This window comes from Dermacentor andersoni, chromosome 3 (assembly GCF_023375885.2).
Source record: "Dermacentor andersoni chromosome 3, qqDerAnde1_hic_scaffold, whole genome shotgun sequence".
Lineage (NCBI taxonomy): Eukaryota > Metazoa > Arthropoda > Arachnida > Ixodida > Ixodidae > Dermacentor > Dermacentor andersoni.
In genome coordinates this window covers 97,645,387-97,717,475 of record NC_092816.1, presented here as the reverse complement: position 1 = coordinate 97,717,475, position 72,089 = coordinate 97,645,387, and the positions used below count along the sequence as shown (strand labels likewise).

Sequence of the window (72,089 nt, the reverse complement as noted above, 5' to 3'; positions counted from 1 at the left end):
GTGCTCTTCGGCGTGCGCACCTGCTCATCAGTGTGAGCACCTTCTCAAATACCAACGTGAGCGTGATGCCAGCGTACAATATTGGCGCTTGACGAGGATCAGCGGGCTGTACACCCTTATGCATTTTCGGAAAGCGTCACTGTATATACATTCCAACTGGGCACATTCGACTAGCTCCATCTTTTTTTTTTTTTAATTCAGGAGTGTGCCTTCCAATTCGAATATACTCCTGCCTCGCCAGTCGGGTTTCCGTGAAACACGATGCTACCATAGTACTTGCGATAACTCCTTTTACGCAGTCGGCCCCTTGTAACCTTTCATGTTCAAAATTTGTGCAGTAAAAAAAAAATTATCAACGAATTTATCCAGAAACAGCTAACACTGTGCAAGAGCAAGACGCCGTGCCACTCAGCCCTAGCCCTAACTAGCGTGAATATCAACAGGGCGCAAACATATACCTAACTCGCAAAATTTCTTGAACGCATTTTGTTGATTCTCACCTCATACTTAGTCGCGCCTCAAAGGCTTCTTTTTTCTTCGGCTTCCTCTGGCGTTTTCCGGAACTCGCTACAAAATTCTATGGCGCTCGCAGCACGTTTCCTCAAAGGCTTCCCCGCGCAAGGTTTGCATGGCCTAGCTTCCTTTGGCGAAACCCAGAGTGCGCATTACCTCTAGCAAATATAATCACATAAATAGTCATGTACATTGGCAAGGATAATAGTTTGAGTATTGCTCGACCTGAAGACCAAGGCGGCGAAAGTTGACGACGGCAAACCGATCACCTAACGCCCGAATACAAAGCTTGGCGTGTAGGCCTATGAGAGCTGCCGTCGCGATAGTTCTCTGATAGCTTCGAGTTTTTTAGCGTGTGCCTGAACCCAAACACAATAGGGCTTTCTTTCTCTATTCATGTCTGATCTGAGTGCGCTTTCGGAGGCTGGCATTAGAAAACGCGTCATTGTGTCCTCCTCGGCAAAATATCGCAGCCACTTAGCATCTGCGGGAGCTTCGACCTCGACTAGTAAGTGTCAATGGTCAACGCATATCAGCAAGCGGGAGTCGGCAATCAAGGCGGTATGCCGCTGTGTGTAGTACCGATACGCGCTAGCCAGAAGCTATGAATTCGGGCTTGTACGCTCGAGACAAGTGATATCTTGTGCGTAACATCGTCGTTGCGTGAGGCGATGTTCCGGCGCATACATGTATTCACTAATATCGACACAGGGCGCAGTGCGATAATGGAGGGTTACATAATGGAAAGCCCCATTGCCGCCTTACCGCAAATGAGCCTGCAGATAACGATCGAGTGGCGTTTACGTAAGCTTGGCCCACCGCTACAGCAGCACATCGCGAACACTGGCCATTCATCTTATGCGGGGTTCTGGTTCAGTCGTCGAACACCATCTCTCAGAAACGCCATCAAGAAGGCACCCAGAAGGGCTCGCGGTGACGGCTAAGACCGCCTGGAGTCCTTGCGACGAAGCCTTAAAGGCATACGGGCATTACACTTTCGACTTTCGACATTTTTTGTTTGTTGTTCTTTAGGCAAACGTCCTTGACTTGGAAACCATAGAAAAAAAATATTGCCGTGTTTCAGAGCGCCATAAATTATTTACTGCAATAGCTTTTCTACCAAGTGGTTTTGCTTTCGTTTCTGAGGATGTGTATGTGTTTCGACATCATCACACGGAAGACGCTTACGTGGGAGCGGAACTTCGCGACGTAATGGTACTCGATCCGGCCTACTCTATCTTCCGTAATGCAGCTATTCCGATGCGCTGCCCAATGCATTCCGATGTGCTTCTCGACACGCAGCTAGCGCTGCGAGAGAACGGAAGTGCTAGCCGCCCCATCTACACCCTCCATTCCGGTTGATACATTCACTCGCTTACTGCAGTTTGCTGATGGTTACTTCTTTCCTTTCCATTTCCACTTACACTTTGAACATTTCCTCGATATGCACATTTAGGGCACGTTTCCTTTTTTTTACATGCGTGTAAAGAGATGTCGATGTAACTCGACTTCTTTGACCTGCAATAAATAAAAAAAAATGCCTGAAACTTGTGCAAGTTAGTACAGATTCACTTCAAGCAATGCGCAAAAAAAAAGCAAAAACAACAAGGACATTAGCTGTTGCGCCTTTGTCTTCCCGGCCGTGGTGCTATTGTATTTTTATTTATCTTGATATGTGTTTACAATGGAAGAAAGAAACTTAGAAGAACAAAGTCGTAGAAAAACAAAAGGAGGTCGATGACGACTACTCACGAATAGTTCACAAGTTGTGACAGGTAAACAACCAATTTAGTAGTCAAGCTCAGAAAATGAGGACTCATGGAGTCCTTGAGAATAAAATAAAATGAAGGCAGAAAGAAAAACCTGTACAAACCACCGCAATAAACCATATTGGGAGCTCGGTAACGCACATTCTGACAGGTTGAGAACGGAGAGTCGACTGGCTTTATTCCGCAGTAAAAGCAGGCTTGCGGAAGGAATGAAGCGTTAACGATTAACATAGGCTAGTTTCACGCGTTCCACAACGCTGTCGCTTTTTTGCCGCGTACGTGAATCTTAAAAGTTTTCTCTGAACGCGAAACCACACAAAAGAAACCTTCATAGGAAGGAGTCAACGGTGACTTGACAGAGTCGCGCCGCAGAAAAACGTGCGTGGTTGTGTCCATTGTCGAGAAACTAAACACAGGCGGCCCGCATGCGATGCGGGGGGTTGTAGGTAGAAACTGGTCGAGCCAGGAATGCAGCCTCTATATGTGCTGCGCGGCTTCTGGCTGAGTGCCTTGCTGGATGCCGAAAAACTGGTCCGGAACGCCATTGATGATCCATAGAGCATCTCGGATGCGCTGAGTCCGCACCCGTGAATTAGTGGCTTGACGCCTTGGGGTGAAATGCGATGGCCGAGAAAACACAGGGCTTCAACGCCGAAAATGCATTTCTGGGGCTTTAGGACTAGCCTGTGTTCATCCAGTCGCTCAAATAGAAGGCGAAGTTGCTCTTTGTGCTTCTTGTCTGTGCGACTTGCAATGATATTGTCGTCAATGTAGAGGAAAATGAAGTAGAGTCCACGCGTAACGTCGACCATGAACCTTCGAAAAGTTTGCGCCGCATTCTTCAAACCGTAAGGCATATGGACAAACTCACATAGGGAAATTGAGTAGTGATTGCTGTCTTCGGAATGTCGCTGGCTTGGACAGGAATTCGATGGTACGCACTCATCAAATCGGTCTTGCTGTATATTTTCGATCCTGCGAGACGAGCGCCGAAGTCAGTATGGGGAGAAGGAAATATTGATCCGGAGTAGTGACCGCAATCAAAGCTCGGTATTCACCAGAAGGCCCCCAGTCACCACTATCCTGCTTTGGAACCAGATGGAGAGGGGAAGACGAATGGATGGAGGAAGGACGAATAACGCAGAGCTGAAGCATGTCTTAGAACTATCAGTGCGCGACTTTCAACCTACGTCCAGCGAGCCTCCGTGGCCGCGCTGTGACAGGTGGGTCAGATGATGCGTCACCTTGTGTTTCACGGGCAGCGCATCGTTTCGGGGTTTCATGAGTTGCGGGCGCTCATAAAGTATGTTGTCGCACGTTGAAACCAGCCGACACGCACGGATGCCAGATGAGGTAAGGTTGGACTGCGGGCCAAGTACATCGAGGGATGTGACGTTTTCCTTTAGGCGCCGATCGCGAACACTCAGATCTGTAGGTTGAAATGGCTGAGGAAGTCCGCTTCGACTGTGGCAAAGCTAGCGTTACTGACCGGAGCCCATACGACGCGACGGCAGTGTCGTAAACTGCGTGGAGCGTGGTTGTCGACTGGCCGCGTTGGCGTTCTGCGGCAGTGGCGGGAACGATAGACAGCTCGGCGCCGGAGCCGACGAGGAGGCGAGTGGCGGTGATGCGGTCGACTACGAAGAAAAGGCGCGAGGGCCAATGTCGCATGCCGCCGTTAGCGACTGGCCGGTGCGTTTTCCCGCCCACGAACAGGGCTGGGTGCAGCGACTTGCTTGTTCGCGAAAGCAGCAAGAATATTTTACCTAAATGTCATCATTGCAACAAATACACGTCGTCAAGAGCACGATTCTTTTATAAGGTAAGCCTTTGTATGCCTACCCTCCCAGGGTAAAGGCTTTGGCGCATCGACTTGGTCGGTTATTCGTCCAGTAAAATCAGGCTTACCGTTGCACTATTTCCGGGATTGGCCCGCCTTAGCCCGCACACCGATACTGGATACAGTGTCATTGCAAAGGCGGTCAATACCAGAGACAATACAATGCGCAGTCACGTGTCTCACTTGGGGCTGGTCTGCTTCTTGCTGGGCTCATTGGCAGGCAGGTCATTGCTTTTGCGCAAAGCGCTGTATAAAGTATAACCAATTGCACGGTGGTTTCTTAACCTCTTCACGAAAGCTTCGCTTCTCAGATTTTCCTGTTTTTTTTTTTATTACGCATCTACACTGTAAAATAATTTACACTCTTAAAAGTGACAAAGGGTGTGGATGGGTCTACAACTCAGATCCTTAGGGGGTGATTCTTATAACTCACACCCTAAGGGTGTGAGTTATAGACGCCTTAGCCCCCCTTTTCCCATTTAAGGGTGTAAATTATTTTAAAGTGTACCAGTAGCAGTGTACCCGAATACGTTTTAGCGACAACATCGTCAATATATGCAGCAGTGAGCGGCATTTTCCGCTCGCTAGCCTCAGCGGCGTCAATAATTAACGTGTACAACCTGTTGCGTAGCATCTAGTTTGTTTGCGATACACGGCCAGAATATGAGTTTCTGTTTGGCTTCTGCTAACGAGCGTGCTGGCGGATGGGTCGCGGTATAGAGGTGTATGTAACGATGTTCCAGATAATAGTGACATGCATGTGGAACACTTGTTCGGGATGATAGTGTGTAATTAACTTGAACACAGTTCTACTCACTATTACTATGGTCGTATTAAAAGTGTAAAACGCCCAATCTCCGGAACACCGTTACATATATTTTTTAAGTATTAGGCAGACCGCCACTTCACATAGGTAAGCGGAGAAATATTTTCTCACTTATAAATGGAACCTGAGGGGAACAAGATTATGTGTGTATACGGATGAGCTGTCAAAGAAGACTCCACATGTCACTGACCTCCGGCTGTCTATGCCCCCTATATTTACTGAACTGTTTTCTTTCGCACTGTCTTCGTGTGTTCATCTCGTTATTGTTGTTGTTCACAACACGGCGATTCTTTTGTGTGACACTAAAAACAAAGCCGACAATAGAACAGAACAGAGTGTGCGTGTAGGCCAGTTCGTGGTTCACAAATTTGGGAAGTCACTGCAAGTAAACACGAGACTTACCGCTTCGTGTTGTGCCTTTCTTCAAGTCTCGTGTTTTGCTTACGGTAACTTCCCGAAACCGATAATGGATGCACGTACAGAGAAGCGTAGAATCCCGAGGACCAGTAATAAAAACGTTTTGCACTGCCCTTGCACTTTACCACACGCATCTCAAGCTGTCGCGCTGCATAATTGAAAATCAACCCTAACCGCATCGCGACTCTTTATCACGCTTCATATATATATATTTGTGTGTGCATTTCAGTTTCTCTACGTCGCTTGAATGACATTGTGATGAGTCTCTCAGGAAGAAATGTTCTTATGTCTTGTTTTTCTTGTTTGTCTGTCGCAGAGAACCGAAGCGAGTACAGCGGCAAAGTGAGTTCCTCATTAGCCCGGTATCTTCCCTGGCGATGCCCGAGGCACCGACGAGGCATCTGTTCCGGTTAATCGTGTCGACGAGGGAAAACGCGTGCGCCTTTTAACGCCCTTGTTTTAAACCCTCGGCATCCTGGCACCCGAACTCTTCGATTATTTGGCAACGGGGGCGTATTAATAACGCGAGCCCTGCCTTTCTGGTATTTACGTCACTCGGGCGCCTAGTACTATGTGTGTGTGTGTGCGTTCGCAGCCATCGAGCGAGCTTTAGCAACAGAGTTGCCCATAAACCCCGGGATGCTTCGCCACAACATTTTAAGCCCTTGGCGTGAGCCCGCAGGCTGTTCATGGGAAAACTGATGGAAAAAGAAAGGAATTTTGTAGTGTCGCGGTTTCACGCGGGGCCAAATTACATCCTGCGTCGCGTAAGGCAGTTTGCGGGCGGGGTCGGCGTTCCTAATTTTGAAAGCTGGAACAGCTCGGGCCTGAATGGCTAACACCGGACGGATAGCCCCGGCGGCCAGGGTGGCGTCATTTTCTGTCACTTGCTTGATTGTTTATTATGCGGCGAATATCATCCTAACAGCATGCCTGTGCATGTCTCTGCACTGTGTGTATACATGCACGTTCTTCGTTTTCCGAGCATGCTTATGCGTGTGTCTTCGCAAGCACCTGCCTATCTGTGCCAGTGGGTCTATGTGGGCACGCGTGCGTCTAGAGATTGGTTAACTGGATGTCTTATTTTGGAAAGCATTGCTGTTTGGGCTAATATGACATAAGGGAAAATAACTAAAATACTGCATTACAACGCCAGAATAGTCCCGCACCATCCAGCTGTGAAGAGGGGGTTCGGCAAATTTAGCCACAAAAATTCGCGTAGTAGAAATGTGTTCAAAGAAAAGCAAATTGCTGAGTAGGGCTCCATGCCTTTTCATATTCAGAGGAAGCAATGAAGCCATGCACCTGTATACTAGCCATACGGCACCGTCACAATTCGTAGCGGATTTCACCACGGCTCTTGAAGCAAAACATGACCGCTAGAAACGCTCCATACAACCAAGAGGCGTTTCTTTTATTGCAGGGGAATGCCGCATTAAACGAGAAAGAAAATTGGTGTACCTTATCAAACGATGGCATAGCTATAAAGGGCTCCAGAATCGCTGTTTTTAAAGAGATGTAGAAAAAAAAAATATCTTGGAATAGCTGTAAGCTTAGATGTCTGGTTCCTAGAAAGACTGTGTGGGTTTCTGTTGAGCACGAAGAAGTCGCCGAAGAGGTTACAGCCGGTAGAGACCTGTTCCGGTAGTGTAGCGAAAAAAATCCGTTTTTTGTATTGTTCCCGCCTCATGTTACGTAAAGACTCGGCGTATTCTCGGCGTGAATTCTCGTGATGGCTACTCTCTCACTCCCGTTGAACGCCAGTAACTTTGCTAATGAGCTTTCGCTTTCTCTAAACTCACCTGAACGATTAGTTACGAGTGCATAAAGCGTCCATTTTCTGAGATCGTTGGGCGATCCTGGCGCCCGTAGGCCTAACGAGACGGATCCGCATAGCAACAGTAGGATGGTTGCTAATATATCGTCTTGCCTTGGATGCGTTTGACACGAGGTACCAGATGGCGCCCTGTTTTATAACGTCTTCTTTACGTTTGCGTTTCCATACGGTAAACTAAAAGACTTGAAAGGACACGCACCGTAAGGTCCCGCAAGGGTGCGTACGTCTAATGTACTGTACGTGACGCGAGAAATGCTGTTCTAAAACTATTAGGTTTTACTCGTGAATACGTTCTCTAAACTTGCCGGTACAGTGGCCTGACAAAAGTGACAAATGAAACTTAGGATATGGATATTCAATTCAAAACATTTTCCTGAGAGGGTACCACATCTATTATCTGAACCTCTTTCCCACTGCGACAAAGCGTCCCTCGTTAGGAAAGAAAACGAATGCATCTTAAGTGGCCAACAATCTCAGCTCATCGGTGCAGTGTTACCACTTAGCTGAAAGAAAATATCTCTAACGCAAACAGAAAGTCCTGGAAGTCCTTTGCGCCTGTAAAGCAGCTTTATAAGGCGTGCAGTCGGTTCTCTGACACGGGGCCCCAAGACCAGTTGAGTAAACTTGAGTGAACTTCACCGCCATATAACTTAAAACGGCTACGGAGTTACAATTGAATTGTTGCCTGGCCATTGCGTGATCACAGAAATGATTATGAATGAAATGAAGACTTGCGTGTTTCAATTGTATTGTATTGTAGAGTCAATATTGACACGTGTACTTATATTTATCGGGCGACCACGTTTCGCCGCCTAACAAATCTTATCGCACAGCGCGGGACGCGCCTGCATGTATCCGAAGTTTCTGGAAAGTTATCGATGCTTCTATCCGCTGTATGTTGTCGCCGAACCTTGTGCTATCTGATTTCATCGCGTGACGCGAATGGTGTAGAACTTTGTGGAAGGCACGCGGGTCCCAACGATTAGTCTGGAACATTCGATGACTGCTGTATAAAAGCTGACGCGCTGGACCCGCTGATCAGATTTCGACGATCGCCGAGCGTGTTCGCCGCTATCGTTGTGCTATAAGTGTAGCCTGTTTTGTGGGCACAGGTTCGCCCAATAAAAGTTTGTTTTGTCGTTCACAGTATTGCTACTGTGTTATTCAACGTCACCACCACGTGACATCTGGTGGAGGTGCTTTTGGTCCATGTACCGGACGCCCCCGACAAGCCGTGATCCAAGCCCGGACCGTAAAGAGAGCACCAACGTAGTCACGGACCATCGAGTAAGCCGTCGTCTACAACAGCTGCCTCCGGAACACGGACTTCTACCTGAGAAGACCAAGAAGATCGTGGCCAAGACAACCCCAATGGCTGCCCCAGCGACCCCCGTTGTCCTGCAACAACCTCGGGACCCACCGACCTTCCATGGAGCAGCAACTGAAGACCCGGAATCCTGGCTGGAGACGTACGAGCGAATCGCGACTTTCAACAACTGGGACTCCGACGACAAGTTGCGGCATGTATACTTCGCCCTAGAAGACGCCGCCAGAACGTGGTTCGAGAACAGGGAATCGACATTGACAACATGGGACCTGTTCCGTACCGGCTTCCTGCGCACCTTTACAAGCGTCGTGCGCAAGGAAAGGGCCGAAGCTATGCTGGACGCCCGAGTGCAGCTACCTAACGAGAACGTCGCCATATTCACGGAAGAAATGAACCGCCTGTTCCGCCACGCCGACCCGGATATGCCCGAAGAGAAGAAAGTCCGCCTTCTCATGCGTGGCGTGAAGGAAGAACTTTTCGGCGCAATGATACGAAGTCCACCGAAGACCGTAGAAGAGTTTCTTCACGAGGCCACCAGTATCGAGAAGACACTCGAAATCCGGAACCGGCAATTCAACCGCCGCACGAACTCTACCAACTACACAGGAATTCAGTCACTGGCCACCGACGACCTGCGCGAGACTATCCGAGCGGTCGTGCGGGAGGAACTACAAAAGCTGTTCCCGTCACCGCAGCCTCAAGTGGCTTCGATCGCCGACGCCGTACGTGAGGAGCTCCAACAACAACTCGGAGTAGCCCCTGAATTGCCGCAGCATCAGCCGCAAGCGATGACATACGCCGCTGTAGCCCGCCGTCACGTTCCCCCTCCGCGCCCACGGCAGGGCCCAGTGACGACACAGTTCCGTCGTCCACCACCAACCCCGCCGCCAGCACGCCAACCCGTCACCCCACGCGGCCTTCCAAGGAAGACTGACGTTTGGCGCGCCCCTGACCATCGCCCGCTTTGCTATCACTGCGGAGAAGCCGGGCACATCTACCGCCGATGCCCATACCGGGAGATGGGACTCCGAGGGTTCGCCGTGAACGCGCCGCGACCACAGATTGGCGAACGACCTCGCGATATCGCCGACTACCTCGCCGCCACTCAGTGGAGCCCTCGACGACCGTCCCGTTCGCCGTCACCAGGCCGTTACCTGTCGCCGCAGCGCCGACCATACACTGGCCCAGCCCGGGGCCGGTCTGCGAGCCCATATCCGGAAAACTAAAAGCAGCAACCGATGGAGGTGCGGTTGCTGTTCGTCGAACTGACGAAGATCCTCCGACGCCGACGGAGACGCCGAAGAGACCATCTCCACGACATAATAATGACACGCCGCCGTCCCGACGAAGTCAGAAAGCCAAGACTACACCGACAAAGGACTACGTGACGACGCGACGTTCCAGCTTCAGTTTAACGCGACGCAGCCGTGATCCGACGCCAAGACCTAACTGCAACGCCAGACAAAGAACCACCGACCTCGACGTGCTTCTTGACGGCCACGCAGTTACCGCCTTAGTGGACACAGGGGCCGATTACTCCGTAATGAGTGGACACATCGCCGCCCAGTTGAGGAAGGTTAAGACCGCATGGGAAGGCCCTCAAATTCGGACCGCTGGAGGACACCTCATCACGCCGACTGGAATATGCACGGCAAGAATAACCATTCATAACCGGACTTACCCTGCCACTTTCGTTATCCTCCAACAGTGTTCACGAGACGTCATTCTCGGTATAGACTTCCTGAACCAACACGGCGCAATCATCGACCTGCAGTCGAAGTCTATAACGCTGTCGGAAGATAAAGCGACACCGCCGGAGAGCCCTCGTAGTCGCCACGCCTTGAGTGTGCTCGAAGATCAAGTGAGCATCCCGCCTCGCTCCAGCATTGTTATTTCGGTCGGCACAGAAACACCCGCTGACGTAGAAGGCGTCATCGAAGGCGACCAACGTCTATTGCTAGACCGTGAAATTTGCGTCGCAAGAGGGATCGCTCGACTGCATGGAGGGAAAACTGAAGTGTTGCTGACAAACTTCAGCCAGGAGTTCAAGCACATCAACAAGGGCACGACGATCGGGTACATTGAGGAAATTCTGGAAACCAGTAATGCGTTTGTCCTCTCGGATTCCGCCGCATCTGCCCCGACGACCATGGTTCCCGAACCAAACTACGACATTAATCCAAGTCTCCCCAAGAGCAAGCAGCAACAGCTCAGAAGTCTGCTCCGACAATACAAAGCCTGCTTTTCGACATCATCGAGGATTCGACAAACACCAGTCGCCAAGCATCGCATAATCACCGAGGAGTGCACTCGACCACTCCGCCAGAGCCCTTACCGAGTTTCGCCGCGAGAACGTGAAGCTATAAGAGAACAAGTCGACGAAATGCTGCGCGACGACATCATCCAGCCGTCGAAAAGCCCGTGGGCGTCCCCTGTTGTCCTGGTGAAGAAAAAGGACGGAACCCTACGTTTCTGCGTCGATTATCGTCGTCTGAACAAGATCACGAAGAAGGACGTATACCCCCTCCCACGGATAGACGACGCATTGGATCGGCTCTGCAACGCTAAATACTTCTCGTCGATGGACCTCAAGTCTGGCTATTGGCAAATAGAAGTCGACGAAAGAGATCGCGAAAAGACCGCCTTCATCACCCCGGACGGCCTCTACGAGTTCAAGGTTATGCCATTTGGACTGTGCTCGGCGCCCGCAACGTTCCAACGGGTGATGGACACGGTTTTAGCAGGATTGAAGTGGCAGACCTGTCTCGTTTACTTGGATGACGTCGTTGTCTTCGCCGGCAATTTCGACGATCACCTTAGGCGGCTTGCAACAGTACTAGAGGCCATCATGTCATCAGGACTTACTCTGAAGCCGGAAAAGTGCCACTTCGCTTACCAGGAGCTTCTATTTTTAGGCCACGTCATCAGCAACTCTGGAGTCCGCCCCGACCCGCAGAAGACAGCTGCCATCGCAAAGTTCCCGCAGCCCATCGACAAGAAGGCAGTGCGTAGATTCCTTGGCATGTGTGCCTACTACAGGCGCTTCGTCAAGGACTTTTCACGCATCGCGGAGCCGCTAACCCATCTAACCAAATGTGATGTCGAGTTCAAGTGGGAAACGCCGCAGGCCCACGCATTTCAAGAACTCAAACGACGCATGCAGTCGCCGCCCGTACTTGCGCACTTCGACGAGCACGCCGATACCGAAATTCACACTGACGCCAGTAGCCTAGGCCTCGGTGCCGTCCTAGTCCAGAGAAAAGATGGACATGAACACGTGATAGCTTACGCTAGCCGGTCGTTGTCAAAAGCGGAAGGCAATTATTCTACAACCGAAAAGGAATGCCTCGCCATCGTTTGGGCTACAGCGAAATTTCGCCCTTACCTATATGGCAGGCCATTCAAAGTGGTCAGCGACCATCACGCGTTGTGTTGGCTAGCTAACTTAAAGGACCCTTCAGGACGGCTGGCACGGTGGAGCCTCAGACTACAAGAATATGACATCACTGTAACATACAAGTCCGGACGAAAACACTCAGATGCCGATTGCCTATCACGCGCCCCCATTGACCCGCCGCCGCAAGATGACGAGGATGACGACGCCTTCCTTGGCATAGTAAGCGCGGAAGATTTCGCCGAACAACAACGAGGGGATCCGGAGCTAAAAGCCCTAGTCGAGTATTTGGAAGGGCACACCGACGTTGTCCCTAGGGCATTTAAGCGTGGATTATCTTCGTTCACGCTTCAAAACAACCTACTCGTGAAGAAGAACTTCTCACCAGTCCGCGCCAACTACCTTCTTGTTGTTCCGTCGGCGCTGCGTCCAGAAGTACTGCACGCCCTACATGACGATCCGACCGCTGGGCACCTCGGTTTCTCCCGAACGCTATCGAGGATACAAGAAAAGTATTACTGGCCGCACCTAACCGCCGATGTCGCCCGTTACGTCAAGACATGCCGAGACTGTCAGCGACGCAAGACACCACCGACAAGGCCAGCTGGATTACTACAGCCGATCAAGCCTCCTCACCGACCTTTTCAGCAGATCGGGATGGACTTGTTGGGACCGTTTCCGACATCAACTTCCGGAAATAAGTGGATCGTCGTAGCGACGGACTATCTCTCCCGCTTCGCCGAAACTAAAGCTCTACCGAAAGGCAGCGCAGCCGAAGTGGCGAAATTTTTCGTCGAGAACATCCTGCTGCGACATGGTGCTCCAGAAGTCCTCATCACCGACAGAGGAACGGCTTTTACAGCAGAGCTCACGCAAGCCATTCTGCAATACAGCCAGACAAGTCACAGGAGGACAACTGCCTACCATCCGCAGACGAATGGTCTCACGGAGCGCCTGAACAAGACCCTCGCCGACATGCTAGCAATGTACGTCGACGTCGAGCACAAGACGTGGGATGCGGTCCTGCCGTACGTAACATTCGCTTATAACACGGCGGTACAAGAAACAACGCAGATCACGCCATTTAAGCTGGTTTACGGCAGGAACCCGACGACGACGCTCGACGCTATGCTGCCGCACGTCACTGACGAGGAAAATGTTGACGTCGCTTTCTATCTCCAGCGCGCCGAAGAAGCTCGACAGCTCGCCCGCTTACGGATCAAGAACCAGCAGCGTACCGACAGCCGACAGTACAACCTGCGACGACGCTTCGTCGAGTACCAGCCCGGCGACCGTGTTTGGGTATGGACCCCGATACGCCGACGAGGACTAAGTGAGAAGCTACTGCGACGCTATTTCGGACCCTACAAGGTTATCCGACGTATTGGCGCACTGGACTATGAGGTCGTGCCAGACGGCATTTCGCATTCACAGCGGCGCCGCGCACGATCTGAAGTGGTCCACGTGGTGCGCCTTAAACCCTTTTACGGACGCTGACGAACTTCCTTATTTTGTTGTCTTCTTTGCTACGAGTGCTTTTCCTTATTACTTTCGTTTGTTTGCAGCATCGGGTCGATGCTTTTTAAGAGGGGGGTATTGACACGTGTACTTATATTTATCGGGCGACCACGTTTCGCCGCCTAACAAATCTTATCGCACAGCGCGGGACGCGCCTGCATGTATCCGAAGTTTCTGGAAAGTTATCGATGCTTCTATCCGCTGTATGTTGTCGCCGAACCTTGTGCTATCTGATTTCATCGCGTGACGCGAATGGTGTAGAACTTTGTGGAAGGCACGCGGGTCCCAACGATTAGTCTGGAACATTCGATGACTGCTGTATAAAAGCTGACGCGCTGGACCCGCTGATCAGATTTCGACGATCGCCGAGCGTGTTCGCCGCTATCGTTGTGCTATAAGTGTAGCCTGTTTTGTGGGCACAGGTTCGCCCAATAAAAGTTTGTTTTGTCGTTCACAGTATTGCTACTGTGTTATTCAACGTCACCACCACGTGACAATATTGACTCTATCTTCATTCCTGTAATGAGCCTTCGGGGGTTAACAGTATCAATAAACAAACAAAAACACAAACAAACCTGCATGTTTCATTAACACAATGACAAAGGCTTCGAGGCAGCTTGGCCACTTTGCGCGCACAATCTCGTTCGCTACGCGTCTGCAATGTGCTTGAGTGAGCCGTGAAGACAGGGTGTTTTGTGTGCAAAAGCATGATATCACAAAAGAGAAAGAGAAATAATGTTCATCTATTGTACCCGGTGCGTGTTTGTGTGGACCCACTATTATACTTGCGCATGCGCTTGTCTGTAGGCACGTTTCTATGATGTATACAGGGTGTGCCAACTATGATAGACCAATGTTTAGAAATAGTAGGTTCAGAATTAATAGCTGTACAGAACAAAGGCAATGTTCTTTGCCGTCGCTTAGAGGTACTCAGATGAATTTTCTTGCATTTAACCTAATTTCATAATTAGTCCTTATTATTTATTCAACTTCTGAAATATTATATTTAGATGAAAAGTACGAATCAGAAAATTGTGGAGCAACACGAAAAACTGCCAATACAGCTTTATGTTTTTCAATGCGTGCGACATAAGTGTTTTTCATAGCGTGAAAGAGGCCTGCGAATGCACGCAAAGTGCCTCGAGCGGCCAGTGGAGCGGCAATATTGCGTGTATTCGCGAGCTTCTTTCGTGCTTGGAAAAACACTTTTAAGTAGCATGTATTGAGCAACAGAAAGCTGTATCGGGAGTTTTTCATCTCGCTCTACAGTTTTCTCAATGGCACTTTTCATTTAATTATAATATTTGAGAAGTTGAATAATTAATTATCTATAATTAGGTGTATAATTAGGTGGTATGAAATAAATAATCTGAGCATCTCCAAGCAACGGCAAGCAAGATTACTTTGGTTCTGTTCAGCTACGCGGCATATGTAATTTTTTTTTTTATTTGGTGAACGATAGTTGTGACACTGTATATGCACGTATGTGTGATGGCAAGCATGTACGCGTCCATTTATGCATGTATGTATTCCTGCTCGTGGTATCTGCATCTCAGCAGCTACAAACTGGCTTCTAAAACAGCTAGCTTCGAGAGACTGCTTCCTTTGAAACATAAGCAAGTGTCTGACTGTTCTTCCTTTATGCACCGTTCCTCGCAGGCGGTGGACGTGTGGGCGATGGGTGTGACGCTCTACGCCTTCGTGGTGGGCAACGTTCCCTTCCATGACCCCAGCGTGCTCATCCTCTACAACAAAATCAGAAACCAGCCTCTAGTCTTTCCGTGAGTGTCCCTACGATCAACTTACATTTTACCGGCGAGTGAGAGTCGGCCATGTTTCCCAACGTCTACACGGTTCGCTCCCGTATAGTAAACCTCTTCGCCTATTTCCGCGCGTATCTCGCGCAGCCTAAAAAAAAAAATTAAGATCAAACCAAAAACGAACTGAAAGCTTGCGACCAACCTGTAAGCTCCTGTGCTGAGGTGCGTGGCGTCGTGCCCTGTGCCATGTTCTAACTACATGTACGCGCCTTAGCTTCTCAATCATGGTCTTTACAGAGCTACTATTAGGCGGGGCTTTAGGGGCCTTAGGAAGCGTTATTTGCCCTACTTCAACGTACCGACTGTCCCTATTGTGGTAGATGGGACAAATGCCAAACCGGGCAGCCCGTGTTGTATGAGGTCCCCCCCAATATGCGAATAAACGGCAGGCGATATTGGCTCCTGCCCTGCAAACGAGTACAGTCTGAAATAGTGCTAGCGTTAGGTTCATCAGACTGTAACTCGATTTGCAGAGCTGCATATACGATTAACTCGAATTCCTATCGGGCAGAAATTCTGGCCCGCGGTCGTTACAAGCACATTCTACAGGAGGCTTTGTTGCTTTATATTAGCAGTCGCCCATTGTCACCCTTCGTGAATGTCGTTCTGTCGCCTTGCCCTTTCTCCGACGCAGAGTAACAGACCCGAGGCATCAACCTCAGGTCGACCTTTCTCCCGTTTCTAAATAGACTTCCTCGTACTCTTACGCCATGTCAACGTGTTTGCACGTCGCAGTTACTTGAAGCGCCTTCACCTGACGATGCGTGAACTGAAGCGACTGCAGATGAAGTATAGGAGAACAGATAGCGCCACCTATCATTGCTTCTTAATTTCGCAATGCGGGGAAACATATTTAGACGTAAAGCCTCTTTTTCACATAGAACCATGTAAGTTTGACAAGGCCATCCATCTGCTATCAGTAAAGGATGCGCAATAAGGACGCTTCCTAATTGCTCTTCTTTTGCTGTTTGTACGTGCTTATTGCAAGCTCTCAGCGCCCATTATCAGTCGACCAGATAATCAATTTTTCATCCGTGCGCTGTGTCCATTAAACACGTAGCCCCTGAGATGTATGCGGGCGTCATCTAAATGATTGTGCATGGCTGAATCCATTGATAATGTGCACACACGCAACGGATCGACCAGCGAGAAGTGCTTCTTCGCGTCGGGTACAATAAACGAGAGTATGGCACTCCTTAGAACTGTGGCGCTTCAGGAGATAACTTACATATTAACTGAATACTGAAGGCCTGAACGTGAATCAGGTTCGGTCAAGGCACTTAGAAGACTGAGTAATTACTCACTGTTCATTGCACCGAGAGCATATCACCACCGGTTCCTCTACTGAGAGACTTTGCCGGCGACCGGTATATTTAGTCGCTATTGCATCGTACCACTCACATCATGCTAAGTCGGCCAATCTGAAATAAATGCACCTGGCCTGCTTCGCCTACTCTGTTGCCAATATATTATATATATTCTCTTGCAGCTCCAATATCAGCATTGAGCTCCAAGACCTCCTTTCACGCATGCTGAAGAAAAACCCTGAAGAGAGGATTACAGTTCCTGAAATTAAGGTAAACTGCACGTTTATCTTGGCGTCATTGAAAAGCAACCAATCAGTATATTTCAGTCAACTTATGCTGATATAAATAACATTCCTTCAATCGAATCCAGACCCAAGTCGCTTTTCTCCTGCTGGTATTTCGTAATGATGCACTCTCATCAGTACCACTTCCGTACTGATGCTTCGCTGCTGTAATATTCCCTCCCATACTTTCCGTGTACGCCTATATGGGTGCCGCAATGCAAACAGGTTGCCTAAACAGCGAACTGAAAATGTTATGTGTACTATTACAACCGAGTTGAGGCAGGAGGAGAGGAAGAAAAAATAAATGGAGAAGACAGCGTTGTTAACCAGAAAAGCGTCTGATTGGCTACACTACTCTGAGATAATGCAAAAGGAGAATGAGCAGGTGAAAGAGAGAGGCGAAGGAAAGACGCTCGTGAATTTGTTCAGGAAATTCAAGAACACCGAGTGCATTGTAAATTAGCACACTCAAATAACGACGACGGACCCTTGTCAAAAGCGTGCGAATTTTTATATTTTGCGAGTCTCTGCAAGAATTACTAGCCTGTCAGCGTTCTCTGAGCTGCGAACAACCACCGAATTTTGACTCCGTCAACAATTGCGTCACATGGCAGTATTATTTCTGCTTTGTGCGCCAATCAGGTATAGATGATACCATCAGCATTTCGTCTGCCTCCACAGGTAGATCCATGGGTGACCCGAAATGGCACATTCCCGATGCCGTCTGAAGGCGAGAACTGCGTCTTCGTGGAAGTCACGGAGGAGGAAATTGACAACTGCGTGCGCACGATCCCGAAGCTGGACACTTTGGTAAGAATCCGTATGCTTACCTTTAATGTGCAACGCAGCAAATGTAGAACACGCGAGGCGACTGAACAAATCTGGACACAAAGCGCTGCATGACGCCACCGAAGCGATACGGTGTATAGTTTCCCTGCCTGTCCTTTAGTCGTATTGTTATTAGTGTGCTGTTGCACCGGACAAGAATTTATGCGATCACGATGTTGCTGCGCAAGGCCTGGCTCACACCTTCTAGTTCGTTAGAACTAGAAGGTTTTGTATGTTGTATGTGTTGTATAGAAGGTGTTGTATGTGTAAGGTGTGTTGTATCATTTGTTATCGAGCTTGCAAATGCACAGAAACATGCCTCTTTTACAGCGAAGCCGTACATGGTTAGCTGATCTGTCCGTCCGTCCATCCGTCCATCGGTTGGTTTCCTGTACGCCGAAAACTCCTGCGGTGCAACCCCATGCGCATGCACGAAAGAAAGCCACCTAGATAGCACAAGGCCTGTTTACCCCGATACATTACGTCATGCTACTTGGCCTGAAATTTCGATTGAAAAGGCTGGCGTGATAAAAGCGGCTACTTCAATATAACTGTTGCCTACTCGGGAGCATCCCCCTTAGATTCTATGTAACACGAGGTAACACGAGCCAGCGCTCGTGTTTGTTTATTATTCGGCCGTGTTTTTTTTAGTGCGCGCTGTGTGTATTAGTTATAAAGGTAACATGACGTCATAAATCTAGGTGGGGTTGAATTAACTGCACCAGTAGAAACGTCGTTGCTCTCTGTCGCAGCCATGCGCGCTTAGCAGTTTCTCTCCGGCGCCGAAATGAGTAGGCCACGCGTCATACGTACTCCTGAGGAGCAGGCAGCTTTCGATCAGCATCGCCGCGGGCAGAACCGGGAACGAGCTCGTCTACGCGGTGCCGAGGCTACAGCCCGGGCACAAGAACAGGCTCGTGCAGCCGAGTGCAAGCAGCAACTGTGCACCGAGGATACGGCAGCGTATACGAAGCCGTCGTTTAATGAACTGTCAGGATTAACCCAGTGATAAACAACGGAGCCTAACGTTACAGCTTCGCTGGTTAAACATCTGTACGGTGTGCTGGAGCAGTGATTTTTTGTAAAGATTCGTATCAGGTTTAATTGTTTTTTCCCCGGTCTTCCTTTATCCTTCACAGCACGCGCATCTTACGAACTGCTAGAAGCTGCCCTAGTAAGTCACAAAGCTGCGAAAGTTGTAAAGTCTCAAAATATTAGCTGGCAAAAGGTATAGCTAGAGCTAAACGTTCTTACTATTATTATTTTTTTCCTCCCTTGGCGTCTCGCCGGTGACGTCATAATGTGACCTAATGGGTTAACGGCTCGGGGTAGTTATGTCGTGGTTACTGGGGAGAGCGGTAGCGAGAAGAACTATAACTTGATGACAAAGCAAACAAGCACGAGTGGTACTTCCAGCTCCGTTTATTGTTGTACAACACAGAATTAGGTGATCTACGAACTAGCAAAAAACAACAGGTCTGTTTATCAAAGGACTGACGCAGGTGACAGAATGCCAAAGAATAGTGCTATCACCTCATGTGTGTGCCGGTACTTTGCAAGAACCTGAATTATTTGTCCGATAGGGGCAATAACGGCTCACTTGTTATCTGTGCAGCTTCTATGATAATGCGGCTGCGGTCATGCAAGTGGCTGCGTATAAGGGATAGCAATGTTCTATATCGTTCTGTCACCTAGCTAGCAAGTACATGAACACTATAGGCGGTGTCGGCGCCACTATGATGTCCAACGCTGAGCATACTACGCTGTATGTGCGAGCGAAAGCGTGTGAGGTTGAGCCGACGATGGTGGCTCGCCGAGCGTTCTACGCTGTATGTGCGAATGAAAGCGTGCGAAGTTGAACCCGCGATGGTGGCTCAATCTCGCGCGTGCAAGGGACGAACGAAAGCAGCCAGGTAGCGCGCTCCCTTCCATCGAGTGCAAGACACTGGGGGAGGGAAAAGGAAGCGTTTAACTCTGGCGGCGGTTGTATATAGCGCGGCCGCACCAGCCCTGTCTTGAAAGCGGTCTGCGATGAGGGCCAGAGCGCCTCGAGTGGTCATGGTCATAGCTTCGTGTGCGCAAGGCTATGGTCACTTAGCTCGAGTTGAAGCGAGAGGCAGCACGAAGGTCAATTCGCTCGCTATTGCTGCAGCGCTTCCTCACTCCAGCCTTTTGACAGCGAATGTGCGTGGTCATCGAGTGAGATGTGTTCGCATTCGCTTGTGCGCGAGTGACACCATGCTTGTTGATTTAGTTAATAAGCGAATGCGTACATGTTAATGGGATCCGATGAAATTCCTATCCGTGCCTCGTATCGCTGTCTATTAATTTGCTATCGCAGTCGATGCTTGGCCTTTCGGGCGAAACTGCGACTTCTTTTCTTGTCTACTCATTTCCGTATTTTTACCCCGATAAACAACAATTGGAAGTCGCGCTCATCTTTGTTTGTGTCGCCGTCCAGTTGTAATTATTGCGATAGAAATTATACGGACATTCCAGGAGCATTTGCGCTGTCGGTGTCGGCGTCATCGCGATGTTCCGTATATGTCCAAGTGCGATCACATCGTGGCCGCGCACCGTATGCTGTGTGTGCGAGTAATAGCGTTCAAGGGTGAGCCGGAGATTGTGGTTCGACCTCGAGCTCTAGAGAGGAAGGCGGGGAGGAAGCGCGCCGTCCTCCATTGCACGCAAGACACTGTGCGGTAGAGGGGGTATCCTCCTCCCGCGGCGGTTGTGTGCAATGCGGCTGAGCGACTGAGCAGGGTCAAGCGGGCCCCATATATTTTGAAAGCGATTAGTACAGAGTGCAGGGGCGCCGAGGGCTGATAGTATCGTGTGCACTCTGTTCTCGCTGCTTAGTTCGCATTGAAGTGGGACGCAGCACGACGGTCGATTGGTTCGCTGGCGCCACCGCGCTTCTTCTCGTCAGAATTTTCACTACGAGTCTTCCGCGGCCATCGAGTGAGATGTGGCCATGTTTGTCTATGCGCGCGTGATGCTGCACTTGTTATTTTAGTTAGTTTATTTGGCCGATAAAATTACTATTGCTACTTCATGTAGCTGTCTAGTAAATTACTATCGCAATCGATGCTTCGCCTTCCGAGTGAAACTACGACTTTTTGCTTTGCGCTGCCGCTCTCCCCAGTCGTTACAATATGATCACGGGGGGGGGGGGGGGGGCACGTCATATTGAGCAAGATTTTTAATATAGGAGCTTGTCTACGCTTTGTCTTAATCAATGAATTAATTCAACGTTTGTTTCAATTCAATCAGTCTTTTTCAGCCAAAGAAATATTGCTAAAGCTTTGGAATTACACGTTACTATAACGGACTTCTTATTTTTATTACATAGATGCAATTAAATCTTATGAATCACTAGGAATGTTTACGAACTTGTTAAAAACTTCTTACATTTATTACAAATTTCTTTATTTATCACTAGGAATCACAACGGAATGGTACTTTGTTAATTATTCCCATCAGGTTGTTGCTGCTTTCTTGGTCCTGCCTCTTAAACTCCTTGAATATACTTAAACGCAGATCCTGGTTAAGAGCATGTTGAAGAAGCACTCGTTCGGGAACCCTTACAAGGACTGCCCCCGCCACCGCGCCCGCTTCACCAAGGCAACTCGTTCCAATTCAGCACCTTCCTCCTTCGACGTGTTCCTCGAAAGGTATGGCCTTCCTCTACTCACCTTTACGAAACTGCATTAGCTTCGTAGGATGTGGGCGCTGAACAGTGGCAAATCTAAAGATACAATGCGTTAAAAGGTGCTACGTCATTAATAAAATAAACGGCTGTACCTAAACTTGTTCTAAACAACCGGCCTTTACCTTTAACGTTAGCTGGGACGAACAAGGCTAAAATGCCCTATTTCTTAAATGTTTACTTCTCAGCCTCTACTCGTAGGCACAGTCCCGTCTGTCCGAAGCTTACTTGAACCGGATGTCACCATGTTAATCATTTTTCATTGCTGCACCAACCTGCGTCGAAGTCTGTCTTCCAATGGAGGTACTTCACCCCAGCCTAAACGCTTATGTATTCCAGTCCAATAGTTTCACGTGTTTTTCTTGTGCCCGCTGCCCAGTTCTTACTAAAATAAGGAATTGCATATTTCGGCAAGTTCATAAAACATCTGGAATTACTAGACTGCATACGGAATGTTTTCGTATACGCTAGCTTTGGAAAGCGCGAAGCTGTGGTGTGAAGTCGAAGCCCACCAAAATTACGACAAAAACCGCACCTGTCTTCCTGTCTTACCCGACGCTACCTGACTATACGAACGCGACTACGATTAAAACCACTTTGCTGATTGAGACACGCGTATGGACTCACCATATGCTCGCCCCCATTCTAGTCTAGCATGTATATTTACCCTAAAGCTGGTTTCAAAGCCTGCCATGGAATGTACCCGACTTCATCCAGTTCATGCTAAGCTAGATAATTCGATGCGACAATTATTGACTTCATTTTCATCCGTTAGTATGCATCCTTCAGAATTTGTACTTTCGGCCAATGAGCCTCTTCTATTATAGGAATCTTCTTGCGCTTACCTAGCAGCGCTTGAACGAACCACAGTAGCTCACCTCACGCTGCGCTGACCCATGTCACGTAATCCACATGCATGTTCTACTTCTTTTGCGAACTCGCAGGAAAGTCTCTCTGGAAAGTCCGCTGCCGGCCCTCAACGAAATCACCTTCCTGGACCAGACATAGCGGCAGCTCGAAAAGCGGGCTGCCGCAAAGCCGTTGGGACTATCTTGACCGTTGGTGGATGGCGACCAGCGATCCTGCAGAAGTCCGCGACGAAAATGACGTCGACGACGACGACGACGATGAAGCAAGGCTTCATGTCATGCGCGACTCTCCGGTGCAGGCGCAGCCGCGACGAACAGACTTTGCGCGTTGCGACTGCCCGGTGCCTATACCTCCGCCAGCAGCATTACGCCTCACTCCGTGCATCACCCGCGGTTGACCCCACTCTAGCGTGAGCTGTCTTCATCTCCGCGCGGTAGCCACAAGACTCTCTGCGCCATGTCACATTTTCAACCCTCGCCGGCACTCGACCAGAGTGCATTACCTTCATACCATTGCACCATCTTTTTTGATACCCTGCTCTTTATCGATAGACTCTGCGCAGCTGTGATGTCGCAGGATCGAGCATTGGTATATATATATATATATATATATATATATATATATATATATATATATATATATATATATATATATATATATATATACGTAGCGCTTTCGTGAGGTTACTGTGTGCCAGTCGGCTGATTTCGATGAAAACCTTGCCGCTTCATTCTCGAGCTGTCAGCGGTCATGCACCCGCACGAGACCGCTGTAGTTCGCGAAACTACAGTGTTGATGCTTTCAATGACCTGCGTACGATTGGCTGATTTGCGTTTCCTTTTAATGAAAGCCAGTGTCGTGTAATTACCTAACTTACTTCCTGCCCTTACTGACACGAATAAATGGAAGCACCATGGATTTATATTTTTATACCAGAAGACATAACTGAGAACCGATCGCTAAATGACTCCCCTGAGCTGCTTGAATGCACCGACCAAACGCTCCCTGTTATGTTGTGTTGAGCGAAAACTCCAGTGACGAAACATAAGACTGCAACCTAGTTGCTGTTAAGTGTGAAGTAACAAAATCAAGACTCGAATCGCGGACTGGTATAAAAGAAGAGAGAAGTTAGCAGGAGTAATTTTTTTCACTGCTTACAATGTACATACAGCGGACACCCTTCTCCTTGCAGGGGTTGCTCGGAAGTTTTATTAGCTCAACTATACCAAATTTCATACCTACTTCTAACGAAGCACACTTAACACGAAACACATTAAACCGCACTAAACTTTGCACAACCATTAATCAGTTCACTTGTACATAATCCTCTATTGTGTGTTGTGTCGAATAAGGGTTTCTGAAGCATTTTATACTCGAGGGTATTTCCACTTATATACGGCAGTCTGGCACTATCAAATAACCTTTTGGTCCGTCGCATTCCATGCGACTAGCGCGGCTCGTACTATGTGGCCCCACGTTCTCTTGAAAATTGGCGCTTTATTAGAACATGTGTACTAGCCTTCGGCCGTTCCCGAAGCTCTAGCGCCTCACCGGGCAGAATTATTCGTACTAATGTATCATGCGTTTCATGCTTTCTGTGATGTGTGGCGCCATGACAAAGCTTCGAACGAACAAAGAAAAAAATGAACTGACTCGCCGTATCCCCACTGCTGTTTATCACAATACACGGATTTTACATTCGAGATCCGTTTCTAGGAAACGGTGCTTATATTCCTCTATCTATCTTATGCACTTGGGTAAAAATTTTCCACGAATTTGCTTTCACACATCTTGTGTCGTCTCCAAGAAAGATGCTGTTGCTACACAATAGGCGAAATGCGTGCGCTATAGCAGAGCCTCTGTCGGTTCTTATCCTTAGTCTTTTAAGTCGAGTCACTGTCTCCTTCGGCGTCCAACGCAGTTCATATTAACGTATACTGAAATGCATAGTAGATGGCGGTATAGAATGCAGGTGGTTGAGGGAACAATATGCATGTACAGCCTTTTCGTATGCCTTGCACAATCCCAACTCTCACAGATAAGTAGTTTAAGTGTGAAGTGCTTTGGCCTGTTCACCTTTTGTAGGAATAAGCGAGGTTACCCAAATCTACTGCATAGCCCAACGTATCTTTCTGTATCGGCAATTTCGATCCTATATTAAACGGCACTATACAAACTTACCGCCTGCGCCAAATGCAGAACCAATCAACACTTTACTGCGACAATAGCGCCTCACTAATTATAACATTAAATAAATCGCTAGCATAGCTGTGCTGTTTAGATATAGATATTATGCGAAAGCGCACAAGTTTGGAGCAGTAAGTTTCAACATTTTTGCACGGCATTGCAGCAGGTTTTTGGAGAGCAATAATGCATCGGTAGACGCAGGGTCGATATGTGCATACCTCATGTATTTCTCAGCTTCTTAGCCTGTACATATGCTGTTACGGTGACTAAGCCGTTACGAGTAATTCGAGCTTGCTGTATTCCTTTAGTGTCGGATGTACTACGTCGTATCTAACGGAGAAGCTTCACGTCAGGTGCATGAAGGGTGCCCTTCTGTTGCTCCTAGCATTCGTGGCTAAAAAAATTACTTTCATTAAGGCAGGTGTAAAGGAAACACAAAGTGCTATCTCGCCTGCAAAAAAAAAAAAAAAATGTTCTCCCGGTTTTCGCATTCACTAACCTTTCTTTTGAAATATCAAAATTGTCGTTTAGTCTATTCACATATTCTCATTAGGCACTGGAATGACAGTCGACTGCGCAGTTATATGTCTTTTTTTTGCTATTGCTATATTGCTCTGTCTGGTAAGCTTTTACTCATCAAGAACTCCTTGATCAATGTTCCAACACCAGCTTCTTGCTCTGTCCATATACCAGAGCTTCCTTTGTAGCTAATGCACGCCTGATTTATTCGGATGGGAACGTGGCTCTCCTATTATGCAAGTCGCCAATCCTTAGGCATTTGGCTCTGCCATTCATGTAGACTTCTAATGGTTTTAAAACGTTCCCGTGTGTTTTTACTAATGTTAGGCATAGGTATTTTGCATAACCGCAGGCAGGTTCTCTCGCAACCCTGAGTAAAGAACTCTACCGCTTGCTATGGAATGCGTTATGGCAAGGATTTACATTGCAATTACCCAGCGCTACTTGTTCTCGCGTATGCTCGGACCCCTCTATAATTTTATTATTTTCTTCATCCTTTTTGTGTCGTGAACTGTGTCATGTCGGAGAACAATCTGTGCACTGTAGCTGTGCAATGTAGCTAGAAGCACGCCATATAGTTATTAGGAGCACGTGTGTATCTCTACGCCACTTGTCACCGACGAGACGAAAACTACACTCGAACATGTCTTGTTCTATACGGAACCCTTCACTTATGGTGCTACAAGTAGAGTCAGTTTGATGTCACGTCCCACGTTCATCTCGCATCTTTGGGCACAACTTCTCAACCGTTCGCCTTCACGTTAGCGTTTCGTATTTATATGTGTAGCGCTCACTTCTGAAATTTCACTTTCTTGTCATATGGTCGAAGAGATGAGGACACCCGTCAAAGGCGCAGTGCAGATTAAAAAAAAAATAGTTGTAATTACACGTTACGGTTACAAAAAAGTTTTTTTCGTAACACTACGTTCAGTTGTGGCCTGTTTTTCACATGACTTCGAATTTCGTTTTAGAAATGCAGGCAGGCATTTATTTCATATTGTCTGTCGCCTTGCAACCAATAATACCCAGAAATTTGTTACTAGCCTCTCGCAGTATGCTCGGATTACGAGTACGCATGACGGTACGTTTTAATCTTTACGACCTTGGAACACAAGTGATTCACTTGAAACAAACTTTATCACTTGATCCTGAGCGTCTTTCACTTGCATTGCGTTAAGGTCTTTCGTTATTTGTTTACGTTTCACTGTTAAAAAAGCTATGAAGCTTTCTTTTAAACGCACAATATTTTGAAACATTGACTGAATATCTGCAAATATTTGTTTCTAAAAGGTGCAGCATCTTCCCTATACAAGTAGGGCAGGAGCTATAGCTGCACACATTACGAGCACGTCGGCAGTAGTCAAGTATTTTTTATTTATTCCCGGCTAACACCAACTTTGCATTCTTGATTTAAAAATAAATATGTCATTCTGCTCGCTCAGCATCACCCATGAATTTCTGTGCGTGCGAGTTGCGGGCAAAGTAATACGGTGAACAATTTTCAGTTTACTAATCCCTCTTCATTAGGTCTACCAAAAGACACGGCACTGCTCAGTTTCCGGGAATGCGCGTAGTTGAAACTGAAGTATGAGCTGCGTATAGCATTTCTGTGTGTTCTTTCTTGCAGAAAGAAGCTTGGCTTGCCGTGAATTATGTTCATCCTGGTTGCTCGTGTATCTCTTACCATCAATTATTTATGCGGATAGTAGCATTGCAAGAAAGTGAATGTCAATACATTCAATGTTTTTGTTGCTCGCGACATTTCACCACTCTTTTATTTGGAGCACTTTTATACTAGACGTGTTCTTGCCGAGTTGTCGTTAGGTTTCCGAGAGAGACGTCTCCAAGAATAAACATGTTGCACCTTCACCCGACATTACTGCGCGATAAACTCACGCTCTTTGTTAAGCCACCCTGTGCCTCCTGCTCTATTGTCGGATCCATTCAGACATGAAATAAAGTGAGGTTGCAATCATGTGTCTGATTTCGTGTGTGCTACCTAAGCCGGAACTGCGCAGCGTCACTCAACTGACGCGAGCGCCGGCTTTCATAGCCTTCGCTCGGGGACCACGGAGATTGTTTTGTTCGGAGGAATTTGAAGAACACAAACGATCTCGAGAGACAAACACTCATCTTACTGGACGGCATTTATCGCATTGGAACTGAAGCCGATATTTAGTTACCGATAAACTTCGAATGTTGTTTTGCAAACTCAAGAATTTACAAGCACTGGCTCTGGGTATCATAAGCGCAGAACAAGTGCTTGAAAGTGCTATGTGGTGGAAAAGTCTGAAATGGACCAAGCATTACACAGGTTACGTTTTAAAGTACCTAATTTAAATAAGAGGAACTGCAATACTTATGGCAACTGCTCGAAAGAAACCGTTCCAGTGGAAATCGCGTGATGATACTGAAAGTCACAGAAGTCTGCTGTTTTCGTTTCTTTAAGTCAGATAACCATAGTTCTGCCTGGACAGTGGATGTGCCAGCACAATACCTATTGAAAAGTTAAACTACCGAAGGCACGTGTTAGAACTAAAAAAGAGCCAAAGAAGTGTGAAAGGGAATATGTGCTACCGTCTGCGCCAGTAAGAATGCAGCTCAGAATTGCAAATGTTGTGAACAAAAGAAAAGAAAAAGAAGCGCCATTAGCAGGGAAAGAAGCCTTAAACGGTATTTTTGGCAAACGTAACGCATGATGAAGTCAAAAACATGAATATAAATTATGACAAATTTACATTTCGAGTTCCGAAGGAGCCCCGACTTAGTATCGAAAATGCTGCGGTCGTTTAACATGTGCGCCAAGTGATTAACATTTGTTAAAGGAAAAGTGATCTCCATGCGTTCATGTGTGACTAAATCTGCCAGTGAAATAGGGCAGCATGAGCGCAGAAAAGCAATCTGGCAGTGAACACACATGGACACGCGCAGATTTATAAAATAAGCAGAACGCGAACCTTTGAGTGAATGAGTGTGAGTTGACATTCTCTCAGCAGAAAGTATACAGGCGCACGAGCTCTAATGTGTCATAACGTGATGATATTACCTTGGCTTCTTGAATTTGAGTGATGCAGAAGCCCGCAAGTCCTAAATTGCTGCAGATATTTTAGCTACATAAACGACAGAAAATACAAAGGTCATTGTCTCAATTTCAAAGGCGGACAAACTAAGAAGTTTGCACTCTTCAGGGCGTTTTCTTGTGTTTATAAATCACCCCGTTACATCCGAAGAAAAGGGTGTTTGAGTGAACTAATACACCGATAAGAAAGAGTGATTTCTTGGAATTGCACTGTATCTCTCAATGGCATGTTTTGACGAAATGCACTCTATGTTTTCTTTGGGTAGCAAACCGGATGCTCTTCTGGTTGACCTCTCTGCCTTTCCTGTCCTTGCTTTCTCTCTCTCTCTTTCTCTTGACAGTCATAGTTTCTTTCATTCTATCAGTACCATAGTATTTCCAATGTCCACTGAAGTGGTTACAGAGTGTCTTTCTAGACATTTAATAAAGGGAACGAAGAGACATAATCCGGCAATACTTGCCTGAATTCAAAGTGTGAAACCGCAGAAAATACCGTCGGAAGCGTTACCTATCGGTCGTGCCACTGACGCTACCACGGACAATAAGAGAGTGCGTTAAGACTTCGCTGTGTTATTTTAAACCATCTAGAACAGTCTAAACAATCTAGCTTCGCCTAAACAATTTAGGCAAAGCTAGAAGTTAAGTATGAAAGGCAGGAAAGAGAGAGGCATAGAAAACCATTGTGTCTCGCCCACTTTAAGAAACGGGGCACGCCACATCCCCAGTGAAAGGAGTGTTCTTATCTTTAGTAGGGCGCTCCACATTCACCTGAAAATGCCAACCGATATTGAATGAAACCGTGCTAGACTTATTGCACCCAATTTCGGCGGCACCAAGGCTACACCAGAAAGAACATGCGTCTGAAGAAACCGTGGTTTGTTGACGTGCTATGATTTGATGATGATGCTTGGCAGCTGATCTAGAAAACAGCACCCAGCTGAAGCCATTTATTCGAAGCAAGTGGTAAAACGTGAAATGCAGGATAGGAAATAAGGGCTCCGTCTCTTTAACTGATCACCAGGGACGCCATATACAAGAAGTAGCAAGATGACATACGTAGTCAACTGTGACCGTATGAAGTGCTCAAACGATGACGTGGAGCAAACCGCTTGGAAATAAACGCATGTGCCGTTTTACTTCCTACAAATGTTGCAGCGCCCGACCACCCTCAAATTCTGAAAGGTGAGGAAACATAGGGAAGACGGGGATGGAAATTCAAGACGATGAGCAAAACGAGGACACGGTAAAAAGTGGGAGCTAACGTTTCGATAAGTGGACTTGTGTTTTTCAAGACGACATATTAATATATGACAAGTCCGTTTCCTCTCACTTTTACTTTGTTCTCGCTTTGCTCAAATCTTGAAAGGTGTATGTTTCGTATAAAGCCTCCTATTAGCGCCTTGAAATTAATTGAAAAATTCGTTAAGGTTCTTCTGCTAGCTGGTACCACCATTTTCAATATTTTCGATCTAAGAGTGCAAAAAGGGTGGTTTGAGATCCACTCCGCACTCAAGGGTGTAATGTTACCTATTGTGTACTCTGACAACAGCATTGAAAAAGCTGTTCTTTAAGGAAAATATTTTTCCAAGCATTACTCGCGATCAACCGCCCAGCAAACAGCTAGGTTTTATCAAAAACACCTACGCAATTCTAACTCTGTCTCTATGATTGATCTTGTGATCCCAACGTTACGCTAAATATTTTTGTTGACATTCTTCCGGAGGACACAGACAGAGCGTCATAATATTTATTTATTTATTTATTTATTTATTTATGCAAATGATTTCCATGCACGAAGGCATTACAGAAAGGAGTGGTACATAGCAACGTACAAAAACATACGCATCAATAAAGCTTAATAGTCTGTTGTGCACGGCTGATTCAAACCTTGCCCTGTCCAGAATAGTGATGTTTGAAGCAGGCAGGCGGTTCTAATCCAGAGTTGTTTTTGAAATAACGGAATCCTGGCACAAGTCTGTTTGACAAGACAGCGGACTAATTTTTATGCTATGATCAAACTGGAATTACATATGTGACGGATGTGTCATAAGTAGTTGATTTAGAGTAGGATAGAAATAAAACACAATCGTGTACGTTTGTGAGGGCATGAATCTTCGGGTAGCCTAAGGGTACGTCGTTTTGACGTAACATTGGTGAAACAGAAATCAATAAAATTTAAGAAATTAAAAGCACGGTGTTGAACAACTTGACGGGTGGAATGAAAGTGAGATGAGATGTGTCTCAGGTAGCAGTAACTTACTCGAGTTTAGCGACAAGAATAACTGATTATAAAGGGTCATGTTAAGCTCATTTGGGACAATATAAAAGTTATGACTCAGGAATTCAACTGCACAATTTGTAATAATGTAATTGGGGTGCGTCCTCTAATAAAGTTAATTGGTGATGTCAGTAACAAAGTAATCGAAGCAGTCAACCAAGTCCAGCACAATATCATTTAGAAAATAAAGGTCTGCATAAATATAGGCTTTCAAACGACGAGACACATCCAAAGGTAACATTTGACAATCCTTAGATTGATGCGCCAATTATTGCACAAAAAAGAAATTCTGTCACTGTAATATTATAGTGCGTAGGAGTTGTCAGGTCTAGTAATACTGCGTATGTAATACACGTAAAGATGACTTCGACATTGCTACTACAGGCCTGGATACACGCCTCTGTTTGGAACATCTTCTGCTCTTGTTGCACGTGCCGCGAATTTTCACTGCACTTCACAGGTGGTAAACACCAACTCCTGTCATACTCATCTCAACCTTTCGATGTTGTCGGTGTCAATTTGTAAGGGCTTCTTCCCTCTTCAGCTTCTGATCTGTCATGTTCATCTTTCCCGTGCGGACTCTCTGTTTTCTACGCTTGCTCTTCTCTATGTTTTGTGCCAATACAGTGACTTTTCGACATCGCTCAACTTGGGATTGATTGTACCACAAATATTTGACGCTTAATTGACACCGACTCTAACTCGCCACTGTGCCAACGACCATATCGTGTTTCCACCACAGAACTCCGAATTATTGTGGAACAGGTCAATGACACGCTCCGCCGAGATATCGTCCACACATCACACTGTCCATGGGACTCTCCGATGGTTTTTGTAAATAAAATAAGATGTTTTCATCCGATTGTGTGCAGGTTAACGGATCCTTCATGATATTGGTGAAAAAACGCATGCTATCTAGGCTTTGCAATGCGCCTGCCACCTTTGAGTGCATGATGGACTCCGCGCTGCATGGCTTGAAGAGGCACATACGTCTTTGCTATCTGAACGGCATTGTTTTCTTTGCTGCCGATTTGGAAACGCACTTTCAACGCCTCATATACGTCCTGGCTTGCGTAAAGGACGCAGGACTCCCAGTAAATCTGCGCTGAAGTTGACGATTCTTTTCCGCATCGTGTGCAAGGACGGTACACTACCCGACCCGGCAAAACTCCATGCTCTCGCGGAAATACTTAAGCCGACCACAGTCAAGAAGTTACGGTGCTTCGTAAGGCCCTGCGCCTACTTTAGCTGGTTTGTTCTTAATTTCGTCTGTATCATGTGACCTCGGACCCAGCTATTTAGCTGCGCCAGTGATATTTCGTCGTGGTCTTCTGAGTGCAACCACGCGTTCGCCATTCTTTCTCTCCTAACATGTCGCTCTATATTGAGCGATTACAACCCCACGGATGCAACGAAGTACACACGAACGACAGTGGCGTTGTCCTCAGCGCGAGTCTCGCTCAATGAACATCTGGCTTCGCCGAATATCTTGTCGAACATGCCAGTAGAAAGCTAACCAAAGCTGAATCCAACTACAGTGTTACTGCGAAGGAATGTTTAGCAATGGTTTGGATGCTTGGCAAGTCTCGTCCATATTTATATGGTTGTGCCTTCGACGTCGTTGCAGACCACCACGTGATCTGTTGGTTGTCTTCATTGAAAGACCCATCGGGCCGCCTTGAACGTTGGACTCTTTGGATTGAGGACTATGGCATCCGCACTCTATACCGTTCCGGCCACAAGCATTTCGATGCTGATGCACTCTCTCGGTCAACCCTGCCTGCCCAAACTGCGGCCCTCTCCACCTCCGAACGCACGCTGTCATCTGTTGAGATCGACACTGTCTCCTTAGCGCAGAGAAACGATCCATATATCACTTCCGTTTTTTACGTTTTCTGCTGCGCTGCCACGATATCTGAGAAATTGCGTCGTCAGTGTTCGCACTTTGTCATTCGGGACAGCCTCCTGTACAGGTGCAAGAATTCACCATATGGGAGGAACTGGCTGCACTGTAGAAATGTTTACACCATTAAGGGTCTTTTCTTGCCGCACTGGCAATGCCCTTACCATTAGAGCCTCGCAAAAATTTTATGGAGGCCGACAACGTAGCTCCAAATAGACATGCGATGACAAAAGACGGAGTTGAAAACTACGTAATTATTCTGGCAGCCTTGAGAGCACACAAATATCCGAGAAAAAATTTGACAAGGAGAGATATGAAACTCTCCTGCCGCATATTACGCTGACACAAAGTGAGCGTGTTCACGACATTTCTTCTTATAATCAGGAATGAAATTTTTTCCCCTCAGCTCATGGCATCATAAAATTTGTACCAGCTAAAACTTCATCTCTTATCAAGTAGCTCTCTGCAAAAGGCAACAGTTAATTGCTAAGTAATTATGTCTAGAAAAGTCTACAGCACACAAATGTGATATTTTAGCTTCCTGTTCTCGAGTGAGCACGAAACGATGAATTCAACTGACCGGTCAAATTTTAGTGGCAGTGATAGAAACCAAAAGCAATTGAGCAATGAACATTGGATGTACAGTAAATGAACACGCCATAGGAAATTCCTAACTAATATTTGCGGTGCGAATGAAAGCTGCTCGAAAAAAAAGTGCACACTACAATTCTGCATATTCAAGATGTACCCGAATATGTAATGCATTTGTGTTGCCACCTGTGAGCCTAGTAATGAAGTATCATGACATCAAACTTTGTTTTTGTTTTTTTGAAACCAGAAAGTTAGGTGCTTCTGGCTGCATATCGCCATGCATCGAGAAGCACCAGCTGCTTCCATGAATGAGTCGCTGTAGCTGTGTCATTCCTTCAGTATTTTGCTGAGCGTTTTTTTAACACTTGCACCCCTTATTGGACTGCTGCATTTTCGCACGCAAAACGGCTAAAACAACGTGGAATTGGAGATCAGAGCTACATGGTGGCAGCTTCATTGTCAGACAGAATATGCTGGGCCATTGCATTCGGAAGGACTTGCAGCGCCTACTTGTTTTCGGTGCGAAGAGAGGTGAGGATGATGAAGCTCCGCGCGCTTGGTGTGCCCCTTGCTCCCTGATCTCCATATGTAGTGGGACTGAATGCCTGACTCCATTACCTGCAGACTTATACAGTGCATGTATCTGAGCTGTGCCGTTATCGGGTCCGATCTGGTTGTCTTTGATATTCGGTTTAGCTTTTTGTATGTTTTGCTGTTTCCTTCAATTGCATGTGTTACAAAATGTGTGTATTATTTGATAAGCCCGAAACAGTGCAGCTTTTTTCCTAGACCGGACACTGCCAGCAGTGAAACCGCTAAAGGCCGAGAAATACTTTTGGAAATAAGCCAAACAATGACCATCCTCTTGAGCGATGTTGTTAAGAACACATTGTCGGGGACTTTATTGAAAAATTTTTGTTTTTACTCATTAATACTTCAGTGAAGCCATCGGGGTTTGAATTAATCTAAAGCCTTCCGCTGTTGGTTACTCTCACAACTTTTTTTATTCCTTTGAGTCCATATAAACACAATGAATCGACCAGCTCTCTGCTGACGTAGTTAGCACCTTGCACCACGTCATAAAATCTAATAAGCTCCTATTTCATAGTCCCTCACGCCAGATGAAGCAATGTGCTACTATTCGAGCAACTGGAGATGTGACTGAGCGAGCTGCTGATAGTTTGCACCGCAGTGTTACATATTGCGATCTGATCTAGTTATTGCAACTGCAGTCCCCACTGAACACTATTACACCACAGCACTACGCTTGAACTTTAAATATTTCTAGGAGTTATTCGTCTCGCTCTCCTGTTTCGTGCACGTTTGCAGGCGCTTTTCTCTTGCATAGCGAGAATTTATTACGTCCCTCTCGACATGCAGCAGAACAGCGGAGCGCTTGAGCAATATGGATAGTTTTAAAACATGCAGCTGCGGCTGGACACCGTGGTACAATGCGCTATTCTCACGTCATGGGAGTCACGCGCTTAAAGAAAGATTGGTATGCTACGAGAATTGCTTTTCATTAATCTCACAATATTAGTATATAAGAGCGTAGAAGTTTCACGCAGTGCCAGGCATCTTTTGTCCAGTACCCGAGCTGCGTCAAATCTTACGATGTCTCCATTCAATATTCTGGCGATCGTCGTCATTTCAGTTGCTATTACCTCCATGTACGTATTGCAACTATTGCAAATTTTCTTTCATTTTTTGTTTGCATACTTCAGTAATACACATTCAAATCGAATCTTGTAATACCTAAGGCAGGAAAAAAGCCGTTGCGCTTGTATGCTCTTCTTGAGGAAGCATGCAAGCGAGGAGCACGGAGACGAAGTGACGTAGGGCAAGAAATTGACGCTTATGTCTTTGTTTCATTGAGTGGTCACCTCAAAAGGCAGCTCTAAAGGGAATGCTCTTAAACAACGCGCACAGTATCTTCAAAATAACACCGCTGACTCTTGCTAAGGTAAATTCGAAGTATCTTTGAAGACCTGTATTCTTATCAAAAGATTATTTTAACAGAAGTGCTCCGAGAATCTCAAAAGCTACTATATTTCTATTCTTGTGTACTTGGTATTCACCGATCCTAACAATACATAAATTACCATTAAAACAAAAAGTGCGTAAAAAGGAAATTGAATTCTATTTACGCATTAGAAAGTATTTTTTTTAGTTTAGCTTAAGCTATTCAATAAATGTTACTTGCCGGCGCTTTTCAAACTGCTGCACTGCCATAAATGCTGACATTGCGACAAATGCTACAGCAGAAGTTCTGTAAAGCCAGGTGAATAACTTCTTTAAATATTATTTTAATTTAGAGCCGCAAGAATTGTCACTTTATCATCAACGCTGCCACAGCTGCTTACTTACTTCTTTATTTTTACAAAATGCAGTCCTATCGGCCTGTAGCTGGAGGGGGAGCAAAAGGGACATCGTACCGATTGATGCAAGCAATGGGCACACAAGAAAAACTCCATTCGCTTCTTGCGTATCTGGCAGAGTCGGCTTTTTAACTAAAAATATGGGCCTCCAACTAGCCTACTAGGAGGCGTCATAGCGACTCTGGACGTTCGTCCTATCCGAATGTACGGTTCGTGTCTAATGGACCTTTGAAAACAAAGCACATGTTTAGATATATTTCAGCATATAAAAAATGTGACCTAAACTGCTTCATTTTAAGGGTACACAATGTATTAAAGATTTTTAAACAGCGCGTAAAGACGCAGGCCACATAGAAATAGAAAGCAGCGCGTCCGTCCTGTGTCCGCTTATGCCCTCTGTTGTTGCGCGCATTTTTTGTGGATCCGCATGAACTAGCGCTTTGTGCTATGTCTTTGAAGCTTTTATGTCCTCTAGGTAAAGCTGTAGCCCACAGCAGGCGCGTTTGGTCTTTTGTATATCTTTGCTTGCGGTGCTCTCGCCGCCGTTCAAGGGTTGCGGCTCCTTCATCGAGAACCGCTCACGAGGGTGACGCTCGACGCTATTAATCAACTGTTAGGCAAGCATCCTCCGATGCCTGCCTCAATCTGCCTTCCCCACCTGCAATGCACGCGCAAGGTCATGCTGTGGGTTTTGCACATGCACAAATACTCACGCACAGACACCTTCGCACACCGACGTGATTATTCATGTTTTGTCGTTTTGAGCATGCAGCTCTCGGTGCCTCGAGCGTCAGGAGTGTTTTCACTGCCAGAATGATAAATTTTAGAAGCACGCATGACATCACAAGACATCTACGTTTGCCCCGTGACGCCCTGTAAAGTAAGGCTGCAGTGAAATTATGTATGCATTGTACAGATTCTGAAACTATAGCACCAGTTTCGGGATATCGGTTCCCAACATGAGCTCCAAAATGCATCGCCGTTCTTCTCAATAACTTTCAAAAGCCTCTTCAGCGATTGCGGGAACACAAACTATAACACCTATGCATTTCTCACATCCAAAGCTTTCGGCAACTTGAATCCTGGAACTGTCATTTTTTTTAGTGCGTTTGTTCACAACATGCGGGTAGCTTTAGTATTGGCTCACTTTATTTAATAAATGGCTAGTCGTGTCGGCAACCTAATATTTAAAAGCATATTAATGACAATCATGACTGTAACACCTGATCTTTGAAACAGATGAATTCTCTGAAGATTGAAGCTGTGTTAATTAAGCAGCTGATAGTTACGGCATGTCATTCAAATATTTTCCTGCTCTACCAGCAATCGGTCGTAGACGCTGGACTGTGTCTAGTGATTTTGTTTCATACGCCAGGTCGTCTTAACTGTTGTCGTACTTCACCTCATTAAAAGCCAAACTGGCCAAAGACTATGCATCCTATCAGTGTTTGAGAGCGTTTATGGACATGAAGGAAACAATAAATTCAATCCAATATATACGGCAAGCGATTGTTTGTAAATGTGTGATGAAAGAAATGCTCCCTCTAAAAAAATGATAACCAGGTCAGCCAGTATGCTGCCCCCATCCCAATTAAGTTTATGTCACTGAAAATCTAGAGCATTTTATTGTGTAGAGTATTATTATCAATATGTCAGTGTCAGATAATTATCGAGAAGAGCTTATCCAAAGAGGTGGAATGCCCAGCCATACACTAATATCAAAACATTGCTTATGCCCATGCACGACGCTTGTCATAGAATTTCGCAAATAGGATAACATAAGCAACTTGCAAATATTTGCAAATGGTAACTTTCGTTGCAATTCAAAATGATACGTTCTGAGTATACTATTTTGAATCTGCCGGTTGTGAGTTGCCATTCAGGCTTCAAACGAGCAGCTTGTGAATACTTGCTTTAGAATACCGCACCGCTCTGTTACAGTCATGTTTTCACTTAATGCTACGTGTAGATCGACGCTCGTAAAAATGAGTTCGCACTTCCTAACAATTGTTTTATTTTTCCACCCTTGTTGCCTTTCTTTATTGGCATGCCTGAACTCGCGCCCACGACATCGGCAACTCCGTGAAATAAATTATACTTATAGAATGGAACAAACAATAATAATATAAGTTCTAAGGAGAGTAAACTTCCGTTCAGCAAAAAGAAAAAAGAAGGCTACGAGGATAGGGGGTGTCAGTAGTTTTACTAGAAACTCCTTTTTCAGAAGCGACACATGAACCGGCACTTTGTCGGGAAGGAGCATCCAGCACTGCCGTCATTGCGTTCTTGTGTTATAATGCTCGAGAAGCCGACTCAAGGAAGCTTTAATTGGTCCGGATAATATTCGACACAAACTGACTCCTGTCCTATACGAAATTATATTACGAGCGATACCTCGACAACCTTTCAAAAGGGGGTGACGCCTTCCGCGAACGGAATTATCAACAAGAGAGATGCATGTTTTAAATAAACGTGTCTTCTTGCGCGTTGTAGCTTAAGCTCAATACATAACTTCGGGCAATATATCTTACAACATTAGCATTGAACCTATCGGCGAAAAATTTTGCTCTTTGGAGACATGAAAACTGGTGCCTGATATTATTTAAGACATCAGAATATGACATGTTAAGCTCATGATGTAGTTGCAACGTAATTTATGATCTTATAAACATTCTGAAAAATGACACAGATCCATCAACATTTTCGTAGATAATTATTTAACCATTAACAAGCAAGCTGATTCATCGCGTGTTCAGGAACTCATGAATAAATTACAAGAGCTCCGATATTTTACTTGGAGTATGCCGCCTAGGTTTACCAGATGGTGCATGCTGTGTGTCCGACGTAAGCGGAAGCAAATATTATAATTTTCTTTGGCGCTTTTTTTGTTTTAGTACGGACAGCACAGGAGTCAGGAACAGCCACACTGGTACCTGTCCTGCTGTTGGGAAGGTAAGCTACTTGATAGCTGCTAGTAGCAACAGCAATATCCGACATCAAACTATTGGCCTAAAACGCTTTTATACCACCCAAATTAGAATATTCAAGTGCTCTGTAGCATTCTCATCTAAAGAAAGACATTAGGGGACTGAAAATGGTGCAAAGAAAAACGATTCATCTTTAGGTTGTGTTCCAGTACTCACTGTAGACGGCTCAGCAGATGGCTAGCGGACAGCGGCCATCTTAAGTCTCATTCCAATTCTCACGAAGACGTCAAAGTAGATAGTTTCGCGAAGATAGCATCGAAGTCAAAAACGATGGAAAGCCGACAGGAAGATTTTCTGCGCACAAGAGAACGTAGATGCTCTATCGTACGCCCTTAGGATAAGCTACGTCGTGTTTTTCATAGCTTCGGAGAGAAAAGGACATAAAATACAGAAATAATGTCGGCTTTTCTCAACTTGTTCTTGTGGTCGTGAGGGGGCGTCATATCGCAGAATAGTGTTTCGTACGTCTTACAGACGGCTAGAAACGCCCTCCATTACATGACCTCGAAAGCTGTCTCCGGCTGTCTTCTTAGCTGTCTGCGTAGACTGTCTCTGATGCTGGCCAGAATTGGAACACACCCTTAATACCTACTAGCGGGAAAATTCCCCGCCAACGCTTAGGGCCACTAACAACATTCCTGTCATACAATAACGAAGAGTGATTACTAAAGTTTCTCCACTCACTTTACTTCCATACATTTAATATTAGACCTGAAAGCTACTTAATACGTTGACATTACAGACAAACTTGACCTACGCATGCTCACATTTTTGAACTGTACTTCGCGCACACTAATATTTTCATGTATTCATTTTTTCCTCGGGCCATTGACGCTTTACCGTCTGAAGCCTTTCTGGAAAAGAATAGCCCTGAATTTGAAAATTATGTATCTTTTTCTTGATGACCACAGGATTCAAACTATGATGGCTGTCAAATGAATGTCTGTGATTGGCGCTTTGCTGTGTTGCGTGACATTTACCTGTGTATAGTTACTACACTGTGCTCTGCTACAGAACCATGTTTTCACCACTTCTAATTTTGTATAGTGTTTCAATTTATTTGTTAGTTTGTTTTGTATTATGCCACCCTGCTTGGTCTACGGTCTACAGTATGTTCTAAATAAATAAATAAATAAATAGTGTCATTTTGAAGAGTTTTCAGGGTCCTATTCGTATCTGGCGCTCGCTGCAGACAGTATGTGTAATCGTTAGCATACCCTTGAAAATCATGGAAAAGAAGAAATGTTTTGGTTCCGTCCAGTGCGGCAGTGAATTGTCCTCGCAGAGAGATATACAATGCAATATTCTAGCATACGTAGGTTACTGTAACGTCCAATTTCAACCCGCATATCAAATCGCTGCGAAAAATGTTTTTGGGGACACCGTAGCCTAAAAACGTTTGGTTACGTTTGTACAGGAGCTGAGCTATGAATTGGTAACAAGCGTCAAGTTTAAATCATCGTTTACAATTTTCAGCTTTAATTGCTACCCTATCAATCTGTCACTTACTCGACTGTTCAACATTAGACTATCGGCAAGGCCTCTTACGAAGGTTACCACTTACGCATAGTTCCACTTACAATAGGAATTATTCCCATTATTGCCAAATATAAGAACCACGTATATCCAACTAGCACGTCAGCACATTCAAGTTAATGAAATAGGCACCACACCCGCTATATAAGGTGTGTTAGCTAATTTGTTCCAAGCGTTATAAAGGAAATAGCGTGCGCTACGCGAATGCTACCAACTTAGTATTGTCCCCCAACTCTTGCAAATCAGAGCATATTATACACTTTAAGTTTATAACAGTTATTACCAAAAATATTGAACGACCCTACAAAGTATTAATTTAATTACAAAACCTTTTATAGCGTTGTCATATGCCCTATTGAAGAATATCCAAAATATCCGTTTCTTTAATGGTAGCTGCAGTGGCTTTAACTTTTTCGGGCATTGAAGGAAATTTCACCAAATCTCAAAAAGCACCACAGGACTAGGCGCTTGGCCGCTGTGATATCAGCGTTGTGCGTATAGAAGACGGAAAGATGGGTCATAAGCAACGGAGACGGACTAAAGATAACTGTCTGGGCTTTCCCTCTTGCCAAGAGATTTTCTAAATGGAAGCGTGCTGTCTAGAATATGTTGCCTGCCAGCGTGCAGGCAGGGGATGGTTATTTCTTCTTATGCACCCGTCACTCACTGCCCTACAGGGCCTTTCAGATAGTTTCAACTGCACTGAATGAATACATAAATGGTCTCATGTGACTGCGTTGAGGAATATCACCATTTCTTTTTTAAGTGATAAGAGTACTTAACTCTCCCAAATAAGCACAAACCACGTGCTTAGCCAAGCCGAAGATTGCCCACGAGGAAATCGTTGGAAACAGGCGCTAACAATTTAGTAACACCTCTTGCCAAACGAAACCGGATGGACAACCCTATACGATGAAATATTTAGCTCATCACGCCTTAATGCCGGGAGAGATCTTTCTCCAAAAGCACCACTTGGGAGTGGCTGAAGGAGCTAATAAGATTCCCGCCATTCCCGTACTCATACTGCAATCAATGCGGGGACCAGACAAACGAAACGGATAGCGCACAAACGAGATTTGACAAGAAGGTGACTGTGAATGGGCACAAATGCAAGTTTGTGTGTGTTATTTGTCACTCATAAAAAACTGGTAACCAGAATGAAGTACTGGGGTTAACAATAACGTCACCTTTCTATGGAAGGCTCATAATACTCAAATTCTTTACATCCATTTAAGCAACTAAGTTTCTTTAAAAAGCTTGGCAGCGCACTTGCGACTTGATCCGTCGCAAGGTGAAAGTTGCCGATATTGTTATTAATAGATAATGAATGAATTTTTAATTCAATTATCATTGTTAACATACTTACTTCACTTGGCCCGTTGCAGCTCTCTGCTATCTAGTCTTTGAAACGCCGCTGTCACTTGCGAAATTGAACAATTATATTATATGTCAGACTAGTAAAAGTAGGAACGCGTGCTCTTCCAACTAACGTTGAAAATTAATGTTTGACAGCTGATAAAAGTGCCCATGCACTCTTAAAAAAATGTCATAGTTTTCACTAACTAAAGACTAACACGGTACTTGCCCCCGAAAAACAACACCTTTTTGATAAGTGCAGGTGGTAAAATGATGGTTAATACTTTGACTATCTGCTGAAGCTAGCAAGAAGCAATAACTCAGCAGTAACTAAATACTACCTCTGTAGTACAGCTACTCACGCAACTGAAGTATAATTACCAATAATACAATAGGGTATATTCGATTTATAAGTGGCGCTTGCATTGACGTACGAAGTCGATGGTATTGTAAAAACACAAGGAAGTAAAATTATAAATGTATATGCATATTAGAGAACTGCACCCTTTCGCTAAGTATTGAGGCATCAATTAAGGGTGTATATACGTATTACTTACCAGGGACATTAAGGCGCACTGACTCAATGTAAGAACTTACAACATATCTCCAACAAGCAACCATACGCAAGAACACACATGCAGAATCACTAATGTGCTACGCAGCACTTACTCAAAGAGCCACTTCAAGAGTATCTATAGCCCTACTTTGAGGGACCTCATGTTGTACCGGTTAGCGCCTATGTATGTATTTAGATAATCACAGCTTTCTGCCCAAATTTCTGAAGTCTACTGTCTCCACATCTGTGTGCTAAGACGTCGCACATAACTGTTATTGCGACATGATGAACAACACGGCAGTTTATCTCACTTTTACATAAGACGGTGACAGTCATAGGATAATAGGCCACGGTCAGATGAGGTATTGTAGTGGCTTAGTTAGTAGTTACTTAGTAAAAACTACTAAGAAACCTTTCTGGCTACCAAAGGCAGCACTTAGGAGCTTTACTAGCCGCTGGCTAGTACAGATCGATTCAGAAAGCAGTAAAATAGATAGCAATCTAGTAAACGCGTGCATATACTAGCTATTCAACAACTTTGTTTTTAAGAGTGTGCAATCGGGCGACGTAGCTAGTTATTTAGAAGTCAGACAGGCTAAAACACAATTTTACAGTGTCAGTGGGGTAAAAGTGACGGTTGTGGAAAGGCCGCGTCTAGTGAAGCTTCTTTTTCGGCGTCCAAAAATATAGATGCTTTAGTGTTTGGTGGCAAGGTGGCACATGTGTGTATCAAGGCGATGAGCATCCTTAGCCTACATTGGTTGATGTTATTCGCAGTAACATCGACAGCCACCTTGAGTTGGTTTCTGCCATGCATTTTTTTCCAACCTACGCAGTCAGAACCTCGAGAAGATTAAAAAAGAAACACTTGAAAACAAGATCTCAAATGTAGGAAGTAGAGAAATGGTAGTAGGAAGTGGAGAACACATTCAGGTATCGAATATCCTAGGTTATACACCATAAAAAGGCGGCGATACGCCGGTGGACAAGGGTGAAAGAAACGCCGAAAAGGTCAAGGAAAGAGGGGGCGATACAGGAAAAGATGGAGTGATTGGACAAGAAGACTGCAGGGTCATGACGGCGCCGTTTGACGCAGGACAGGAGTAGATGAAAATCAGGGAGGCAAGATATTGGTCTCAAGTGGGAGCGGATGATGTCTGATATATTACGTTACAATTGAATACGGTGTGCCACTCTTAGAGGGAACGAATCCCCTTCTTGCGTCCGGCGATGCCGTAGGCCAACTTGATATACAGTCGAAATCGCAGGTGGTTATATATGGTCCTACTGACAAAGTCCGGCTCACTTCGTTCCAGGCACTTGTCAGAGCTCGAAATAAGAAAATAAAGACAGCGCAAAAAGGCCATCTCACGAGCGGGGTCCTTTCGGTAAAACTGCACCCACTAAGAAGTGCACAAGCTCGAGCTCTTACGTCAAGTATATGCCCTAGAGCTATGTTGTTGTAGCCTAACTTATATACGTACTAATGCAAAACAGTCTGTGCAGCTGGCCATTCTGAATTCAGTGTGAATGAAAAAATTAATAATCTTTTGAACCTAAGGTTGTTTATGGTTCTAAACAAGTACATGTTTCAGGAGGAGAAGAAGAAAAGGCAACCCAGATGCGGCATTGCCGTTTCAAATGGCAACATAGGAAAATATTTTCTGCACAAGAACTACAGTCACACTTCAGCAGGCGGCTTTTATCTTATGTTTCTATTAGAAAGAACCAAAATAATAACAAAACGCAGAGTGCGAGGAAGGCGCCGCAGATGGTCAGAGACTGCTTGGTTTCTCCACCATGAATGCAACTCGCAAGCTCCTCTAACGGCTATGTTAGCTACAAACAAGTACAGGTGCTATCCAGGGTGAAGTAAAAAATCTAAGTTCGTGAACAGGATGAATATTAAATGTAAGTGCCTTGAATGAAAACAATTTATTATTTCTGTAATTTGGTGCCACCTTCGAATATGCTTTTACATTGTGAATACCGTAATACTACAGAAGTTTACATTATTTACCCTAACATTTTCTTGTTTTCTCTGTTTCTATAGTATTGCCTTACAGAGGGAAATAATGACTTAAAGTGCCCTCCAGGTTGCGAGTGCATCGTCATGGTGGGCGAAGGAATCAACTCTAAACAAGGAAATTGCTCTGATCCTAGGACAAGGGGATAATCCTTTTATGCGGACATGAAATAAAGCATTCCAATATCTACGTTTATTATATGCCGAAGGTTTCTGCGTGAAGATGTTACTCAGTTATTACTATTATTCTTAACGTTATGCTAGCACCACATATCATTGCTGAAATTCTTGAACAGAATTTTGAACTTTCGTTCTTTTTTTCTAAGTAACCTAAAATTTAGCCGTCATTTTTTTGTTAAATGTTTACTCTATTACACCTTTGTATTACTAGTATGTAGAAACAAAAAAACATGCCCCATCGCTTCCGGACGAGCCAGAGTCCGCTGCGTTATTGATGTGCAACTCTACTAAATTATTTAGTGTTGTCGCACTTTATTTCAGTAAGGCCGCATAAGGTCTCTGAAATGCGTGCCGGATTTTGCGTCATTATATGGTTGTCTATCAGCAACTGCGTGCCAACGATGGCTTTAGTTTTTACGTTAGATTTGGAGCTGCTGATGTACAGTAGTTCTCATATGTCACATGGTCCATCTTTTATGTACCAGAGTAGTATGAATTATTATCATTGTTCATTGGCTATGAGCCCATAGGAGTGTTCTCTTCAAGACCACCTAAGTAACTTTCTACACGAACCCAAATTCCCAATCGCATATATTTATGAACCTTACCCTACGCGTTTACCATCAAGAAGTGCTCATGTGCTGAAGTTAATTTGAATATAAAAACAGTCGCCCTATAAATGCAACTATTGTTCTTAACCTTATTCAGCCACTCTATACCTATCTATACCTTCCTGACCTATTTACGCCAATGTTCAATACAATTTTTTGTACCTGCGCTGCAGGGTAGCTTCTCATATGCGTCACATGCGTTCCTCAAGAATAGCCGCCAAACGCTTTAACGCTGCGCAATGAATGACTACAGGCAGCGAGGGCGCACCACCCAATCATCACCTTAACCACTGGCGCAATCTTTCATGGGCGCGCCTCATGGGCGCTGCTTGTCCAGGAAAAACCGCAGAGGACCTCGAATGCAGTAAATGGCGCATATACGACGCCTTTCGGCGGTGGCAGTGTAGTGCCGCTAAATTGCATGAATCATTATTGCGTTGAATTCGAGAGTTTTTGGAAGGTGGGTTTCGCTAGAATAGTTTACTCTTGGCGGATCGCTTTGGCCATTTCCACGTAATTCTGCGGATGCACGAAGAGTCAAACTTGGTTTTCGCTGATTTTATCTAACTGTGTCTGCTTCTTTCGGTGCATTTTCAAACAAAAAATGAGCAGGGTTTCCCTGCTTCCGCAACAGATGCTTCGACACTTGCACCCATGCTTTATTTACGTCTGTGGGGCTCAGGGAAGAGATAAGTGGCCGCCTTTCTTTAGGAAGTTGGCGTGCCGATGGAGGGGGTTGTGTTGAGCACGGCTGAAAAATTGCGTAATATCGCGACCATCTAGCCAGGTGCCAGCGCGTTCTTCTCCGCATGCCAAGATAACTCCGTCTTCTACACCACCCCATAAATGGTGTCGATACAGGAGCTCCCGCCTAGTACTAACTCGAAGTTCGTGCGAAAATAAAACCGCAATAATGATACGTACCCCCGGGCAAGTGGAAACGATGTTCAAACGAGTATAACGTTAGAAAACCACGCACAGTGTTACAATTATGTACACAATTTGTCAACCCAGGGGTTAATCAGAACTGTCCATGTAAAAACACTTAAGGCTGAGCGTGTGCGCGATGCGCTCCGGTGGTCCTTGGAATCCAGTTCATAACCCTTAATGACCATCGGTTATCTTCCCTCGTCATTACGTGTCCTGCCCATGCCCATTTCTTTTTCCTGATTTCAACTAAGATAACATCAACTTGCGTTTGTTTCCTCACCCAATCTACTCTTTTCTTATCCCTTAACGTTACACCCATCATTCTTCTTTTTGTAGCTCGTTGCGTCGTCCTCAATTTAAGTAGAAGCATTTTCGTAAGCCTCCAGGTTTCTGCCCCGTACGTGAGTACTGGTAAGGCACAGCTGTTATACACTTTTCTCTTGAGGGATAATGGCGACCTGCAGTCCATGATCTGCAAATGCCTGCCAAACGCAGCCCAGCCCATTCTTATTCTTCTGAATATTTCAGTTTCATGATCCGGATCCGCGGTCACTACGTGCCATAAGTAGATGTATTCCCTTACCACTCCCAGTGCTTCTCTACCTATCGTAAACGGCTGTTGTCTTCCGAGACTGTTAAACATTACTTTAGCTATCTGCGGATTAATTTTTAGACCCAGCCTTTTGCTTTGCCTCTGCAGGTCAGTGAGCATGCATTGCAATTGGTCCCCTGAGTTACTAAGCAAGGCAATATCATCAGCGAATCGTAAGGTATTCTCCATTAACTCTTATCCCCAATTCTTCGTAATCCAGGTCTCTCAATACCTCCTGTAAATAAGCTGTGAATAGCATGGAGAGATCGTATCTCCCTGCCCGACGCCTTTCTTTATTGGGATTTTGTTGCTTTCATTATGGGGGACAACGGTGGCCGTGGAACTGCTATAGATATCTTTCAGTATTTTTACATACGGCTCGTCTCCACCCTGATTCCGTAATACCTCCATGACTGCTGCGGTTTCGACTGAGTCAAGCTCATTCTCCTAATCAATGAAAGCTATATATAAGAGCTGGCTATATTCCTCACATTTCTCCATCACCTGATTGATAGTGTCAATATGGTCTATTGTTGAGTAGCCTTTACGAATTCCTGCCTAGTCCTTTGGTTAACAGAAGTTTCAGGTGTTCATGATTCTATTTGCGATTATCTTAGTAAATACTTTGTAGGCATCTGACAGTAAGCTGATCGTTCGATAATTATTCAAGTCTTTGGCGTCCCCTTTCTTATGGATTAGGATTATGTTAGCGTTCTTCCAAGATTCCGGTACGCTCGAAGTCATAAGAGATTTCCTATATGGGGTGGCCAGTTTTCCTAGAACAATCTGCCCACCATACTTCAACAAATGGGCTGTTACCTGATCCTCCTCAGCTGCCCTCCCCTTTGCATAGCTCCCAAGCCTTTCTTTACTTCTTCCGGCGTTGCTTGTGGGATTTAAAATTTCTCTAGGCTATTATTTCTTCCATTATTGCCATGGGTGCCACTGGTGCTGTATGAATCCCTATAAAACTCCTCAGCCACTTGAACTATCTCATCCATATAAGTAATGATTTTGCCAGCTTTGTCTTTTAACGCATACATCTGATTCTTGCCTATTCCTAGTTTCTTCTTCGCTGCTTTTAGGCTTCCTCCGTTCCTGAGAGCTATCCATATTGTTCAATTCTATCCCTATTTTCGATCTTCATCGTAATGGAATATAAGAGATCGAGGTTGTGAGAGGAAAGCTTTGTTTATTAAAGTCACAGGTGTTTTCAACGCATAGCAATAATTAGTTCCTCCAGTTTTTCTTGCCAATTGTATCCCCTGGGACCATAATTATTGTGGAGAGGCGTCATTCTAGTAACTTTCATGGGCTTTTTAAATTTTTTTTTTTAAAGAAAGTGTTTCTTCTTAGAAACCAATTTTCGCAGTTAATACTTATGCTGTCCCTAGTGGACTAAGTAAGATAGCTTGTTGATATCTTGTTGATATTTGGCGAATATAAGGGGAATGTTACGAGTAACGTGTAGACAAAGTTCGAAGTTAGTGAATCAATTGCGGTTATATTGCGATCAATTATGTATGCAAGTGCTCAAGAGTGGTATGAGTGTGTTTTACGAGCCGCGCAAAATTTAGCCTAGTGCCCTTGCCTGACTAGATGTCCCAAAATGTGCCCATGTAGCGAACACGGGAAAAACGCTGTGAGAAATATGTGGGCGAACTCTAATGCGCGTGGCTAAAATACAGCCTTTGTAAACAAAAAAAAATCTTGTCAGGTGCTTGAAAGCCTTGCTTGTAGCGCTTTTATCGAATATTGACGAGAAACTGGCGAAAATTGGCAGAACGCTGTCAAAAATCTGTTTGCGAAGTTACTCTCGTGTGGATTAAGTACATCGTTCCCGAAAATTTTAGTAAATGTCTGAAATGGCCTTTGCCACCTATATTTCTCAATGTCCCTGGATAACCACACACCAATACACGATGAAGCTAGCCAACAGGCGAAGTGAAATGTGTGGAAAAATTGCAACTTAGCTGATTTATTGGAAGCGTTGCAAATAATTAGATTCGTCGGTTTTTATGTGTTTTATACGAGGTTCGAAGTAGGTTTTACTTGTGTTCTCGGTGATAAAGGCAAGGTGCATTGTTTATAATTGTTTAAGGTTATGGACAGATTATGGAGACCGTGTAAATGAAGTTCAAAGTGCGTGTACTAATTACGACGATAGCTGTAAATTACGTATGCAAGAGATGTGCCTCAACATACGTTCGTTTTACCAACAAAGTTCAATTGATGTCGCAGTCCTGGGAGAATTATGAAAGCTAACAAAATCGAATAGCGAAAAAGAGACGAGAGGACATTCTGGCCAATTTTCCGAGGAAATAAAATGTGTGTGGATGAATTATTTCATGTTGTGAAAATTCCTTAACAAGTGCTCAAAAGCGCTATGTGACGGAAAAGTCTGAAATGGGCCAGTATTACACAGGTAACGTTTCAAAGAACCTGAGTCAATTAAACGTAACTGAAATCCTTATTGCAACTGCTCGAAAGAGAAAGTTTCATTGGAAATCGCGTGGTGATACTGAAAGTCACAAAAGTCTTCGCTTTTCGTTTTTTTAAAGTGCAGTAACCGTAGTTCTGCTTGGACAGTCGATGTGGCAGCACAATAGCTATTGAAAAGTTTCACTGCCGAAGGCATGTGTTAGCACTAAAAAAAGAGCCAAAGAAGTGTGAGCGGGAATATGTGCTACCGTCTGCGCTAGTGACAATGAAGCTCAGTAATGCAATTGTGGTGAACAAAAAAGAAAAGATGTGCCGTTGGCATTGGAAGGAGGCTTCAAGACTATCTTTGGCGAAATTAACGCATTATGACGTCAAGAACATGAATATAAATTATGACATGAATTTACATCTCGAGTTGAGAACGAGCCCCGACTTAGTATCGAAAATGCAGCAGTAGTTGAAAATGTGCGCCAAGTGGTTAACAATTCTTAATATTTGTTGAAATAAGTGATCTCGACCCGCTCGTGTATGACTAAATCTGCAAGAGAAATCGGGCAGCATGAGGGCAGCAAACCGATCTGGCAGTGACCAAACATGGACACGCGCAGATTTATAAGACAAGCAGAACGCGAACGTTTGAGGAAATGAGTGTTAGTTCATCTTCCCTCAACAGAAAGCATACAAGCGCACGAGCTCTGATGTGTCATAACATGCTGATACTATCTAGGCTTCTTGAATTTAAGCGATCCAGAAGCTCACAAGTCCTAAATTCCTGCACATATATATACAAACGACAGAAAATACAACGGTCATAGTCTCATTTTCAGAGGCGGACATACTAAAAAGTTCGCAACCTTAAGGGTGTTTTCTTGTGTTTATAAATCACTCCATTACATCCGTAGAAAAGTGTGTTTGAGAGAACTAATACACCCATAAGAAAGGGTGATTTCTTGGAATTGCACTGTATCTCTCAATGGCAGCTTTTGACGAAATGCACACTATGTTTTCCTTTGACAGCGATAGTTTCTTTAATTCTACCAGTATACCATAGTCTTTCATATGTCCATCGAAGTAGTTCCAGAGAGGTGGACATAACAATTGTGTCTCGCCCACTTTAAGAAACGGGGCATGCCACGTCCCCAATGAATAGAGTGTTCTTATCGGTAGTAGGGGGCTCCACATTCTCCTAAAAATGCCAACCGATAGTGAATGAAACAGTGCTAGGCCTATTGCACATAATTTCGCTGTCACCAAGGCTACACCAGGAAGAACATGCGTTTGAAGAACCATGATTGATTGATGTGCTATCATCTGATGATGCTTGACAGCTGATCTAGACAACAGCACCGAGCTGAAGCCATTTAATCGAAGCAAGTGGTAAAACGTGAAGGGCAGGATAGGAAATAAGAGCTCTCGCTACCTCATCACCAGGGACGCCATATACAACAAGTAGCAAGATGACATGCATAGCCAACTGTTACCGTATGAAGTGCTAGAACGATGACGTGCAGCAAACCCCTGGGAAATAAATCCTTGTGCAGTTCTAAGTCCTACAAATGTTGGAGCGCCCGACCACCCTAAAATTCTGAAAGGTGAGGAATCATGGGGAAGACGGGAGATGGAAATTCAAGACGATGAACAAAAGAGGACAAGGTAAAAGCGGGAGCTAACGTTTCGATAAGTGTACTTATCTTATATTGACATGTCGCTTTGAAAAACACAATTCCCCTTATCTAAACGTTGCCTCTCGCTTTTGCCTCGTTCTCGTTTTGCTCAAATCTTGAAAAGTGATAAAATCTTTAAAATTGGTTGACATTCTTCCGAAGAAAACAGAGGGAGCCGCATAATATTTATTTATTTATTTATTTATTTGTTTGTTTGTTTGTTTGTTTATTGATTTGTATAAATAATTTCCCTGAACGAAGGCACCACAGAAAGGAGTGGTACATAGCAACGGACCAAAAAAAAGAACACAGCAATAAAGCTTAATGGTGTGTTGAGCACGGTTCATTCTAAGCTTGCATTGTCCAGAATAGTGATGATTGAAGCAGGCAGCGGCTCTAATCCAGAGTTGCTCTTGAAATAATGTAATCCCGGTAAAAGTATGTTTGACAATACAGCAGACTAATTTTTATGCTATGATCAAACCGGAATTAGATATTTGACGGACTTGCTATAAATCGTTCATTTGGAGTAGGATAGAAATAAAACAATCGTGTACCTTTTCGAATACATGAAAGTTTGGGTAGACTAAGGGTATGTTCTTTTGACGTAGCATTAGCGTAACAGAAATCAATAAAATTTAAGAAAAAGAAAGCATGGTGTTGAGCATTTTTAATGGGTGCAATGAAAGTGAGACGAGATGTGTCGCAGGTAGCCGAAGCTTACTCGAGTTTAGCAACAGCAATATCTGATTATAGAGGATCATGCTAAGTTTACTTGGACAATATTAAACTTGTGAGTCAGGAATCCAAATGCACAATTCGTAATTATGTAATAGAGGTGCGTCCTCTAATAAAGGTCATTGGTGATGCCGGTACTAAAGTACTTGCCGCAGTCAGGGAAGTCCAGCCCAATACCATCTAGAAAATAAAGATCCAAAGATAACATTTGATAATGCTTAGATTTATGCATCAATTATTGCACAAGAAAGAACTTCTGTCACTGTAAATTTATAGTTTGCAGGAGTGGTCAGGTTTAGTAATATAGCGTATATTACATAATCGGCAACAAATAATTTAACCGACAAAAAATTACGACACAACCCATCTCTCGATGACTATCCACGGTAAGGCAAATAGCCTTCGAGCATTGTAGCGACAGAATGTATTCCTTAAGTGACGTTTATTAAACACGTATAGTTGCAATTCTGAGACTTTCGTTGCCTATGCTGAATACGTATATTGTGAGGAAGAAGAATTCCTGAAAGGAGGCTGCAGCATGGCCAACAGAATCGCGTGCCGCAGAGGCCCCATTTGAAATGATGTTGGATTACGTTCTGCGCGTTCCTAAATGGAAGGTGTATGTTACCTTGACGACATCGTGATATTCGCCCCTGATTTCAAAACACCTTCGCCACCTCCAGCACGTGCTAAGTTCCTTGAACAGCGCCGATATGCAACTTAACGTCAAGAAATGTTACTTTGCGGCATGCAAATTGACGATCCTCGGCCATGTTGTGTCCATGGATGGCGTTCTTCCGGATCGCTAGAAATTACGTGCCGTCTCTGCATTTCCGAAGCCAACTACAATTGAAGATAGAAGTACTAAAGCGCCAAACAGATGATACAAGAAGAGACACGGACGAGCGCTTACCAACAACTGATGCTTTATTGTCAGACACACACAATATATATGCAAATCTGGCAGCGCAACTCACGTTGTCGAAAATCACATGGTAACCAGTCAAAAGGCGGTAAAACGATTGTAAAAGATGACGCAGCAGCAACTGCAGATTGAAAGGCTAAAACAGGCGGGGTTCTCACAGACAGCTTTCCCTTTAGTAGTAGAGTGCCTGCTCCAGAAGATAAAAGGTGAAGCAAGGAAAAACACTCAAGGACAAACCAGGAGATCAAGACCCGTAGTCATACCGTACTCTCACCGTGTAGCTCACAATCTGAAAAAGGTCGCGAGTGAATGCAAAGTCCCGGTTGTTTTCTCAGCGCCTTCAAAACTTGCTACATTGTGCACTCGCGTTAAGAACCAAAAAACAGAACGCGCGACCGGCGGAACCCAGTATACCGATCCACTTGTCAGTTGCAAGGAAGGGGTGGTTTATCAAATTCCGCTCTCCTGCAAAAACGTTTATATTGGACAAAAGGGGGGATGTTTAAATGAAAGGCTAAAAGAACATGAACGATCACAGGGATAAGAAACTGGTTCCAACATGGCCATTCATTGCAAAGAGTGCGTGTACAAGCCTCGCCTACGAGATACCATTGTTCTGGACAGAAGTCGAGACAGCGTTGCCCGTGAGCTGAAGGAAGCCTTCCACATTAAATGAAGGGCCTGGAATGCGTCAGTGAACGGTCAAAAATTCTGTATAAAAGTGAAATGTCCTTTTTAGAAGACTTTAGTTAGAACTGAGCACGTTGCTGCGCCGCCGGCGCTTGGTGAAAAATATTAATTTTTAGTATTTAATGGGGTACTCCCTTACGGCGGTGTTTTGTGTATCTCGTAACCATTATCATTTATGATCCTTTGGCCCTATAGACTACGTGTCACTGTCGCGATCGTCATCTTTAACAATCGTTTTATCGCCTTTTGCCTGGTTACCATGTGATTTTCGACAACGTGAGTTGCGCTGCCAGATTTGCGTATATATTGTGTGTTTCTGAGAACAAAGCATGAGTTTTTAGTAAGCGCTCGTCCGTGTCTCTTCTTGTGTTGTCTGTTTGGCGCTTCAGTACTTCAGTAACATGCACCAACTAGCCCAACAAAAAGTTCTGCTACAATGGAAGAACTTGGCATTTTAATCTGCTTGTGACCTTCTTTCTGGTGCTTTATTTGAAAATCTGTATCGACCCTCGCACCCCTCGCGCAACTGCTTCGTGGCGCTAAAGACTTCTCACCGTGTCCCTGCGAGCGACGACGCGTTGAATACCATGAGTCATCTTCACATGACGTCAGCTGTTCTTCGACACTTTGACACACAAGCTCCTATTGAAGTACATACCGACGCAAGTGGTGTAGGCGTTGGTGCTTTACTTGCATAGCGTCATCTTGACAACGCAGAACACGTCGTGGCTTAAGCGAGCCGCAGACTGACCAAGGTGGAGGACAATTTCAGACTTAATGAAAAGAAGTGCTTCGCCATCGTCTGTGCGCTAGGCAAGTGTCGCCCTTATTTATATGGCCGCTCGTTTGATGTAGTGACTGACCACCATGCCCTGTGGCGGCTTTCGAATTTAAATGGCGCATCTCACCACTTTGCTCGCTGGGCCCTGTGAGTGCATGAGTAGGACACACACATGGTGTATCCTTCCGGCAGAAGCATACCGACACTGACGTTCTTTCCCGCTCACCGCTTTCGCCAGGGATCGCTCGTGAGTCACCCTCTGAGCGCATGTGCTCGCCTCTTGACTTTGAAAGTACTGCTGTCGAACAACACAGTGGCCCCTGGACTGCTCCCCTTTCCAACCTTCTGTGGGATACTTAACAGTTTCGGCCTTCGAACACTTTGGAGCCAAGTTCCGCAACTTGCGCTCCGTGATCAGCCCCTTAACCGACGCTCCTTACCCCGAGAGCCTCTACATCAGAGATCTGCTCATTTTTCCACTCGGAACGCAAGTGTGGCCACGCAGGCGTTTCCAACACGTAAAGATGACTTCGAGATTGCTACTACTGGTGTGAATATACGCTTTTGTTTCGAGCATCTTCCGCTCTTGTTGTAAATATCCGCGTAGCATATTTGCACCGCACGTCCCAGGTGGGAAACTCCAATCCCTGCCATACCCATCTCAACCCTTCGATTGCATCGGTGTCAATCTATATGAGCTTCTTCCCTTGACTACGTTCAGCAACCGGTGGAATATTGTTCCCGTCGACCAGCTAATGCGCTATGCAGAGACTGCTGCCCTCCCACCTGCCACAGCGGAGCGTCCTTTCGCGTCCAACGTTTTAGAAGGTCTTGTAGATGGTGCCGGTATACACACGTTCACGTCGACACTGAAGCTGCTCTTTCCGTTATCGACGAAACCGTTTGTAACATGCTACAAAAAGTGACAGCCTCTTTTAGTGTCCTGTCCCTGCGCAGAGTGAAAGAAGAGCCTGTTCAGCCTATTTCCACCTTTACTGCGCGTGTCCTTATTGAGCGCTCTCTCGAAATTGCTGAGTTCATTGTTCTTTGATCCGGCTCTCACAATATCAAATTTCGCTGGTACTTTCGCTCGCGTAACAACGCCGTCATCGACTGCGTTCCCATTTAGATTGAACTATTTTCCCTGTATGACGAACGTTTCAACAACACTCCTGTGCTCCATCACGCTATTCAAGAGCAGATCGGCGAGGCCCTAGAGGTGCATCGAGAAGGAAGACAGAAATTCCGCTAACCATGCGGGTTCTACCTTATTATGCAGCAACTTTTCTGACGTGGTTTTATTCCGTGAGCATCGAACATTATCCTGACTTACAAATCTATTTTCCTGAGTTATGCGACCCTCGCCATTTCGAAAGTTTCAGTACCCTCTTTGTCATCAATCCCCTTCTATTTAGCGTCAAGCAGCTTAGACGTGAATCTCTTAGATGTGTGCAACTCATTGATTCCTGTAACATTTGCAACGCGCATGTGTTGTATCCAGTCGACCATGATGCGCTGAGTTTCCTGAACCTTTCTGACTCTTCAGCTACTGATCTGTCATGTTCAGCAATCCCCTGCGGACTCTCTGCTTTTATACGCTTGCTTTTCCCTACCTGCTGTGCCAATACCGCGATTTTTTGACATCGCTTAACTTGGGATAGACCGCACCACAAATATTTGACACTACAATGACACTGACTGTAACTCGCCGCTATGCCAACGACCATATCGGTTTTACGCCACCGAATTCCAAATTATTGCGCAACCGGTCAATGACACGCTCCGCCGAGACATCGTCCGACCATTGCACAGTCCATGGGACTCTCCCGTGGTTCTTGTAAATTAAATATTTCCATCTGTTCATGTGTAGTTTACCGGAGCCTTAATGAGATCGGTCAAAAAGATGCAAATCCCTCGCCATCAATGGACGATGCCCTTGGTTACTTACAATGCGCCGAGTTCTATTTATCAATACACTTTCGTTCGAGATATTGACAGGTACCCGTGTCAGATGTCGGTGATTCCGAAATTGCCCTCTTTATGCATGGTGGGTTATATGAATTTAATTTTATGCTATCGAAGCTTTGCAATGCACCTGCCACCTTTGAGTGCATGATGGACTTGGCGCTGCACGGCTTGAAGTGGCACATATGTCTTTTCTACCTGAACGGCATTGTTGTCTTTGCTGCAGATTTCTAAACGCACCTTCAACGCCTGAAATACGTCCTGACGTGCCCAAAGGATGGAGTACTCCCACTAAATCTCAAGAAGTGTCACTTCGCTGCGCTAAAGTTGACGATACTTTTCTACATCGAGTCCAAGGGTGGTACACTCACCGACACGACTAAACCTGATGCTGTCGCCGAAATGTTTAAACCAACCACACTCAAGAAGCTACAGTGCTTCATAGGGCCCTGCTCCTACTTTAGCCGGCTTGTTAGTAATTTCGCCTGTATCATGTGACCTCGGACCCAGGTACGTAGCAGCGCCAGGGATACTTCGTCGTGATCTTCTGAGTGCGTCTACGCCTTCGCCACTCTTCGAGTCTAACTTGTCGTTCTATATTGAACCGTTACAACCACACGGATGCAGCACACGAATGCCACACGAACACCGCAGTACACACGAAGGCCAGCGGTATCGGCCTCAGCGTGATTCTCCCGCAATAAACACCTGGCTTCGTCAAATATCTTGTCGCATATACCAGTCGAAAGCTAACCAAAGCTGAATGCAACTAGAGTGTTACCAAGAAGGAATGATTAGCAATGATTGGGACGCTTGGCAAGTCTCGTCCATACTTATACAGTTGCGCCTTCAACGTTGTTAGAGACCACCACGTGACCTGTTGGTTTTCTTAACTGAAAGACCCATCAGGTCACCTTGAACGTTGGACTCTTCGGATGCAGGACTTTGACATCCGCGTTCTATACTGTTCCGGTCGGAAGCATTGCGATGCTGACGCAGTCTCTTGGTGAGCTCTGCCTGCCCACACTGCGCTCCTGTCCACCTCCGAAGGCACGCTGTGATATGTTGAGGTCGACGCCATTTCCTCAGCGCAGAGAAACGATCCATGAATCACTTCACTTTTTTTACGTTTTGTCCGGCATGGCCACACGTAGGACATAGCAGAAATTGCGTCGTTAGGCTTTTCACTTCGTCATTCGGAATAACCTCCTGTACCGGCGCAGCAATTCACAATATGGGCGGAAGTGGCTGCACTGTAAAAATTTTTACACCCTTAAGGGCCTTTTCTTGTTGTACAGGCAACAACCTTACCATTAGGGCCTTGCAAAAATTTATGGAGGCCGACAACCGAGCTGCAAATAGACGTACGATAACAAAAGACGTACTTCATCATTATCATCATCATCATCATTATCATCATCCTATTCAGGTCCACTGCAGGACGAAGGCCTCTCCCTGCGATCTCCGATTACCGCTGTCCTGCGCCAACTGATTCCAACCAGCAACCGCAAATTTCCTTATTTCGTCGCACCACCTAGTCTTCTGTCGTCCTCTACTGCGCTTCCCTTCTCTTGGTACGCATTCTGTTACCCTATGGTCCAACAGTTATTTAGTCTTCGCATTACGTGACCTACTACGTAATCATTCTGACAGCCTTTAGCGCGCACAACTATCCGACAAGAAATTTCACAAGGAGAGATATGAAACTCTCCTGTCGAATATTATGCTGACACAAAGTCAGTGTCTTCACATTATTTCTTATAATTAGGAATGAGATTTTGTCCCATCAGCTCATGCATCATAAAATCAGTGCCAGCTAAAACATCACTTCTCAAGTAGCTGTCTACAAAACGTCACAGTTAATTGCAAAGTAATTATGTGTACGGAAGTCTACAGGATAAAATGTAAAATATTAGCTTCCTGTTCTCCAGTGAGCGCGAAACGATGGATTCAACTTAACGGTCCCATCGCAGTGGCAATGTAATAAACGAAAAGCAATTGAAAATTGGATGTACGCTAAATGTATACTCCAAAGGAAAATAGCAACAGATATTTGCGGTGCCCATAAAACCCGCTCGATAAAAAAGTGCACACTAAAATTATGCCGATACAAGATGTATCCGAATATTTCATGCATTTGTGTTGTCCCCTGTGAGCTTGGTAATGAACTGTTATGACATCAAATGTTTCCTGGTAACTAGCAAGTTGAACGCTTTTAGCTGCCTATCGCCATGCATCGAGAGGCACCAGCTGCTTCCGTGAATCAGTCGCTGCAGCTGTGTCATTCCTTGAACATTTTGGTGAGCGTTCTTTCTTTGTACTTGTACCGCTTACTGCACCGCTGCCTTTTCGCACGCAAAATGTCTAAAACAACGTGGAGTGGAAGATAAGTGCTACACGGTGACAGCATCATTGTCGGACAGAATGTGCTGGGCCATGGCATTCGGAAGGACTTGTAGCGTGTACTTCTTTTCGGTGGCTCAGCTTGAGGAGAGAAGGGGATGATGAAGCTGCGTGCGCGTGGTGTGCCCCTTGTTCCCAGTCGCCATATGTTCACCAGAGGGAATGTTAAAATATATATTACACTGTAGCGTGACTGAATGCGTCACTCCATTACTTACATACTTATACAGTGCATGTATCCGAGTTTTGCGATTATCGGGTCTGATGTAGTGGTCTTTATAGTTGGACTCAGCTTTTTTAGGTTTTGCTGTTTCCTTCAGGTGCATGTATTACAAACGTGTGTATTATGGGATAAATGCGAAACAGTGCATATTTTTGCTAGAATGGACACAGCCAGCGGTAATAACGCTAGAGGCTGAGAAATAGATTCGGAAATAAGCCAAACAGTCACTATCCTCTTGATCATTGTTTCCGCGAACACGTTGTCGGGGACTTTATTGAACATTTTTAATTTTATGCATTACCCATTCAACGAGCTGGCCTGCGTGATTGATTGGAAATCCCACTCTGATCATGCCGTCGCGGCGCAGTGCTCTGCACATATCTCAAAGTGACGCCGTACGCCCGTTACGTGAGTCCCAGGTGAGCCTTTCTCCATGATTCCAATCGATTCAATCGGTGCGCCTCTCTCGGCCTTCATTATCCCCTCCTCGGACTGTCTGAAGCTATCTGTGCCTAATCAGTAACATGTACGCCGGGTATTATGCGAGAGACTCTCTGTAAGGCGAGGGGAACACCGTGCGAAAGGAGCGAGACTTTAACTAAGGGCAATGAACTAATTCTTTCTTGTATGTCGACGTGAACACATCTCATTCTCCGCCACACTTTCTCAATATATCGTGCATAATTTATTATATATTTCTTAATCTCTCTCTCACTTAAGTTAGTATAGCGAAACATGTGGCCTTACTTACATAATACGATTACAGAAATGCGCTTCGAGAAGTAGAACTTTTTCTTGTTCTCAATTTCCAAGCAGCGAATTGTTCCCAAGTGCTCGGATATTACCATTCACGTCTGATTAAAATCGTGAAACTTTGGTTTCGGTAAATACAGCAGTGAACAGAAATTTTCTTTTTTGGCCAACGCGTAACTAGAAGCCACTGAGCCAATGACAATCTTACTCTCGTAAGCCTCGGAAGCGCTAACAACGAAAGTTTGTTTCAATTCAATGTCACTCAAATTTATAATTACCCTTCCGCCGAAATAAATCTTGCAATTTTAAAACTTAAAACTCCCGTTTAAAGTGCATTTGAAAGGAAGTCATGTAGCAATTGAACTAATAATGCGAGTACTATGTTTGTGTCCTTCGTGTTCTACCTTTAGTGCTTCACTAAAATATTTCCAAGAGGGATGCTTTGTAGTGTCGAATGCATAATGATTTTCAGTTTCTTTTGTCTGCTTCATATTACGTTGAATGATGGACATTTCTATTCTGTTTAGTATACGTATCTCCTGACTTTGCACATGTATTGTTTCCAAAGCGATATCTTTCTTTGGTTCTTCTCCAGACTTTGTGGCTTTCACGGGCTTACACTCCACGGCTACACTGCATCCCTCTTAAGCCCGTGGATTGCAGCCTGCAATCCACGGGCTTGCACTGCTGACCATGTGTGACCAACTCTGTTCAACGTAAAAAAAATCGTACAGAATCCTAGAACTATACTGACGGCCTACAAAGTACCTCGAAAGCAGTGGCGTAGCCAAAAGTTTCGTACCGGGGAGGGCGGGGGGGAGAGGCTCACGGTGCAGCTCAGCCTCTTCCTTATCGAGTTTGTCGAGGGATCAAATACAACCATATTGCATTGCAATCGCCAAAGATGCTGCAAAAGAATTTTTGAACGCTACGCACTGTCAAGGCAATCAAGATATGTATTTTTTTCATACTCGTACATCCTAAAAATTGTGCCCAAAATAACTAATATCAATGCTTCCATGTGTTTTGTTTATTTCATAAGTAAAGAAGATATCGTACGAACCTTTGAACTATATCAGTTCGAAATCAGCAAAGCAGTGCATGCCGCTGATATGAAAAATGCAAAGCCCGTGAATTTAACAAGTGGAGGGCAAATTTATTAATGAAACTTTGTCATCCAAGAAACTTGTTTACGTTACAGTACATATGCAACGGCCAGGCGAAAATCCCAATGACGCTGTCCTTCGTTTCAATGTATTGCGCAGGAGGAGCTATCACCGGTCGCGCATTGTAACTTCACCGAAATTATAGTCGCAACAGAGAACACATATAAAAAGAAGGAGTTCTGCAAAATATACGAGGGCGAGCCCCATGAAAGTGAGCCAATGCGATTATATGACAAATGTGGCACTTTATTTAGAAGTGATTTCCATGAGCGTTGAGACATTTGTCCTACTGACTAACGAGTCGCATGATTCCCATCTCATAAAGCTCCTTGGATTGCTGCTTCAAAAAGTCTGTAACTGACACCTTCCCGTCATCGACCTGCATGAATATGGTTCCCTTTAGCTGTTGCTTCAATTGCCCCAAATTCTAGAAGTCGCAAAGCGACAGGTCTGGTTTGTATGGCGGATGTTGTAGCGTTTCCCACTCGAACTTTGCCAGTTTTATGTTAACAACATGAACGACGTGGGGACGGGCATTGTCGTGGAGCAAGATGACCCCATTCGTCAATTCTCCACGTCGTTCGTTCTTGATTGCAACACGCAGCCAATCTGGCGTTTCACAATATCGGAAACGATGGATAGTCTCTCCAAGGTTAACACATGTGATCAGTAATGGCCCGGGTGATCGAAAAAAAAAAAAAAAGGCAACACCTTTCCGGCGGAAATGACGGCCTTTGCTCTCTTTGGGGGTGGTGAATTCGAATATTTCCACTGTAAGCATTGCTGTCGTGTTTCAGGCTCGTGATAGTGGCACCATGATTCGCCCACGATTACAGTTGTAGACAAGAAGTCACCACCTTCGTTGTGATACCGGATCACATGTGTCAAGGCAGTGCCGAACCTATCAATCTTCTTGCGGTGGTTCAAAATCTTAAGCATCCATTGCGCACACATGAGCCGATAAACGAGATGTCCATGAATTATGGTGTTAACCGATCCATGAGTGATGTTCACACGCTCTGCCAGTTCATCGATGCTTATCCTCCGTTCTTGTCTAATCAGCTCATCAACCATTGCAATTGCGTTGGGGGTGATTGCACAGTGGCGTTGGCCCGGTCTTGGATTGTCTTTGCAACTTTCACGTCCTTTTTCGAACCATTTTCTCCAACGCTTCACAGTGACCAATGAAATGCAATGTTCAATGCATACGGCAGCCATACGGTGACTAATTTCTTCTTGGAAAACACCTTTAGCTGTCAAAAACCTCACGACACCACGCTGTTCAACTTTTGGAGCGTCCATTATGTCACGCAACCATGTTCGACCTAGTGTATGTGAGCATTAAATAACCTTTATCCTCACACCTGCTTGTCACTTTTCTAAATGAGAGATTACTGTGAGTTCTACGTGCACGCCTGGCAGATAATGAACCGAGCCATTATTACGCGTGGTGGGTTGGCTCACCTTCATTTGACTCGCCCTCGTACATTAGAAATGCGAAGATACAGCTTGATAAAGGGCAAAAAAGTGTCGCTGGAAACAATGTTCACTGCGTGTATTATACACAACACCTCGCAACAATAAAGAATATTTAAATATACTGATACGTCTTCAATAAATCTATGTATTTAAGAAAAACTCCCTGTGTATAATGCGTCAAACAAGGCAAATAAATACGTTGCGCAACCAAGATTCACAAATCACAGCCCCCCCCCCCCTCCCTCCACTCCCCCTGATGCATCGCGCGTGAAAGGAAGCGGCGCGCTTCATGCCCGCTTTTCTCCCTTGCGTGCACAAGACTGAGCCACCATCGTCGGCTCACCCATGCCACCCCTCTTCCCCCTTCGCTTTCATTCTCACAAACAGCATGCTGCGGGTGGTCACATTATACGGAACATGAGGGCGATGGTGACAGCAGGAATGTTTCTGGAGTGTCCTTATAATTGCTATGGCAATAATATAATAAGATTATCCGGCAACTGAAGCGTCGCGTGGCCCTTTACTTCCCGCAAAAGAAGTAACGAAATCGAACTCTCGACGTGTGGCAATTTCCTGCGCCGCAACAATGTCATTTTTTTTTTTTGTAGGGTCGGAGCACAGAATTGAAAAAAAAAAAACGTAAAGGAAACTATGTTGGTCACAATCGAATGCCTACTTTGGCCACCTAATGTGGCTACCGAAGGAATATCGAAGAAACCGCGAGATGTTTGGCCCACAGAGAACCATACGCTTACCGCTCGGTATACTACACCGGTGAGGCGATACTTTCCGGAGAGTTTGTGCTCGAGCAAACGCGTTGCAGTCCGTCCAGTCCCCGCAGTGATGGCGGCGAGCGACCATTGTTTCTTTTACTCGTTTGCTATCCAGAAAGCGTCCAAAACTCTGCCAGGCGAAAATCCACTCGGCCAGACAAGAACGAACGCGCACCGAAGGGCGGCGCGCGCTCGTCGGAGCAACACGAGAAAAACACATGTGCTCTAGCTGGCTCTGGCAGCCCGCGGTTATCGAGAACAAGAAAATTGAAGAGCCTCGATGTGTACTCGCGAAGAAATTGCGAAGTAGAAAAAAAAATAAGAACCTTGTTACCTTTGCTGGCTTTAGTGTCTTGACATGGATGCTTTGGCGCAGGGGAAACGTTGATATTCTTTTCTTTGACATGACGGCACAAATGAACCACCACAACATTTCGCCTCATCGGACCTCGCTGCACGCTTTGCCAACTTGTCTGATAGTGTGCTGATTTGGCTTGTCTCATTGTATGGTCCGATGTACGACTTTAGAAAAGTTAATGGACCTTTGACGTCAAATATTTATGACTACATTAAAGCCACAATGCTTCCGAATTGAAAATCTAAAACACGATTTTGGAAATGTCAATGCACCTTTTACATCAAAAGTTTATGAGAACTTTATACCCATAAAGCATCGAAATTGAAATCCACTCGCTCCGTAGATTACGCGGCCTCCGCGAGATGCCGCGACGAACCCTCTCGCCATCAAAGCATTCTTGAAACTTTGTTCTCAGATGGGTCTCCGTGCGTTATGTGACTCCTGGTGCATGGCCGTTGCCAAGAAATCCAGCCTGAGTTGGCAATGTTCCCGCTGGAATGTCTTTTCGAGTGTGAAAAAGACACTGTAGACAAAATCCAGAATTACTTCCGGCGCTGGAGGTCGTTTTGGTCGGCTGTGCATGACAGCCCGAAAATATTTCAGGGGGCGGAAGCCCCATGAGCCCCGTCCCCTGGCTACGTCCCTGCTCGAAAGCACATAAACTCGTTAACGAATTTACTTTGATTCACGGTAATGTTTTACATTATTTACTTTGATTTAGCCCCTCAGTGCGGGACAGTGCGGGTGTGACCGTTGTTGGCCAATCCTCGAGAACGAGCAAGTCCCACTAAGATTTCTATATAAAGCCCTCCAAACCAAACCAAAACAGATTTTATATAGCATCAAATATGTACCACCAATGAACAAAGCCTCGCTTGACATTGACACCAACATGTACCTTGGATGTGCATGCATGTTGATAGGGTCAGTCTGAAGATGTGTTAAGGGAAAATCAGACAGAAGAATGAAAAGATGAAGCCATGCACATTTATTGAAATCTATTTTGAAAAACAATAAATGTATGCATGTGCAAATATTTTATAGACATATATGAGTGTATGTGTGCATTGCTAGAAAACATGATATGCTGAGGGACGCTTACAAGCCCCTCCTATTGCGTACAAAGGTATGAAACAAACGTTCGTTCTATCAAAACTTTATTATTTGGATTTGCATCATTTCGATTTGTATTTTTCATGTGATCCCAAAAGACACATTGTTATAAAGTTGATGCACACGTATGAATAACCTATTCATTAAATCTTGGTGATTAATCTGGCTTACATGGGCATGCGCTTATTGTGAACGGATAACAACACATTGGGCTATTTTTTAACAATTTAAATATTTTTTACAAATATTTACCTTGCCTAATTTTACGTAGCCTTTCATTTGATTTATTGATATTCGGCAATTTGCGCAATAACAGACAACCATTACAGAGAACCCGCCGTGGTTGGTTATTGGCTACGGTATTTGGCTGCTGAGTACAAGGTCGCTGGATCGAATCCCGGCCAAGGCGACCGAATTTCGATGGGCGTGAAATGCGAAAACACCCCTCTACTTATATTTAGGTGCACGTTAAAGAACCCCAGGTGGTCCAAATTTCCGGAGTCCCCCACTACGACGTGCCTCATAATCATATCGTGGTTTTGGCACGTAAAACACCATAGTTTAATCAATTTTGATTCAACCATTGCGGACAGTCGGCCAGAATTGCTATCCGTAACAAATGCTGCGAATAATAAAAATTTGGGGATTGCTCTTTCTCACATGGCTTCACTACAACAATATATTTAATTTCTGTATTTATGTTTATTATCTTGTTTCTACATAATAAATACCATAATGAGTGCTCGTTTGCACAATGATCCTACCATTCTTTAGCTGCCATTATATCTTACAAAGCATAAAGCCCACGTTTTTTCAAGGCAGCAAGGTTTTGCGTGGCCAGAGCGATTAAGATAACGCCAGGAGGCGAGCTTTCAAGAAGCGCAGTAGCAGTAATAGCACTCCACGAGCAGGCACTTTGGTTTTGCAGGCACTAATTGTGATCTGAAGTTAGTCAACTTTGCGACGTTCCTGCCTCCAAGAACGAAGCCACAAGAGAGAATCTGCTCAGATGTGCTGCAATACGGACAAGCAAGCCTGAATGAATAGCTAATTATGTGCAATAAGTTCCACAGGCCCTAATGTAGTTGCTTCATGAAGAAGGACGGCAATCATTTATTGGACAATGTCATGCCGTAAGGGAAACCGCGCCATTAAAAAACCAAAGTTTCTCCATTGATGGCTTGACTCTCGTGACCATGTCGCGCTGGGTAAGTTTGTTACGGCGACGCGTTCCAGAAGACGAATTTGAAGTCCTTAGTAGAGCAAATTTGGTCACTGTCGCAACGACCAAGGAATTCTTGGAACGAGGAAACTGAAATACCTACGCGCACAGCTCGCCCGATAGCCAAATTGGCTTACGTAAACTCTGTTAACACAAGACAAGTGAGAGCTTTGCTGGGCACAGCCCACGCTGTCATTCCCCGACGCGGCGATAACTAATTAGAACACGCGAGCTCAGTCTAATTGGACGCGAAGCTGACCGGCTCATGCTTTAGTGTTGAATAACCACGCGGACTTCTGTGCACTTCGTCGCCAACCAGGAAAGTTGAGACGCGAATTTCGCAATCTAACCTTCGTCCGGCGATTTCGCAATACTCTGGCAACTTCGGCAACAAAGTCAGTGAATGGAGAGAGCAGTCTGATTCGGCGAGGACTATACTGTAACTTTATTGGCGCATCCCAGAACCAATGAACGCGTGAATATTGATTATTTAGCTGAATGGTGTCGCGGATTATTCACCGAGTTTGCATGTTTCAAGAGACCAATGACGCTGATTTCACACAGTATAGTAAAAAAAAAAAAATTGCGAACACTACGAATGCCCAAGGTTTGCTTGTTCCGCGACAGCAGAGCGTCAACACTCTATGGCTGCCAAAATTTGAATTTATTAAAGCTACTTTCTTAATAAAGCAATGATGGATGCTCATTTAAGTAGTACGTGTAATTCTAAAAAAAGCAACACAATAATTAACAAATAAATCAGGAAATCCTTATGACTATTTCTCTACCTGCCAATCCTGTTTGGTTGATGCATAGTATAGCAGTAGGACAGGGAAAAACCTTTGCTGATTGTGGTACATAGACAAAAAAAAAAAGAACATATTGAGCTGTCGGAACATCCTCACCACAAGGTGGCTGCATGTGTTGTGAAGAGGATGGTGCGCTAACGTATACCTATTTTGTTAGTGTCAGATCACGTACGTATAGAGGCTAAATGCGCAATAAATAGAACTATAAAAAGAAAACAACAACAAAAAACGGGGAATACATGAAGATCTTTGAAGCTCACACAAGCCAGTCCAACAAGTTACATGTTTTTATGGCATATTCCGCAGAAATAATAATTAATACGCGGAACAAATTTGATGATTATCTTTTATATATAGGTGATGTGATACTCATAAACCAGCTGTACATTTGTGCATCAATTCTTTTCTTTTGTGTTTTTCTGTTATCATCTTTTCGCACATTGCGCCACAACAAAGTATAAGGATTAGTAAGGCATCTCTGTACGCATTGTGTGTGAGGTACTTTAAGACCATGAGGTGTGCCTAATTTTAAAGTTTATCCTCCAGTATATTTTGCCACTAATTACCTCTGGAGCCAACTTGGAGGGTAACGACAAAAATAAACTTGAGAACAAGCTAAAAGCTCTGCCACGAGCGATTGAAATAAAAAATATAGACAATGTTAAAGGTACGAATCCTGCAGTACGGATCGGATACCATACGCGGGTAACTGTTAATGCAAAGAGATTTTTTTTTAAATTGGATTTGGGCAAGTAACGTAATGCGTATAGAGTGCTTAACCGGCAGTCTCTCAGAGTTCAGTTCATTTGTAGCTTATTTCCTTGCCGACACTTGTATTAGGGGTACAGAGTGGCAAGTAATAGAAAGCTTAGTGGAGGGCGGCGAAAAGTGTTGGCATGATAAAATTTTGAAATTTACCGGGATATGATCACACTGCTGTCGTGAGGTGAGGGTGAGGCAGATTTCTGGGGAAAAGGTGCCGTCCTACAGTCGACATATATTCATAAACATAAGAAGGAGTTGGGCCGTGTGAATACGTAGTGCTAAAGCTTAAGCCAAATATTTGTAACATTGAAGCAAAAAGCAAACACCAATCTTAATAATTTCGTTTTACCCTCTAGAGCTACCGAAGCAGAGTCAGAGGAATAGGCGTGAGGAGCCTTTAAAGTCGTTAGTTCAGCAACCTCACTCCGGCATGAATGTTTCCAATACGGGTTAGTCATAGCGTGCCGACAGCTATCCAGCTTGCTTGCTGGTTAGACCCCATGTTACAGAAGGAAGCTTGTTCACTCTTTCCTTGCTGAATTAAAACCCGGTTTGCAATGTTTTTTATGGAAATTTTACTGATTTGTATAAAGGCGTGTGGATGGATTGTTTATATTGTATGTAGGGCCTCTCTAACCATAAAAAACAAGAATTTCGGTATTTTATTACACTACGCAGGAGACACCGCGAACATGTAGAGGGGCACTCAGCAACGCAAAGTCTAGTTTTCATTTCAGAGGTAACATACCTCGATCAAAAACAAAGAAATGCAACTCCTTGAGATACTCTATATTCGAACGTAAGGAGCATCACGTATCGCGCGTTTTTTTTTCCCAGTCCCTCCAGCGTAACACCGATTGGGAATTGCGCAATCTCTGCAGGTTCGGGTGAGGAACGCATTTGCTAAAACCGTCCCCAGCCCCCTAATAACCAACCGGCCTAAATGATGGAAACCAGAGCTCAAGATATGTAAGCTCCCACGGGAGTTATAAAGCGAGCCACCATCCGCACGGCGAGCTTGCACAAAGTGCACTTCAGGGCAGTTTCCCGAAAGGCCCGCGAAGGCATTGCGAATGCGAGGCCAGACATAAATCCTTACTTTAGCAAGCTGTGAAGCTAGTTACAATGGCTCACGTGGGAGAGAGCCCTCGTTAAGGGGTGTCTGGAGACGGGCGAAGGCTTGGCAGCGCAGGTGCCGGTGCTTTTTCAAGAACAGACCATAATGGCACGTACGCATATGCTTTAACGAGCTTACTATACGTATCAGCTGCGCGGCGCACTCAAGGGGCTCATTTTTCACCGTGACGTTACTCTAATCGCTGAGCAGGAAGCAGCAATTGCTTTTTCTCCGCTGCAGTGTGTTGTACTTGGGGCGCGCCTATTATGCGAGTGGTATATGGCGGACCGCTCATAGCCCGCTCCGCTTTCTTTCAGCCACGTCCGTCGCCACCCGTCTTCGTGATTGTCTCGCTGTCCTTTTGTTGATGCTATTGTGTGAACGAAAGTACAGTGGCCAGACATTCGTAACGTCGCCTCTGCTAAGTTTGCCATTCCTTTAATGTGGCAGAATCAGGATGTTTCTCGGTTACGATAATACAGGCTATCATTGCGTACAATACCACTGCTTAGATGAGCCTCCGGACTTGAAATGGGGAGTCGGTGACGCATTTTTTTTCGAAAACAGTAGCAGGGTCGGCTTTGCTTATTCGTCGTAAAGCTACTGTTCCTTCCGTTCCTCAGTAATCGTAATTGGTCCAGTGAGCTTCCATACGATTATGATAATGATGCCATCTATAACTGTCTGTAAGCCGCAACATGAAAACAAATTGTAGTTCAAACTCTTTAACTCGGTAAATTTCTTTACTTGAGTATAAAAGTAGGCTACATTTTGTTTCATAATGTGGAACCTTACCTGCGAGTATACCTTGGACCTAAGTATTGGACCTATTGAAGTTTATTCACATTTTCTTGCGTACATGATAACAGCATCAGTGACGTTATCGCATTCGGTGGTCCCATAGTGAGGAAACTGTCAGGGGGACGACCTAATACTACACATATAAAGTATAGATTGCAGCATGCTGTAAAAGGGATACGTGAGCAATAAATATTAACAGAAAAGCTAAGGCCAAATACTTAGGCAAACATGATGAACTTTATATGAAGTATAGTACAGACCGCTCTTAGGAGGTGAAACATTTTATTCGAATCTTGTTGCGATGTACTAATGCCAGTTGGTTTCATGCCTTGCTACGTGGCAGACAATATGGTCTATTCGTGCACAATATCCATGATTATAAGGAACCATATGAAACACGCAAAAGAGTTCACAGAGATGCAGGTTACGCGCATTCGCTGCAAGCCTTCATTTAGAGATTTGTAGCAATGCCCTTGTTATGCCAATACCGAAGTCATCGACGTCCAGTAAAAATAATAAACCCTCCTTGATTGATATGAACATAATAGTTAATTTACCCTGGCCATCATTTTGCAATGGACACTTTTCGCGGAGCAGTTTGTTCTTGAGACATCAGATGGCGCTTCCTGCGGCGCGCCGCACGTTGCCGCAGTGACAGCGCACGAATACGAAACCATTGCCGCTTTCACCTTACTTCTGTGCAATTAGTTTTAGGAAATGCAACCGAGTTTTCCCTAACCCACTGTGCTCCAATCATGTTGAATTGAATCATGCGGATTGAAGGCGCGTGCCGTAGTTGGTTGCAAAAACAGCGACGGGTATACTAAGGAATTGAATGAATCTGCACGACCAAGTTCGCAGACCGCTTCTGCAACTGTCCGTACGTGTCACCGGTGCTTTGAAATGCGCGGCTTTCCTCGAGGATTCAGAAATTTTCTCACCTGCCACTGTCGTATGTCTAACCTTCCAAGAAAGGGCTTCAGCCCCGGAATGTCGGCAAGAGTGAGTGCCGCTTGTTAAACGATGACAGAGAAAGTAGCACCGATTCCTGTCATAGTAAGTTTTCCCGCAGTATCTACACACATCTACCCCAACTGGCCCGGAAATGTGCGTCCACTCTAGCGCCAACGTGTCAAGAATAAGGGAATGGACGCACACTTGACTATATGTGCGCTATATACTCACAGTAAATGAAGGACTACACCGATAGCATACGAATGGTCGAAGCTAAATCGTGACGGTCCACAAGAGTGAGCGTGTTACTAGCAATAAGCCACCTTTGTTACAAAGTATTACAATGTACAAAATAGTTACGTTTGAAGCCTTGTGCGCAGCAATAACAAATCTATCAGAACTGAGAAGGCCCGCTAGTGATTAGGCGGAAAATAATCAGATAGTGACACCACCGAGAGACTTGATTGAGTCAGAAACGAGACAAGCCTCTGCTTCAAAATGTTTTCCAAATAAAGAACGATGAGCAAAACACACTAATCCTGATTCAATTCATAAGCGGAAAGTTTCGATAACTTGGAGTGCATATTTAGCCCCGCTTTCAGAACGAACACCATACACACTGCTCGCGCCGTTTGGACAGCTTAGTCACCTCCGAAAGCTCTTTTGCACGTTCTCTGATGCTGTGGCCAAAGCTTCGTGTCATTTACCAAGTCACCGCCCTACGACGTCTCCCGAAACAGAGGTTTGCCAAGCCGCACCGACGTCATGAGCATTCATTGTAAACATGGAGGCAACGGAGACAGTGGAGGCAATGGAGTGGAGGCTGTACCGGGAGTGTATAGAGGACGCATGTTGTTCGAACGTTACTGCTAGAATCATGAAAAAAGGGGTGAGGTGACATAAACGGTGATGCAGCGTGCCCAGAAATTCAGGCACCCAAGCTTGATGCCACTCCGAAGTTAACAGCAACATTTAGTTGTAAGGAACGCAACAAATTAAGTCAGGAGCTAAGAATTCCAATGATAAAGTAAACGAATTCGCATCGCCGCTATTCTTCTTCCTTCTTAGAGGGCTCAGAATTGAGGACAACTTGATGTCATCTGCCAAAATATTGGTGATGGAGGATTCATCAGTATGCTGCAGCGCCAAAGTATTTACGCAATTACGTTTTCTTGCAGGCAATGGGAAACCGAAATAGGGAATGCTTGTGCGAAAGATGTCATTTAGAAACAGAAAACTAAGTTGTAGTCGATACCGAGATTCCTGTCACCGCCTGTGAGCGCCTTGGCTATTTCTAAAAATGCAATGCGGCGTCCCTCTCACCCCCTCTCTCTATTTGTGCGATGCATTGAACGAAGATGCAGACATTATAGCAACAAGTGTTCCTCCTGAGTATTATCAAAATTAAAAGCCAGCTGCAAACGTACGTGGTGTGGGCGAACGCTTTGAAAAGCCAACTGCAACGAAATTATTGGCTACGCAAAACGCCCTGCTTCACATAATTCAGACATACAGTAGCCTCTGTGGAAAATTTTACGCTTGAAATTCCAGTAGGCACTTTGAAAAACACTTGTAAAAATCTATTTTTTTCACACCGAAACTGAAAAAAAAGCGCTGTCATTGCCAGTCGCTGGTCGTAACGTACACTAGACAGTAGAGAACCAGCGCCCGGGTCGTCTGCTTCGTGTATCAGCGAACAGGTCCCGCAATTCTATTAGCCACAGAGTGAGTATACTTTGCTAGATTCTATGTGCGCCGATCCAACACTATTGCGCTTCCGCAATGTTCCTTTAATGCGAGGTATTGTCCTAGTCCAGCCGCTTTTCTCTATCTGGTTGTCTACCTTCAAAAGCAGAGCCTCTACGCATTCTCCCTCCGCTCGAAGAAGAAAGCATTTGCTGTCTATGTACAACACACAGATTTAAACTCACATGCCGCAAACTACTCGTACACGACAAGAGCTATGTTTTGATGCTGAAGCGTGGGACAGAAAAACAGCAACAAGGCCAACGCGAAAGAAAGTTTTTTTTTTTTTTTAATATGGATTTTACCTGCCGAAACCACTTTCTGATTATGAGGCGCGCCGTAGTGGAGGACTCCGCAAATTTCGACCACCTGGGGTTCTTTAACGTGCACCTAAACCTAAGAGCAAGGGTGTTTTCAGCCCCATCGAAGTGCGGCCTACGTGGCCGGGATTCAATCCTTCGACATCGTGCTCAGCAGCCCAGCACCATAGCCACTGAGCAACCACGGTGAGTCGAAAGCAACTTTGTCCCTGCAGGTTATTTTACTTAGAGGAACAAGAGGGGAAGTAGACAGACATGCACAGCGCCATATATCAATCTTCTTTATTGATGTTAGAAGGCTCAGTAATTTTTTTACTGCCACGAGCATTGAGTGACACCCCTGTTGCTTGCGCAGCATTTCCGCTTCACCTCCTGACACTACCTGAGATGAAATTCCAAATAAATCAGAAAAATGGAAGAACAGTACAGCTAGCTGGTCTGACAACTGGCTAAACTCCCTCTCATGCCGTCTATTTCTCCTCCTCCTCCTGAGTTTGAAGTATCCGGAATAATTAGAAATTATTAGAAATCACTGATTACCGTGCACCAAAACACAGAATCGTAGACTTTAGAGATCCGCCACGTGAGCACGACTATGGCGAAATTCCTGGAAGCCCAAAAGTACAAAGCGGAAGTAATGGCATCACACAAAAGAAGGTGGCTTGATATTTAACCGGCTAATTATTGGAGAACGGTTGCCTGGTTAGACTGACCGTCTGCCTAGCAGAGTGGATGTGACGTCACTCCCTCCGCTCTCGCTTCTCCTCTCAAGGCACTCGCCGGCTCGCTCGTTTCCTCGCATCAGCTTCGCGCGCTCGTTACATACGCTGACGTCAGCACCGGAGAGGACGCGTAAGCTACGCTTCGTGCTCCGCTCTCTAGGGGCCTACATGCACCCCGCCAGGTGGGTCACG

General features: G+C 45.1%; 1 protein-coding gene and 1 long non-coding RNA gene across 3 annotated transcripts in view; both read left to right on the top strand.

Moving 5' to 3' along the window:
- LOC126541853 (calcium/calmodulin-dependent protein kinase kinase 1) overlaps positions 1-22,871 on the top strand; it is a 253,171-nt gene extending 230,300 nt beyond the window's left edge. For both annotated transcript variants that reach the window (XM_050188798.3, XM_055076341.2), the window contains exons 14-19: positions 5,682-5,707; positions 15,101-15,222; positions 16,751-16,838; positions 17,534-17,662; positions 21,221-21,354; positions 22,334-22,871. In XM_050188798.3, coding sequence (XP_050044755.1) covers positions 5,682-5,707; positions 15,101-15,222; positions 16,751-16,838; positions 17,534-17,662; positions 21,221-21,354; positions 22,334-22,397 — 563 coding nt within the window. In that variant the 3' untranslated portion in view covers positions 22,398-22,871. The remainder of the gene's footprint in view (positions 1-5,681; positions 5,708-15,100; positions 15,223-16,750; positions 16,839-17,533; positions 17,663-21,220; positions 21,355-22,333) is intronic.
- An 11,502-nt stretch (positions 22,872-34,373) lies between these two features.
- Positions 34,374-43,842, top strand: LOC126540748 (uncharacterized). The gene is made up of 3 exons (XR_007601596.2): positions 34,374-34,486; positions 38,089-38,146; positions 43,683-43,842. It is a non-coding gene; the product is annotated as an uncharacterized lncRNA (long non-coding RNA).
- The last annotated feature ends 28,247 nt before the right edge of the window (positions 43,843-72,089 follow it).